At 38.5% G+C, this 72089-nt stretch overlaps 1 protein-coding gene across 2 annotated transcripts; it reads right to left on the bottom strand.

Moving 5' to 3' along the window:
- Nucleotides 1-375: 375 nt before the first annotated feature.
- LOC114476761 (zinc finger matrin-type protein 4) lies at nucleotides 376-58223 on the bottom strand. 2 transcript variants are annotated; one of them, XM_028468646.1, is made up of 7 exons: nucleotides 57933-58223; nucleotides 42041-42157; nucleotides 32397-32489; nucleotides 25860-26037; nucleotides 22910-23167; nucleotides 14694-14790; nucleotides 376-1972 (listed from the first exon to the last, which is right to left on the bottom strand). In XM_028468646.1, the coding sequence occupies exons 2-7, from the start codon at nucleotides 42149-42151 to the stop codon at nucleotides 1951-1953; spliced, it is 759 nt and encodes a 252-aa protein (XP_028324447.1). In that variant the 5' UTR covers nucleotides 42152-42157; nucleotides 57933-58223; the 3' UTR covers nucleotides 376-1950. The 2 variants fall into 2 exon arrangements, with proteins under 2 accessions (XP_028324447.1, XP_028324448.1); XM_028468647.1 differs by lacking the exon at nucleotides 376-1972 and having other exon boundaries at nucleotides 14697-14790; nucleotides 22868-23167.
- Nucleotides 58224-72089: the final 13866 nt, after the last annotated feature.

Genomic DNA, 72089 nt, shown 5'->3' on the forward strand with positions numbered 1-72089 from the left:
AAATGGGGTTTTAAAAACCACAAAAATTGGTTAAAAGTTGCATTTTTGAGTGGCCAAAAACAGACAAAAAGTGGTAAAAAAAAAAGGGTTCAATATTGGATTAAAGGTGGCAGACATGGGGGAGGGCCCGGGGTGTAGTAATTTAAGAAGTAGGAACAATTAGTTTAAACTGGCAAATATTAGGCATGATAATTCGTGAATGTGGTAAAATGGCAAAAAAATAACCATGAAATATTGTGCAAAGAGGTTAAAAGTGACAATAAAGGGTCAACATATGCAAACATTAGGTAGGAAAGGTGGTGGAAAGAATGTATACAGTATATGCCGAAAATGTCTTTTTCAAAAGGTATTGAAATTTGATAGAGAAGTGACAGATGGCAAGAAAAAGTGATGAAAATAGGTTAAAATATGGCAAGTTTGGTATAGTTGCAGAAAAAGTGTAAAAAGGTGCAAAAATGGGCTCAAATTGTAAAAAAAAAAGATAATGATTCTTAGTTCCTTGAAGGCCTCTGGCTAGTCCAAATTTGGGCCCTGACTACAAGGTTGAGAACCCCTGACTTAGAGGACTGTGTGAGTTTTCCTCATAGAAATGATCCCATTCAAAGCTCTGCATTTGCTGGATTTCAGTTGATATCATTGACAGGGAGACCACATTCATTAGTTAATAATAGAGCCTTGAAACATCATTCGCAACAGCTGAAGTTTAGTGCAGAATAAACAGAAAATATATAAATACAAAAAGACACGAGACATAAATTTACACCAGCAACTCCTGCTTATTTACATAAATTATTATTATTATTTTTTTAACCATCCAAGGTTTATTTCACTTAAACTCACACAGGACACTCTTCATAAATTCTGTGTAATTGCATAAAAGGTATCACTCCGCTGCATGTCTGCAGCAGACAGAGATGTTTGTATTCATCATCGCATCAAATGATCAGAGTAGAAAACACTTTAAAGGTGTATGACGTAACAGATAAACATTAAACTGTCAACAGGGAAAGAATCAAGCTTCAGATTCATAGTGTTGATGTTCAAACTGACAAGAGTTTGTTTATCCAGCGCTATCGATGAACACTCTTGATAAGGTCGCTGACTGCAATGTTTGGCATGATTCCAGGTAATTAAAGCGATCTCTTTGTTCAGTTACAAAACAAGTACCGTAACGTGTTAAGTCACCACTAGAAAGCAGAATAATCACTGAAACACGCAGGACACAGCTTTCTAAAACGCCAGTGAAGGCCATAGCTTGCATGCATCGACTTGTAGTTTACTACAGTGTGTGCTACATAGGCCTAACCTTTTTTTTCTTTTCTTTCCCTGATTAAGCAACAAAAAAACATTGAATTGTTGCACCTCTCTGAATCTGACATCAGTTATTAATGCTGTGGGTGGTGCAAAAAAAAAAAAAAAAAAGTAGGACAAACCTTCGCAGCTGGAACTTAAAGATCTGACTCTTTTTTAATCTTAACGTTTTGAACATTTGAACATAGTCCCAGTTACTGCACGGTAAGAGACCAAAAATAGTTTGTCGTCGTGAAAAGTCATGCAATCTGTAATGACTGAGGTTTCAGAGACTTGAGAGTGAGCCGTGGATAGTTTTTTTTGAACGTCGACCACCATCAAAGCACTTAAAGAACCGTGAGGTGGTTGTTATTACTCTTTTTAAAATGACTATCATTGTAACTTTTTCCCCCCACTGTGGGCGATTCACACTGACATCAGTTCAGCCGCAGCTGTTTAGAACACTTAAATACAAAGTGCTGAATAAATATCAAAGATTTCTTTATGGATCAAAGGTGAAGACAAACACATACAATGATCCGCACACACGCGCCCGCACACACTCTGAAAATAATACTACTACTTTTTTTCTAAATTCTCCTAAATTTTTATAGTATATTCCAAAAACTCCTCGTCTTCCTCCCTCTGCGGCGGCCTGCATTACTGCTGGTGCTGCTTCAGGCTGAAAACAAAAACACAGGAAAGAAATTTGTTAGCCTTGTTTGTTGTCTTTGTGCAAACAGATTTGACAAGACAGGTCTCTTCAACCACACGGAATGTCAAGTCTGCTCGGCATTTCTAGTGTTTTTTTTTTAATTTTAATTTATTTTTTGTTTTGTCATGTTTGATTCCCAGAAGCTTGATTCACCTGTAAATGCATGTCTCGTGTCTTTCCTAATATAGTTTGAATAACAAAGTAAACAAGGTCCTTAATCCTAATGTAACATGACAAAGGAACACAGACATAAATGAATGCTACTTGTATTCATCTACTGGTGTGATTCTTGAACAAAGAACAGCTTGAGTGTACTAAAAAGAAAAGCAGGAACGAATAATCCCATTTTGCAATTTTTCCAGAATTGCAGTTGTCTATTTTGCCTCCCATTTGGCTGCACTCCAAATCCTAACAAAACACAGAGATGGGAGAATAGACCCTTGTGTTTAAGAAGCAATAATTACAGAGGATTTAGTTAACTTCAACCGTGACTGTTTTCCTGCAGCTGCATTCTAGGGCTTTATTAGCATTTGTAAAGGATCATGAACCTCATATGGATGCATGCAGGTTGTTTAAAAACATCATATTTTTTGGAAGGTCTTCCTGACTGAAGCAGAAATCTAAATTATGCTGTACAACACTCTTTTGTCTCTGCAACACTGCAACATAATTGTTCCTCTTGTCAGTTGGAGATACTTTTTGTTTTGTTTTCATGATGTGCTTTTGAAATGTTTTCCCCTCAGAGAAAGTCAAACATGTCTGTACGCATCAGACTTAAGCAGGAAAAACTAAATCTGACACACACAGCATAGAAAAAAAGATGTTTGAGCCCTAGGTGAAAACAAGTCGCATACAAAAAAAAAAAATACAAAAGATGCATCAAATTCTTCAATTTTTAATCAGAATCAGAATCCCTTTATTTATTTTTATTATTTATATAGGGGAAAAATGCTTTTGTTACAACCGCTCAAGAAAATATCACAAACAAAAGAATAAACGTTAAACAAAGATGAAAGAAAGAATAAACGTTAGTGTATAATTAAGTAAAAGACTGTTAAAAATAAGGATTAGATACACACACATTACAGTAGTAAAAAATAAAGTAAAATAGATAATTATAATACAAATATAAATATACAAATTGTATATAAATGTTAAGAAAATTGTCTATAAAAGAAAAGAAATCCTTGTTAAGAAAGCAACTCTGTTGACCTAATTGGGTTGTTGGTGACTCCACACACGCACACTTTGAAGTTAGAGAAACAGCGAGGATTCAGAGACACCCTGGCTGTCAGCACCTATCGCAGTAATGGCTGTTAAAATAGTGGCCTCTAAACCCTGTCTGCTCTGTCAGGATTCATCCAGCACACTGAAATCTCCTCGGAGAGGACGGATTTGACCCCGGAAGCCTGTACGGTTCCCTCAGAGAGGACAGGTAGCGGCAAGTAACACAACAAGGCCTGTGAAGCGGAGTTAAAAAAAAGTCGTTTCTTATTATCTGATTAAACACTTCATTTAATCAAAATCCATGACAAACATACAATGCTACTGATACCTGACACTGAATAGTGAATACATGGAACTCTAGTACAGTGGTTCCCAAACTTTCTTGTCTTGTGTCCCCCTTGAGCCTTTTTGTCATACCATGAGTACCCCCTCCCTCATACGTGTTCATAATTCTCCAAAAGTAACACATAACACAACCGAATATTCAACGCAAGTCATTTTATTTCATCTTCTTAAATTGAACAATTCATATTCAGGCATTATCTTCTTATTTAACTCAAATTAAACATAAAATGATGTTGCTTTCAAGGCAATAAAAATGATAAATATAAGAAATAATAGTAAATTATAGTAAACGTTTGTATTATTAATACTAATATATTATGATTATATTGTTATTAGGAAAAAAAAGTCATATAAATAAATAAATACAAAATAAATAATTAACCTGCCTGTGTTATATGTAATTTTTATGACATTTTCCACAAAAGGAGCTTCTTTGAATATGTCCCCTTTAAACAGGCATTTAAACTTTAAAAACAAGCCACAGCGCACATGTACCATTATATTGACGGACTTATGAAATGACTGAGAATATTTTTTATTATCTTGAAAATAAATTCTTAATTTTTCCACGTAGGGGTACGCATACCCCTGGTTGGGAAACACTGCTCTAGTAGAGTTGCTCTAATCTGAGTTTTCCAACAAGAACCCAACAAAGTTTTTATATAATTAGAATGATTGTATTATTTATGCATCCTGTAAAATATTTTGCTCATGACATTTCACCTTATACATCTGTACATTTTCATATTAAAATCTGAAGTCATTGACATGTTATTACAAGTTCTTGAGATCAAATGTAGCTTTTTGTAGCATCTGAGCTTTCAAGATTTTGACATCCTCGAGAAAGAAGCCTTATTTTGTTTTAGACAGCTGATCAAAGTAATATAACGAAGAATTAAATAGTGTCAGGGCAAAAATTGTTAGTTATGTTTATTATAGACCTTATTCTTTTTAAGGCTTTAAGTTGAGACTTTTCATTTCTGCTGTCTCATGTTTTCTACTCTCTTCTTGAGGTCAGCTTCCCAAAACACATCTTATCCCTCAGACACAGAGGCATCACACACTCACATGCCTACACACACTCACATAGTCACACATACACACCCCTTTACACATCCATTCATACACACAAACACCATACACGCACACACCTCCAACACTCACGACAATCAGGAGATACCAGAGAACTGGTTGTTTTGACCTAAAGAAGAAACTGTCTCTTTTCACTCTTCTTTCACCTCCTCTGTCCACTTTATCTCCTGGGGGGAGGAGGGAGGGGGACTGAGGGGGAATATACGTGATGAGTTAGAACTGTGGGCCACTCGGTCATCGGACGTCCGCCCGGGGCGGTCACTAATTTTGTCCATCTTTGTACTCTTTTTTATTTAGTTTTATAATAAACCTTTTTTATAAAATCATCAATGCCTCGCCTGGACTCCATCATTCAACCAGAGCAATAAATCATGTCTCCAAATGAGGTCAACCGCAAATTTGCCGTGACAATAGTTTTAAGACATTTTAATCATGAATTTTAGAAATAAAAAGCACAATTTGCTATCAAATCACAAGGAAGTGGTATGTTGGTCACTTTCAAACCTTTCTTGATTCAAAAAATAATAAAAAGAATCATTAAACAAAATTATAATAGTAAACATAAACTACTGAAGCATCTCCACTTTATTTCTGGGGGCGCTACTTTCTGACAATGGGTGCAACTTACTGTATAATACACACACTACATGCACCCCTGCGTTGAGTGCTGCTGAGCTCATCGTTTTATGGATATAATTAAGTGGGAGAGGGTATCTGGTCACAAAAGCGCAATCGTCTCAAGCTGTGTTTTACGTTTTATGCAAAATAAAAGCGATATTTCTCAATTTCCACAAAGTTTAATTGCGCTTTGAACATGTTTCCGTTGAAGGTTGTTTTGGACAGAAGCCTCTGTAACTCCTGTGAAATCTCATCCCGCCAGACTTCTCTGTAGGAAGATGGACGCTCCAAAACCTCATTATAAAGTAACACTCTGTATTCCTTTGTTGTTTGCTGTTTAATGTGGCAGACAGTAGTATTTTTTAAGCCTAATTCTAAGAAATGTCTCAGTCTCCTCTTGTGTCTACATGTGCCGCGCCATGTTTTCTTGGCAAGAAGTGGTCACGTGACCAGGTACCTCAGGTCATGAGACGTGTAACTGGGGAAAAAGTGTTTCCACAGGGCTTTTGAGATATATTCCAATATCAAAATGTCTGAAAAACCTCCTCCTTAAAGCATAAAAACATTTTCGGGATATTTTTAAATTTCAGATGTTTCCATTACCTGTTTTATTGCGCTGTTTACATTTTGTGCATTTCCACAGGTAATGGAAACGCAGCTTCATACAGCCTCTGTGATATTAGATGACTGCAAGTACTAAAAAAAAAAAATCCCCTTTGAGCTGCTGATGCACCAAACTATTTCGGTGAGATCTGCAGGGTAACAAATGGCAAAGGACGAGGGCAGGAACACTGACAAAAAGAATAAGTGGGAGTCGAGGGTGTAAAGAGGGTCACGGTCTCAGAGTGAATAGGGTTGTTAAAAAACGGATCCAATAATCTTTTCCTGGGGCCGAACATGTGAAGGATGAAGAGAGGGCAGTCAGCAGCTTGGTGTCAAGGTGAAACGTTTTTTCCTGAAAGTCTGAGTCATCGTAGCATGCTGTGTGTCTGTGTGTGTGTGTGTGTGTGTGTTTCTGTGTGTGTGCATGGATGTGCTTATGTCAGGTAAACACAGAGATTTGTTTTCTGCATTCACAGTCATACACTGCGCGCTCCTCATTACAGTTACTCAAGGCTGTGTGTGTGTGTGTGAAAACTATGTGAGTAATTTTTAGGCAGTAGGTGTTTGAGAAGTGTGTGTGACGTGATGTAAGCCTACAGCATGAGACGATGCACGATTGGGCATTCAAGTGTATTCCAAGTCTGTGCGAAAAGGAAGTAAACGATCGCAAAATGTCCTGAATTGACCTTACAGTGGAGCACTGGAGGCTACACACACATGACAGACACACACACACACACACACACACACACACACACACACACATACACACATGAATGCAGTGATCTTATTAGCAGGTCAATAAATCAACCATTTGTATTCATCTTTGCTTAACATGACGCACCGCAGTGTGTCACACACACACGCACAGCCACAAACGCTCGCTCATGTGCATTAGCTTGTTTTTCACTCTGTGTGTGTGTGTGTGTGTGTGTGTGTCTCAGTGATACTGATGCTGAATAATTACCAGGGTGAGTAGGCTAAATGGATTGTGCGAGACTCAGCCATTGTACCCTGGAGGTTTGTGTTAACATCAGCAATTACATCGTCATACAGAAGTACACACAAACACACAGGCCAGAGGTTGGAAGTGTATAAATAAAAAGAACAACAACAAGAAATCGCACACAAATCAAAGGCCTAGCATGCCTAAAGAGGGATCAGAGCATGACAAACATTTTATGGGTAGTTAAAGCTCTAAGAGGTGAATAGCAACACTGTAGTTTGTCTTAAGCAAACTGCTTTATTTTCTGTAGAGCATTTAAACTAGATAATCATCTTTAATGTGTCGGCGCTACAGGAATTTTTTGAGCTCCAAATATTTTCTGGTTACTGTTGCACAAAGACCATCATAGCCTTGAGGCAATTCCACAATAACCATTAGCTCTCTATGGCGCATTTCCACTGGCCGTATCGGCTCTACTCGGCTCGGCTCTACTCTCCTTTTTGCATTTTCCACTGGGAAAAAGTACTTGCTCCGTGACACCTGGTGCTGCTTTTTTTTTTTAGTACTTCCTTTGTTGAGGTTCCAAAAAAAAAACAGCCCCGGTCTGAAAATGTGACGTCGGCTCAAAGCAGACACTGATTGGGTCTGAGAATCATTACAGCGTAGAGTCATCAACTCACGAACAAACAGGAAGCATTTGGTCAGCATTAATTTTTGTTGGCGATCTTGTGAGGATGGCAGCAAAAAAGTGCAATCAGTCGAGTCTGGCAGTTTGGTGTGTCAGAATAAAAACAGTGTAGGGTCCCGGAAGCGAGGAGTGTAGAGTCATGTAGAGCCGATGCCGCCAATGGAAATGCGCCATAACGTTCATAGATTCTGCGTCAAGGCACAAAAAGATATTTGGAAAATGAATGCTGTTGAACCGGACAGAAGGATCTCTGGGCAGTCCCGTTATGCAAGCATTGGGGTACGTTTCCAGGTCCAAACTAAATTTTAAGATATATTTAGGTATTATTGCCAGATGCCAGATTGTTTTGGGATTGCATACTCCTTATCTCACTTTGCGTGAGTGATTAGCCAGTGTTTTATTATCATGTTTTTTTTTTTCATTAAAGGTTTGTAACTAAAGACACGCTCTTTCTGCAACAACAGCATTTACACAACCAGCATAAATAAATACAAGGAGGAAAAGACAAGAAAAAGATATTTGATTAGAAAAAGGCAGAAATTGAATTACCGTAGACACCCATGACTAGAGACATAAAGCTTGATGAAAGGAAGGCAAACAAAGCTAATGGCAGATTGGATAGATTGGACGAATATGAAAAAGGATCTGACATAAGTGGTGTCCTGTGTAGCTAGATTTCAATCTATTTTTCCTTTGAATATGGGATAATTAAATTGTATTTTTCTTCTTCTGCTGTTTCAGATTGCTTGTTTTCAATTCCCACCCACCATGTATCGTTAGCTCAGCTTTATCTCCTTGATTGCATCATTCAAACTGTGACCCCTTTCCTTTTTCTTTTTTTAAAAGCTTGAACAACACTCATATACTTTTCAGTTTCCTAAACAATGTATACACAACAGTGTTGTCTCCAAAAACCACAGTTTTACATTAAACTAAAAAACTTTTGCAAATTAGTAGTTACTACAGGAGTCCACTACTACCAAAAGCCTGATTACTGTTTCCTGGTTTAAACACATACTTGTTAGTTTTCTCTTTAACTCATTGAGTGCCAAAGACGTCTAAAGATGTTTTTTGGTTGAGTAACATTGACTGCCAAAGACGTCTATAGATGTTAATTGTGTTTTTTGGCTGGTGTGACGAAGCTCTCCTGTGAATATCTAACTTGTACCATGATGTAGTGACCAACTGGTGCCATGTAAGTGGTAGCAGTACACCTTTGGATGAGAGATCACCTGTAATGGGCAGAGCTCAGAGGGAGCGGAAAGGAGTTTGTAAGAAAGAAATAGAGCTAAGAGATGGTGAGAGAAAACAATAAAAAAAACGGGGCAAGCGGTGAGACTCGGCATGTCCGGGAGGAGGAGGAAGTTGCGTGTGTGGAGAATGACGGGGGGAGAGACTTGGAGAAATGCCAAAATAAAGTAAGAAATCCATTCAACTCTGACCGAGATAGCAAAATAATAATGTTGCCATCAAAAGCCCGCCCTCAGACGCTTTTCTCAGCTTTTTGTCACAAATTGGCGATTTGTGTGAAACTTGCCTCTATTCAACTGCTGATTACGGAAGAAACAAAAAATGTTTTCTGATGAAACTAGAGAGTCTAATCTTTCAGAATGTGTTTTCAGATTGTCATAGTACAAAATATTCTGTAGGTCTCAGTGAAAATCATCTGAAACGCCAGGCAATATGGGGTTGGCTGCTCTGAAAAGGGCTGGCAGTGAATTAGTTAAATGTGTTCCTGTTCAAGGTTTTGGCAGTATAACATAAAAAGTACTAATTTTAAATGAATATAAACCTTATGTCATGGACGATTCCATTACATTTTGGAGGGAATCTGGATCATTTTCAGAAATCAAAAAATCCTTATCTCTTATTATTAACAAAATTAATCAGTTATATCGGGTTGGTTCCAGATCGGATCCGGATTGTGTATTTCACCACAATTTCTCAAAACAATGGGGGTGCCTATATATTTGTACCTACTGTATCATTATTAATGGCAATAGAAATTTCCTCCAAGCCTTTAAAATGTGAATGATCACAGTACCATGATCAGGATCACTGATCCAGATAACTGCCAATATCTGACAAAGAGATATTTAGCGCTTGGTGGAGGTTTGAGCTCTATGAGTGCTCTTGTTTAAAGACTGTAATTGAATGAGTAACTTGGACCAAAAGCTCACTTTGGAGTGATGCAACAAGGTCATGCAAGAAGCATCATTGACAGAGAGAGTTTAATGCAATAAAAATACAGTCCTTTTCTTGCTCTGGCCAGTTTTCAAGCTTAGGTTCAAAGTGAATTATTATGTCTTTGCTTGGTTGCTGCTTTGGTCTCGTCTAAGAAATTAGTTCTGTTACATTTCCTCAGTTATATTTCTCCTGCTATTCTGTTCATGAGCTGCTCTGTACCGCATCTGACAAGCAGACACGGTACAGAGCTGGCAGGAAGATCAATCCAGCTGTTTTTTTAAAAAAAGAAAAAAAAAAACTGTTGTTGTCTTATTGTATCACATTCATATTGCAAACCATCACATAGTCACAAATGGACCTATATGCAGTTTTCATTGATGCTTTTGCAGTGGAACTAATCTCCTGCCACAGTCAGCAGCCTGGAAAGCTGCTTAGACATGGAAAAGCTCATCCTGAGTGTGAAACAACCCATATGTGACACACACACACACGCACACACGCGCACACACACACACACACACACACACACACACACACACACACACACACACACACACACACACACACACACACACACACACACACACACACACACACACACACACACACACACACACACACACACATTATTTCCTTATATATGGGCCATTAAACTGCCTTTTTTCTAAAGCTGCAGATACCTCAAGGCTCTCAGATCCTGCATGTGTTTGCTCTTGAACTTGTGTGACTGATGTAGGGATGAATAAAAAATGGGACTGACAACACCTTGACCCAAAGTAGTTTTCCAACACACATTCACCTGACTGCATTATGTTTCACCTGAGTGACTGTGTGAAGGCAGAGGAAGTGAGGTTGATGAGGCGGAACTTGGTTCCGTTTCCCAGAAGATCGATACACCAGTGCAACAAACCTGGCATTACTCTCTGATAGCGTTTTCATTTTGATGGGTTTTATAGCCGTTGCATTTGGAACAAATGCTTTAGCACTGCCTTGTTAAAACAGTTCTAGCTCAGTGTGATCGAGGCACTAATCCTGCAAATATATGTTGTTTGGTATAGAAAATAATAGTCATGTTAATTCCAAATATGTTTATTTTAGTTTAGCTTAATTTATTTGAGCAATTTACTTTCATATTGCAAGGAAATGAAAACTCAAAAGGAGTAGTATGCAATTATCATTACAAACAAACAGCAACATCACCAAGAGAAAAGCCTTTAAGTACATTTCGACATCACACATTTGTTGCCTTACTAGTTCCTTGCCATTTCCATATTTAGTGGATATGGTAATGGTAATACCCTGGTATACCCTAATTTGTAAATAAAAACATTGACTATATATGTGAAATATGTGTTCAGTTCAGGGTTGGGGTCAATTGTAATTGTTATTGCGTAATTGATAATTAATTAGAATTTTGGCAGAATTATAATTCTACCGATAATTGTAATTTTAAGAATCTGTTGCTGTCGTAATCATAATTATCATTGTCAATTATAATTTATTGCAAATCTGTGGTACCACATTACAGTTCTATGTACAGTTCTACATGTAGTTAACAATTATTAAAATAGGTTTCATATCAAGCTTTCCCACATTTTACCAATTAAAAAAAAATGTTAAAACTTATATCTTCATTGATTAGGAAGCCCAACAAAGTAACCGATAGATAGAAAACTAATTAGATGATATATGCTTTTATTGTATTTTACAGCTGATTTAGAATCCGTTATCATAAGAGAAGGTTAACCTTTATTAGGTTATTTATTTCAGGCTCAGTAATTGTAATTAAACTTCAGTAATAGCGAGCGTTATTGTAATTGACTTTCTGAGGATAAAAAATAATTGGAAAACTGAATTTTAATTGAACATAGGTAATTGAAAATGTAATTTTAACTGAAAAATGTAATTGACTCCAACCCTGGTTCAGTTTGTGATACTGTATTGAGCAGCGTTAATTCTTCATTGATCATTGGGCCGTCTGTCATCACATCCTTTACCTCCGTTCTTTTCCAAATGAATCTTATCCCTCTGAGAGCCACTACCCCTCAGTGCTCCATGGAGTTTCCTCTGAGTCCATACGCCTTAAGCCGGCTGTGATTGTGTGGATGAAAATCCTTCTCTTCATCTGTCTATTGACCCATCACTACTTCTCCTTCAAATATCCCTGCTTCTCCACCATCACTTTCTCCCTCTCATGCATCATTGCCCCGTGAATCAATCCTCTTCATTCTGAACAATAAAGCCCTGCAGGTGTCAGCAATAGTGGCTTCATCCCATTGTCCACTGACTGTGCTGCACATCAGCCGGGCTCAAACTTTCAGTTCAATTTGAGGAGATTTACTTTACTCTCCGCTGCACTTTGATTTGATTTGGATTTCCTCATTGTTTGCTTCATTTTACGCCCACTGCATTTAGCCCCGAGAACACAAACTTTCCAAAAGTGATCAAACCCTCACTGTATGTTCATTGCACACTTTCATTAGTGTGAATGTCACACAGTCGTGTCAAAAACACACGTTTCCGTTCATCTCTTGCATCATTTATTGTGTGTGCTGCCCTCACTGCTCTTTTATGAACATATTTCATACACAATGTCTCATCTTTTTCACATCGTAAATGTAAAACTGAAGGAGGCGGAGAGTTATGAGATAGCATTTTCATAAATTATAGCCTTTGTGAGATATTAAATATCTCTTGACACACACTGTAGATCGTCACCTAACTTGACTTTAGTTTAGCTGCTACTCTAAAGGGGATCTTAAGCTGATTAATGATTTAATGTTAAAAAATTAAAAAAAAAAGAAGCATTACTACTTATTATCCATCCATCCATCCATCCATCCATCCCAGGGCTAACACAAAAAAAAAACAAGCAAGTTTTGAGTTTTTTTTCTAAACTGCATCATAGATTGGTTTTGGGTTTGATTCCTGGGACAGACGACCTGAGCCCGTTCTGTGTGGGGTTTGCATGTTCTGCTATTATTTGGATTTTTTCCTGGTATTCCAGTTCTCCCCCAAACAGTTAACTATTTTTGGAAGGCTATTATCTGTCTCAGTGTATCCACTCTACCACAGACTAGCACATGGTCCACGATTATGCCATATGGTGCCAAATATCAGATGACTCTCGCAACCCTTTACAGACTACATAATATTTATAAAAATATTCACTAGGGATGGAACAAGAAATTGTGCAGGAAGATCTTGCAACATTAAAACATCATGTCTCATCGGGGGTCCCGCTTGTATCACTGTGTCACACAGAACGAAAGCCCCACAATGTTGTCAGAACACATTTGGAAAATTGGTCGCTGTGGCTGTTCAGACCAAAATATAAATATAGAGGATGCTGTTCTAGTCAGCATTGGTGTCTTTTTATTTGAAAGCAAACATAGTAAGATGATATGAAGCCAACTGACAAAACATGACAGCTGATAAGCTGCTAGCTGTGAGCACCCGAGGAGCGCATTTCAATCCTATTTCAAAATACGGTATGGTACGGTACTTCATTATATCCTTAATGAGAGTGATTTCAATTTCATTGGTCTCAGTGTGACTAAATAATGTAGTTGCAAGACAACATAAGTAGAATATACTATATTTGTGACAGGTGTGATCTTTATTTTTAATCCTACAAATCAAAAGTGAGGGTGTTAGCATAGCACGTGTTTTATTTATTGTTTTGCAATTCAAACACAGTAGTAGTAGTTGGACTTTTGGACAACATGTGTGCATGAAAGTAAAATAAAGCAAACAAATGACCATCCATCCATCCATCCATCTTCTCCCGCTTAGCCGTTTCCGGTTCGCGGGGGCAGCATCCTCAGTAGGGAGGCCCAGACTTCCCTCTCCCCGGCCACTTCCTCCAGCTCTTCCGGGGGGACCCCGAGACGTTCCCAGGCCAGCCGAGAGACATAGTCTCTCCAGCGTGTCCTGGGTCTTCCCCGGGGCCTCCTTCCGGAGGGATGTGCCCTGAACGCCTCACTAGGGAGGCGTTCAGGGGGCATCCTAATTAGGTGCCCGAGCCACCTCATCTGGCTCTTCTCGATGCGGAGGAGCAGCGACTCTACTTTGAGCCCCTCCCGAATGACTGAGCTTCTCACCCTATCTCTAAGGGAGAGCCCAGCCACCCTACGGAGGAAACTCATTTCGGCCGCTTGTACCCGTGATCTTGTTCTTTCGGTCATGACCCAAAGTTCATGACCATAGGTGAGGGTTGGAACGTAGACTGACCTGTAAATAGAGAGCTTCGCTTTTTGGCTCAGCTCCCTCTTTACAATGACGGACAAATGACATACTTTTTTTTTTTTTTAAAGCTTCATATCACTTTGTGCTCCTTACACTCACTCGGAGCCTTTTTTCTTAGCTTACCAAACAGTTTAAGTCCAAACATTTTGCAGGCCAACTGTTCTAAAAATATGTTGGTTTTTCTACATTTCTGGGAAATGTTTTATTTTTTGGCGCAAAGTACCAGTAAATAAATGGCAAATAAACAAAAACAAAATCTGTCACATGTACCATTCTGTTTTTAGTGTCCTCATTCTTTTCCCATTGTTCTCCCTCATCTTGTTATTGCTGTTTTTCTCACTACACCCACTTCCCTTTAACAGTTAAGTTGTTTGCTGGAGTTTGGCTGTGTTAGTCTCAAACATGTTGTTTACCAAAGTGAAAAAAAAGAAAGTGTAGCCTTGACACACAGAAATACATTGAAACCAAACAAAATAAGCTTTTGTTTTTCATCTTAGTTACACTTATTCTTATTTCAATGCATTTAAACAGAGAGACGAACAACATACACACAGACACACAACACTGCATACAATCACACTCAAGATGGTACACATGATAAATGTATGAAATGTAATGGTTATAAACAGCTATTGTTAAATGTTCTGTAATAAAATTGGTCATCTTTTTGTAGACTAAACAGTTATACATAGTTTTTTTACACACACTAAGGACAAACCAAGTCTTATACTTACTTGTTCTGGTGCTTGGAGCCCTGGAGATGTGCGTGGTATTGCTCGATAGAATTGAGGACCACACTGCAAACACTGCAAGAATAACTATTGCGCAGCCCTGGAGAAGCACAAATGGACAAACACAAGTCATTAGTGTGATTTTTTTTTTTTTTTTACAATAGGCAATGTGCACATTTAAAAACCAAATACCATCAAGGAACGACTGTGAGCAACAACACAGCACTTTTATCTTTAGCTACACTTAGGTCATTTTCCTATCATAGAGCGAAAAAACATCTGAAGTATCTATATCTTATTGGACAAATGTTATGCACTAGTTAAATTATTTAATCCTTTGAGCTTTGATATGTATGTGTGTGTCTGTGTGAGTGTAAATTCAGCAGGGTTCAACAGAAGAACTAAGACACGGAGAAAAGAAAGAAGGTTGTGTGCACATCCAGTGCAGGGCGCGGCTGTATGCAGGCTTACGGTAGTGTAACAACCTCAGACACAGATGTTCGCTAATTAACGGGCTTGCAGGTGGTTGCTGAGAGCTCTCAGAAAACATATAATGATGGAAAATGTGATGGAGTGGGTAGAGGAGACGTTTTGTAGTGGGGAGTCGGGAACAAGCAAAAAGGGGAATTTCACAGAGAGGAAAATGCTTTTACAAAAAACACAGAAAGAGTGAAGCAGGATGTTTGATTTACAACATCTCTCATATTCGATGTGCAGCATGACACTTTATCAACCTGAGACAACAATGCGATGCATTCCTCACCATCCTGTTGCTTTGACACAGATTTTAAAGAAATACTGTAAGTGAAATGGTGGCATGACAAATGCAGTTGAACATTATCTGGTATATAAATAGATAGTGTATATCAGCCTCAACCTCATGACCCTTGAAAGTTAAAGCAAAAGATAGTAAAAGTTATTGCACAAATGCTCAGATGAAGGCTTTGAAAATAATAATAAAATAAAGTAGAACCAGAATCAGAATCAATGTATTTGTCATTGCAAACGTTACCGAGCAGCAACATTTCATTTCAGTTTCATCCCGTCCAAGAAAACATGAAAAGACAATCACGCATAACACTTATACCATGGAAGCACAGGAGCGGGAGAACTGCGGTTTGCCACAAGGGCGGCGCCACTTATTTATATGAGTAATGGGATAACAACATAAAGGAGAGGTGAGGGGAAAAGGCAGGTTTTGAACTAAATTCCCAATTGGAGAGTAAAGTATAAAACTAGGAAAAAAATCTCTCCGCATACAGGCATTAAGCAAAACAGTCAAAGAAAACACAGTCATGATAACCATAGCACTTGGACAGGTGGGGGTGGTTGGTGGGGCAGGGGCAGGGCGGAGAGGGGAGAGGATATCCAGCCGCTGAGGGGCACGGGCGTGCAGCCTCTCTGGGCACTCCTCCACAGACACCTTCCCTGAGCTCAGAGGGGAGGGGGGGCGGGTGGAGGGCCGGTGAAGGTGTAGACAAAATAAACCTTTGCTCTCTGATACAGTCAGATGTTATGTGGCCACCTTGGTAGGCCTGGTTCAGAAGACGAAAGTCCAGGTGGCAATTGGGGAGAGGAGGGGGGGTGGAGGAGAGGCAGAGCGTTAGATCTGCAAACATCCATGTGAGACTGAGGCAGAACCTTGAGCTGGCGTGTGGTGGGGGAGGCCAATGGGCGATAACGATTTGTTAATAGCCAAGATGTGATGGCCACACAACTGAGCCAGAGTATTTATGAAACAACATCTTGTATTGCGTTCTGCAGAGGTCACAGTTGATGAGATCCAAGCAAGGGAAATCTGTAAACTCCCAAAGTTGCCAAGGCTTGTTGATAATGAACCCTGAAGCACAAACGAACCCCAAAGCAGAAACGAAGTATGAACCACAAATGATCCCCGAAGCAGAAACAAACCCCGAAGCAGAAATGAAGCACAAAGCAGAAACCAAACTGAAAGCCCAAGATGCACGCAAAGAGGGGGGGCTGGGCGGTGCAAATTGCAAAAAAAGGAGTATAGTCACTTTCTTGTACTTTACTGTAACGGAACACAGACCAGAGGTGACATACCTCGACACTTTGTCTTTGACTTTGTAATCCTAAGTGTGTCGCTTCATGGATTGGTTACACCTGCTTGTGTGTGAGTGCCCTTTTCCCTGCCGTCATTTTGAGATTTATGATGTCTTTGTATTACATCACCTTGTGCTTTTCTTTGGTGGTAATTGGGGAAGTGTGTTGAGGGATGAAGATGTAATAGAGTTAGAAATAGTGGGAGGTCATGTAGGCAGGGCTGGAGCTGCATAATGTGGCATATTTCTGTGGCCTGGAACATCACTCTGTTTCAGGGGTGATTAAGGACAAGCAGGCATTTACAGGAACTGAATCAGTCGCCTGCGGTAAGTCTTTGGCTTAAATGTTTATATTTTGCATTTATTAGTAGTTAATAACCACATCTGGAAGTGTAGAAACATTATTTCTGTCAGAGCAAATTTCCCTCATGTTGTAAAGGAGAAAGCATTTATGGGATAAGATCTAGAGCAAAAATCCATCCAAAATCTTTGTGTCTTTCTATTTAATTCTCTTTTCTCTAACTCCACCCCGGATGGCAGCGAGAAAGCTATTTTTGTATTTACTCCTAGCTGTGTCATACGTGTACGCCTGTAAATGTGCTGCAACAATGCCCTTTTAGCCTGATTGATGTCACCGCAACACAGTCTGGCTCAATATCACAATATGCAGTCATTTTTGCCCGTGCCAGTCTCACACACACCCACTAAACTTACCTAATTAAAGTAGTTAGGTATAGTGGCAGGTGTGGCGTTAGTGAAGCTACAGTGGTCAGGCATTGAGCACCGTCTGTGTGACATGTAAACACACATGCAAGGCGTGTGCGCGCGTGCAGGTCCGTAAGCTTGTGTGAGTGTTGCGTAAGGGGGGTGGATCCATTATCTATGTAATCTATGGATGCGTTTACATGTCACAGACGGTGCTTGATAGTGAAGCGCACCTGACCACTGTCGCTTCACTCACGCAACACCTGCTTCTACATGTGACTAACATCATTTTTGTTAGGCGTCATCCAGGTGTGGCGTATGTGTGCATACACTTTAAAGTGTGGCGTAGGTGTGGCATCTGCAAACGCGCTAACGTGTTAAGGCACGTCTAACACAAATGCGGACGTGACATGTGCATTGTGGCCATGTACCCGTTCTAAGTCTATGGAAAATGTAGATGTAGTGTCATACGTGCAGGCGCAGGGTACGTGTTCGATGGACTGGTGCGCATTAATCTAGAATGGATGCCATCCCCCATACATACACACACACGCACATGCACATGCACACTGCTTTTGGTTAACAAAATAGTCTTAGCATGAGACCACACTGTTCCCTAATACATGCTAATTAGATGCATACAAAATTGTGTACAACCAAGTGGTAGTACCCAGCTCAGGATTGAGCGTTTCAGTGTGTGTGTGCGTGTGTGTGTGTTTAAATAGCCAGTGTTTGTGAGTGTTTTTTAAGCCTTGTTAATTACATAACAACACATGGCAGTCAGAGAGAGACCAGGGGGGGGGGATGAGCTTTCTACAATGAGTGTGGGACTGTTTTATGGACGTATTATAATGCACAGCACCCTGTGGTATTACTGGCAAATCCAGTATAAAGACGTGTCAAAGCATCACAAAGAACTCATGAGCTAAACTAGACATGCAGAGAAACAAGATTTACTATGAGTAAAGATTAAGACCGAAGATCTAGATCACACACTGTGTAGTTGGCACCAGAGGTGAATGTAACGGAAGTACTCACGTTACTGTAATTGAGTTGCTTTTATCGGTACTTGTATTTTTTTCAGTATATTTTAAATTTAATTCATTTGGTGTATTTTTATTTTAAAAAAAACTATTTAACATTTTGACAAACATTTTATTTTATACAGATGCCTTTGTGGAAAATAAATTAAATTCCAAATGTGCAAAATTTGGTCTCTTCCTTTTTGAGTTTATACATGAGATGCTGTATGCAAGGGAGTCGTGGCAAGATTTCTTACCAAAAATAAACATCGGCGGTGAGAATAACGAACTTTTACTTTTTAATTGAGCTACGTTTTACTTGTAGAATTTCAATCAAATAACAGTACTTCTACTTGCGTAGGAAATATCAGTACTTTTTACACCTGTGGTTGGCATGTTCTCTCTTATGCATTAAATGCACTTGCTTCTTTAACTTTAAAATCCCTGGAACGTGGCTTGAAACGGTCAGATTGGTGCTGCTGGCTGATTTTAAAACCATTTAATGGATTGTTGATAACCCTTCTTTAGCTCTTTAACACAGATTTAAATCCATAATCATTGTGTTTGCCTGTGACTGTGTATTTGTGTTACTGTATATAAGACAGGTCTGTTTTAAAAATTAGACACTAGGCACTTTGAGATAACCTGGGTAACTAAAGGTCACACAGATGGTTAATACTGAGATGGTTTTAGGACACGGACAACGAGGGCCTAAAACACACTGTGCATCTGCTAAACATCAAGTGACATATGGATGATTTTAAAGTAGAACATACTCTGTGTTTTAATCTGATGAGCTATGAGGGTGACAACATCTGAGAATTCCACTGCGAAGAATTTTGTTTCTGATTTTATTCAACTTGCCAGTCGACGAGCCCGGAGCCTTTGTGCTTTGGCATATTATTGGTTTATCATTGACATTCTCTAGATGAAAATGAATCAAGTCCAAAAATTAGCCCATTGTGATGCATCAACAATCTGCAGCAAAGGACTGGTATTCCTTCCTCAGGAATATATGATAAATGCCTCAGCATAGACGAGTTGAGCTTTGGGTCAGAGGGAAATTGACTCGTGTGTGGATATAGTATGCATACTAGGAATCAGGTTTGTAAAAGGTGTAATAATAGGGGAGAACATCTTTGTGAAACACACGCAACCGCACAGCCTCAGAAGATTCATATTTTTCATTATTTTCTCTTGCATTTTCCATCCAATTCAGTAAACTGTTATTATTTTTAAGTCACTGTGATTTGTTTTTGAAGTCCAGATTTGATAATGTCATGGGACCTAAATTTAAACCAAGGATTGATTTTTTTTAACTTTACTTACTTCTAACTAGTTAAAGCAGTTGGTCTCACCCTATATTTCCATCCATCTATATTCATCCAACCATCCATCTATATCCATCCATCCTCCCCCCTTAATTGCTACAAAATGGGTAAAACTTGTTTTACTGTTTTAGAACAGTAATAATACAGTTATTTGAGTACAAAAAACCCAATATTTCTACGTTGAGCAAGGCTGTTTTCGACCCCACATCTGTCTTTGTCCTGACTCGTGAACATTTAGCAATTACGCACAATGTGGTCTTTGAACACACACACAAACACACTCGTAGCCACTCATCTACTGCTTCCTAAACTCTCTATAGACAGCAGAGGCAATACCCTAGCTCTTTCTTAAGGGGTTTATACCTCTGTTGTGATTTATGTCAAGACTCAGTTGAGTCAGTTGGGCTCCATCCCTCATCAGCAGACACCTCCTCTGCAATTCCCATGTCCACCTTCCATTTCTGAGGGTTTCGTCTGGCACGTCACGGTAGAAAATTGCTATACTCTCCCTTGTGCCATGTCTGTGCAATTACACCAGAAAATCCAAGCCGGTAAAATGTGTCTAGAGAAATGTCATGGAGATTTAGATATATGTTTTGGTCGTGGACAAGGGAGAGAGGCTATAAGTTACGATATGCAAGTACAAGTAAAGGTCAGCACCTTAGGAGGACACAACAAAGGGGAGCAGAATTTATACGAGAAAAGAAATGTTGCTGTGTTAATAATTCAAGTGAGCCTTGTGGGGAGCTAATGAGGATGACAAATAACACGTGACAAACAGATCGCCGCTTGTTGTGAGCAAGCACAGATTTGCACACAGAACAATCTTCGCGTGAACTAATAAAAAGACATGATGGAGTACAAGAGAAGGACGAGGACAGGAAAACCAAACACAAAAGGGAAAAAAGGACAAAGAAAGAGAATAACTTAAGACTTCCAGTCCTTTACTCTCCGCTTCTTTGGTGTGCTTCATATTTTATCCACCACTTCATTTTCAACCTGGAATAACACTCATCTGAACTGTGACTTCACACCTGGAGCGGTGATAAAAGCCAATCAGATGTGAGAATCTGAAACAGTGTCCAAGGAATAACCTCCAATGAAGCTGTACAGTGGATAAAGAATGGGGCGCCCAAACAGAAAATGATTGACACGTCAGTGGCGAGCTTAGATATTCTGAACCGTTTCATTTCCCTTTTGGCTCCAGAGGACCCATTTTATCCAAATGTATACAAATTCTCCAACATAAAATGTTCCAAGTGTGTAAGAACAAGGTTCCAGTGTGAGGAGGGATGAAGGACATCTGACACGACACTTTTTAAAAGCTCTGAGCCAGTGTAGGAGGGAACATGACTCATACTTCTGATATGATTGGCTTCTTTAGATGATGGTTCAGGTAATGGTTCTATGTGGTGCAGCAGCTATTGTCCTGCGTCGAGCTGTAAAAGCCTGCCTAACCTGTAAATGTATTTATATTCGACCGCTTCTGTGTGCTAATGATTCTGATATTAATCCCATGAAAAAGTATTTGTGAGAAGAAGCAGTAGCTATTCCAAACCAGGGCACTGCAATAAAAGTTGTTTGATGGTTAATAGTTTATTTCAACCTCATTTTTGAACATCTTAGTAACCCAATAGCTTAAAATCCACAGCTATACTTAAACATAAGTGCTATGTGGGATCAAAGGCAAACCACTTGAAAAGTTGGAGCCAATTAGATCACACAGATCACAACTCTCGTGAGACTGACAGTTAATTAAAAAAAGATGAATATCTGCTGAGGCAGGTGGACAACATCTAGGATCAAAATCGTCCAAGGAGCACGGAGACAGTTTGATATTAAATTTCAATAAAGCTCAATCACTCAGAGACTCAGTCCTCCAGTGTGCTCTTGAGCGTGCCAAGGTCCAAGTACGCACGCTTCTACAATTACAGCGATGAAACTCAACCCTGACTCCTTGCTGGAACCTTTATGTGCGTCTACGAAGTGTAAACGTCTCATGGTCAGAGGTGGAGGGTAACAAAGTACAAATACCTTGTTACCATACTTACCAAATACTGGTTAAATACATTTAAGTTCTATTGATCCCAATTTGTGTACAATATCGTTCAAACATGCATTTATTTAAAACATTTTGCAAGAATTTAAATATGATTTAAACTTAAACTTAAACTTAAAACTATAAGCACATCACCTAATGTGTTTTATTTAGATTGTTGTTGATGAAACTGGATTGGTGGCATATTCTCTTCCTAAAGTGTTACTGAGGAAGTTCTACAGAACAAAAATGGCTCATGGATTTTCAGGGGAATTATTTTGAGTAAATATGTTCAAATAAAACTCATTATTGTGCATCTATGTTTTAAGCTTGAGCTAAAAATGTCAAGATAAGTGGGTGATGTCACATGACTTCTGCTCTTTCTTAAGTTGCTTAAAGGGTAAAAACATTTGGAGTGGGTTTTCATTTAGTTCTATGCGTACTATTTACTTATTTATTTTGTACTCATTTTACTAGATTTCTGATAGTACTAAAAAGAATGTCCCTCAAAAAAAAAAAAAAAAAAAAAAACACTAATAAAATAATTATACACACACGCAGAAAAAATGAGCAAGACTGCACAAAGAAAATGTGCAAAGGAGAGATAAGGTGTAAAAATAATAATGATAAAAAATAATAATCAATACAAATGAAGAAAAGTATATGTAAACAGATTTTTAGGTGAAACTATTTGAACCCTTTAGTGTGAGGTTGCCCTCCTTCTTAACATGATTGCAAACTTATTCCAGTCACCTAATGCACATTTGTTATCACTGTATAAATAATAACAAACTTAAAAGGACAAAAGTAGCACTAGAATTTAGTGTTTTTTACCCAAATATATGCCCTCAATAATAACTATCTTTACAGTAACTGGTGTTCATTTTATCTGGGAATAACCAACCTTTGGCTTACATTTTTGTCATGCCTGTGAAATGTACACCACATGCCTTTAGAACATCATCACCATGACAGACTGTGAATGTAGTGATTGTTTCTATGCGTACAGAGTCCTAACCTCCTCATGTTGCCCTCTCTCTGTCACTTGTGTCCGTCTGACCTGTGCTCTCTGTGGCATCCAGGCTGTCCGCTAGCTGCTCCAGGAGCCGGGCTCGGGCTGCATTTCTGCGATGTTTCTTGCCCTCGTAATGCTGCTGCGCCATCAAAGGATTGTTGAACCACGCGCCGCAAAGGCAACAGTATTTGCCAGCTTCTCTGCCACCATTTCCACTGACCACTGCCATCGGCCAGGGTAAAGAGGTAGGAGGAGTGGGGCAAGCGGCAGGATCTGCTGCTTGTGGGGTGGACGGGGAGGAATCTGGTAAAAGAAGAACAAATACAATTTTATTTAATTTTTCATTTGATTTTATTCAGTCATGGTAAAGATCACCATTTTTTGCACAAGGAATATATTTTAAAACTTTGGCATCAGTTTTGAGTAAAAGATTGAAGATGAAAGTTTAGTTTTCCAAAAATCAGAGAAAGCATGAAGAAAAGATAATTAAATCAACAAATATTTTTGTTTAAATAAATACAAGATGTGAATTGTAGTGGTTAATCAGCCCATTTCCCTCAATTTCATTCAATTGCAATTACTGAAGTCTTGATTCGATTACAAACCAATTATTGATTTTATCCGTTCGATTATTGATTATTGGTGATCATTTATCTTCCATTTAACATCCATCAGCTGCTGAATTATTTGACTTCTCTATTGAGCAACACCTCAGCACCTTTAATACTGAATGGTGTGATTAAAATATCCAAATTAGGAGGACGCGCCTGGTTTGTATTACATTTTTCAAAAATGAAAAGAGTCAAATTTTGGAAATGTAATTAATTTAGATCATGGCTAAATCTGGCACATTTACACACCGTATTGTACTGGTGTTCATTAATGCACCCTGTCCTCTCCAAATAAACAAATAAAGTAAAGTAATAATCGCCAATAATAAAATCGGGATTAATCAATTGTGTGCCCAACCTAAACCTTTGTTTTTATCAAACTTCGCCCTGAGCTTCCATTTCTAAGTGTTCAAATCTATATAATTTATTTTTTTAATTCTCAAAATGTGTTTGTTTAACTATTGAAATACAAATTCTACATGTTCCCGCTGTGATTCATCAAACTCCACCATTCGCTGTCTCCTCTTTGAGGAAAAGAAATGGGGTGATGGCAGAGTTCCAGGTGACCTGCTACTCATGACCTAACGCCGGTTACCATGGCGATTGCCCAGTAATAGCTAGCGGGCTCACACAGCTAGGAGACAGTGTGTCTGTGAGGATGCACATGTGCACGTGTGGATGTTTGGGTGGCAGACGGGATTGTGTGATCACTTACTTTGGGGGATGTGGTTTTCTGCTGCTTGTGTTTGTGTGGCAGTGGGTGTGGGGCGGGACATAAACGTGTGAGGAAAACTATGATGGCAGATGGCTTCTCCAAATGTGCCAATTCGCATGCGTCACATGATAACATAACTCTTGAGTTACATGATTTGTAAGATACGGCTATGATTCAGCAAACAAAAGCCCACTCACACACATATTGAGTTTAAACTTTGACAACCTTGATTCTGCTCGTGAAGAATGGACTTGTTGAGCGTTAAGTGTCTTTTCTGAGTGCATTTAATGGTGCTTGTGATGACTTGACTCCAGCGTGGCGATCTGATTGGCTGCTTATACCTTAATGTGTCGTCATACTGTGCTCTCATAGTTACTGTCTCTATGGCTGTGTCTGCTTATGTCACCAACCACACCCACTCATACGAGCTTTCCTTTGTGTTGTCTTTGCTGTGCTTTAAACTTCCTTAAAAAATATACAATCTGTTCAAGTCATTCTGGTTACTTTTTTTTTTTTATTAAAAAAAACTAATCTATCCTCAAACCTTTGGTGTCACAGTCGTATTTTATGTGCTTTTGTTTGTCAGCATCGATCCACAGCTCTGTGTAACAATAAAGGCAGAACATCCTCTCATATTTCTCCATTCCACTTCTTCTTTTCCCGTCATTTTTCACTCCTGACCTGTGATCTCTGCACAATGGAGCAGAAGTAAATGTTTTTTACAGAATGGAGCAAATGGACTGTGTGATGGAGCCTCAGTACCAGGGGGTGGTGCTGGTTATAGTGTGTGATGGTGTGCTTTGCTAAGCTCTCCTCTCCACACCTAAGTGCTTCTCCAACACTCAGGTGGTGCTGTTCCTTTCTACCCTGTGTGCTTTCATGTTCATGTCCATTTGTCCTTGGCCAAAAGAGAAACTCCCTGATGTGAGTTTTGAAATGAATGTCTGTAGTGTGCACCCATGTATGTGTATGAGCCCATCTGTCAGTTTGGCTGTGAATCTTCTACAGAGTTCCCAAATCAGAGCGATCTTGAAGGACACATTTGACTTTCATCTTTCCTAAATCCTCATTCTTCCCTTATTTTGCATGTTCTCACTTATGTATCTTTCCCTCCAAGTGATAAAAATGTTAAATTTGGCCTAATTTTAACACTGCATTGTGGTAAATGAATCCGTGAACGTCTCTGATTTTTTAAAACAACTTAACAACCATCAGATTCTGTACACGAATGTCTAATTTAAATTTTTCTTAGTGTTTGTCTACGTGCACATCTCACCAGCATATTTCCAGGACCACAAACAAAAACGTTCCCACTTTAATTGGTTCAATCTTCACAAAGTCTCAAAGAGCGGAAGCCCTCTTTCTCTATAAATATATGAGCAGAGGTGAGAGTGTGTCTTATGAACAAGCAGCGCGCCGTAGAAAATTACCTCCGAATACAATTGCACGCTGATGAATCATTGATTGTCTTAAGCTGCAGGGGTTGTTCACCTAAATGCCTGTTTATAATTTCACGATAGATGGAGTCTGACCTGATTACGAGCAGCTAAGGCGGAGAATGTTTATTACTTTGATTATGCTTCCAAATGTATCAACTTTTCCTGTTGTACGACTCCTGTGTAACTGCTATTAGAGTTTCAGGATGTGATGGATTCAGGATGTGAGATACCTGTGTTTGTTGGGCTGGCCATAGCAGTGGGGACGTTGGGCGTCTCCCCCAGCACCAGGCGGACTCTCTTGGTGTGGGTTTTGCCCTGGTAGTGGGACTGGGCCACAATTGCGGAGGTAAAGAACATGTTGCACAAGGTACAGCATTTGTTTTTGTCCACTTCAGTCTCTGCACAATCCTGCAGAAAGAAATACACACGCACACACAAAGTGAAAAGCTTGTGAATGCACATGCAGACACACAGAGGAACACTGAGGGTCGATCAAATATTCATCTCTCTCCCTAGGCTTGGATTGTGGCTCGGCAATTTCATTGCTGGGTCATTACAAGAGGGGGAGCTGCTCCCTGTGGAAAAAGTGGAATAGTGACAGACCTGACACAGATTACACACACACAAATAAGAGAGAGAATCTGTCCCTTCAGGATATCCTTCAATCCACTGATCCTAATTAAAACCCAAATTAGTCACTTCTTACTTAACTCTAACTCCCAACCCTTCTTAATGGTGGGTATACTGGTTGAAATGGTCCTTCCATCCTGAGAGAAGTCAATACATTATATATTCAGAAAAAGGAACAAAAATAAAATCCTCTGTAACAGTTGGAACCCCTTAAAAACTCTGACCAATCCCTGCCATTCGGGCCAAATGGTAAGAACCAATCAGAAGCCTTCATATCTCACTGCCCCATGTTCCTTCTGTCCCCTGCGTGCACCCTAATCACGTGACACTGTTCCTGGAAATATTGAACACAAATGAGGATTTGAAGGATATGAAAAGTGATGCCAATGTTTCTGTCTTTCTGTTGGAAAGCTCAGTATTTGTTCTGCTTTGGGGGATTTGGTATTTTTATATCAGATGCGTGTTCAAGCTTGTGGAGGTGTGGCTTTGGACAGAGCCCTGACGGGACCATATGGGAGTGGGAGGAGGGGGTGGAGCTTAGAAAAGGTCATCATGCTAGCTTTCTGACAATGCAAACTGCACCAATGTAGCCTACAAGGGGCTAACACAGGTAGCCTACTGCAAATTATAGGTGACCAACACTCAGACACACACATCTGTGGACCCAAAAAACTACATTAATCCAATGTTTTTTTATGTAACTAAATGTTGGAAAATTCAAGCTTGATCAAAAGTGAAATTAAGTTTTTCTATCTCATGAGGGGCTGAAGTTTTCAGAGGCTCATATTAAGGCTTCCATTAATGACAGTTTTTTTTTTAGCTTTTTAATACACTTATAAGTATTGAAACAGCGGCAAACAGAAAAGGTAGAAAAAACCAGATAACATGCTTAAATTACAGTTGAAGAGGGGGAGCTCAGGCACACAACAGAGAAGGTCCTGTGAGCTTTGTAGGAGAACAACCAGACTATAAGAGTCTATTCTAAAGATGTCACTCCTGTCTTTTATCTTTTAAACCTGAAAAACATATTTTTTCTGCTGAAAACCAATGTATTTGGGTATGAAGTGTATTTGTTGATTGATTTTTTTTTTTTTTTTCTGATTCCTGAAATGTTTTGTAAAAATGTAAGAGTTATTGCCCTCGATGGATTAAAACTTAGCTATTTCAAATGTATTTTGATATTGGCTGAGAATGGTGGTTTGTGACATTTTGGTGTCTTCTTATGTCATGAACTACCACTGTTAGCCCCGCCCTCATATTAAAACTAACACATGTTGATCCAGCGACCCTGAAAAGGAGCAAGTGGGTCAGAAAATGGGTGATGGACTCCGTGGAGAGTAGGTTGGACAGAGAGATTTGTGAATAGAGAGGTATAATGAATAGAGGTAGTTAGCATAGATTGCTCTTTGGACATTTTATAGTATAAACTGGGCGTGTCTTAACTGCTCTAGGAGCCACGCCCATAACCAAGGCCATTTTGGAATTTCTAGCCTACTCTTTATTTGGTTTGCTGTTGTGTCAAAAACAGAATTAAGATTTTCCAGCAGTTCTGTGCATTTTAATATGATTGCACATTTTGTCTAAAGCTTCTGAAACTAGCATTAAACTCTTAGAGAGCTCATATAGGTTCATATAAATCAAAACTACTTGTATTATTAACAAGTGAGCAGTGATCTAAGATAACAATGGTGTGCTTGAAATTTGCTTACAGCAGCTCTAAGAAGGTCTGCTCATCGTGAAAGCTAAATGCACAAAAGTAGGTCAAGAGAAAAAAAAACAAAAACATTTGAATTCAAGAATACATTACCAGTCTACAAAGAGCATTATATCAATGCCACAAAGGACAATCCCGATGTTGTGGAATAACATCTACTGTATATAATTAGCTGATGCCAGTTTAAAGGAGTATAAGACGCCATAGTGACCCCAAGGTGGTTAGTTTATCAACAGAGCACAGCTGATACTAGAGGGTGGACACCACGACTTGACGGCACCGGATGGGTCGGGTTCGGACAGATATTTAGAACTGATGGTCGGGTTCGGTCCCATGGTGTAGTTTGCGCTGCAGCGTTCTTCTTTACCTGCAGTTGCAGCCACAGCCGATCCACGGTGGATGTAGAATGGAGCAGTTTTAAAGGAATACACTGTTGAAACATTCCTTTTACTGCACAATAACATGGATTATCTTTATCTTTGATACATGGATTATGTAAATAGATTTGATGGGTCTCTTGTGTGCACTGCGCCCCTGTTTGTGTTTCACTTTCGCTTTATAGCCGTGCGTTGATCTGATGTTGACAATAATAGTTGTTTGTTAATAAAACCGGTGCTTACCACTAAAACAAATGTACATATGTAATTTCTTTTAAAAAAAAAAAAAGAGTTTTTCACTGTTGGGTCAACACCAAACAGTAGTTTAGTCCACCGTGCTTGTCTCCAAGCCGTCGTTTTCTCATTGTTTTTTTTTATTTCCGGGTTATTGGTATGGCTCTCCAAGCCGCCGTGAATGCTCACCATCAGCGTCATTTGAATAATGCTGTAAATTATTGTTTTTCACAAGCTTGAAAATATGACTAATAAACACATTTTCTTTTTAACAGCCACCCGCTGCTTGTCCAGACGTTATTTTGCTCCTGCGCTCACACTAACCAGCCTTCAGGTGTCAAATCATGCCAGAGGTGAGAAACTTCTCGTCTTAGCCATAAAACCCAATAATAGAAACGTGTCTGAAAAACACATCCGAGTATGTGGGTGCATGCTGTGCCTCTTAGTGGTTGCCTGGCTATATATGAGTGTGTCTTATGTCAGCTCTAGTTAGCATCACAAACTGTGGATGTGAGAGTCTGGGACACCTTTACCTCCAAGGCAATGTTTTGTCTCCAAGCCATTCCATATTTCCTTTCTATCTGTCTCTGGCTACTTGCCTCTTCCATGCAATTCTTTTGCTTTTCATCTTTAATGGCTGGCCTTTATTCTTGTGCTTTTTCTCACCTCCCTCACTCCCTTCCCATTGCCCCCTGGGCATCAGTCTCAGTGACCCCGTGTTTGTGGGATGAAATATTTATTGGTATTGGCCACTGTTCACAACCCTTCCCTCCTCCTCTTCCTCCTCACCTACCTTATGTGTTTTCTTGGTAGCTTGCCCCTGCTGTGCTAATGTTAAAGGCCATGAACTGCCCATTTCAAAATAATGACCAACTTTTCTATTATTGTCCAGTACACTTGTAGAACTGGGAATGAATGTACTGCCCATGAAGACTCACTTCTCATCTTTCTTTTCGAAAGAAGCCTTTTTTTTCCTCTGTCACGCTGCCTTCTTCTTTCATTTCCCCAGCTCCCTCATTACCATTACTGCTCCAATTCCTCTCTTGTGTACTATCTGCATCCCTGCCTTTCTCCTTCACCATTTATCTTATTGTTATTTCATTTCACTCCACCATCATCTTACCTACATTTCGACCCTCCAAGGGGCAAGACAGCGGAAATCTCATTCATCCCAGATCTCATCATACCAGGATGAGAAATATCAACCACTGAGGACAAAACTGCATTCCGGCTGATTTTGTGTGACAGCTTGCAGTGGACTAACCATTGGAAAAAAATAGTCAAAAGTAAACACAGCTGCCAGCAAAGCTGAGAATTAAACACAAAGACGCATCAGTCTGAAGGAATGACAGATGATACACCAGGGATTTGGTGACAGTGCGGAAAGTTTGTAACGATCAAAATCTTGTGTGGGTGATTGACATGTGAATAATTATCAGCTCATTACAGCTGCCACTCCATTGAACCACTTGACGCAATAAACAGCATCTCCCACCGACTGCTTTACTCAAAATCATCAACGTGTTTTCTGCTTTAGCTTTGCCTTTTACACCATGTCTCTCTCATCCCCGAGTTTGATTCTTTGCTTTCTACAGTGTTCATTTTGACAGCAAACTTTTATCTAGTTTTAGTCTTTTGACTAAAATGCAACTTAGTTATTGTCAAACAAAAATATAAAGCACTAGAGTTTTAAAGACTCAATTACTATTTATCAACCTAATATTGAATGGTTTTATTTATCAGCTCTCCCCGCCTTCCACACAACAAAAGTCATTTTGTATGGATACCTTCCAAAAAAAAAAAAAAAAAAAAAACTTAGTTCTGATTGGAATTCGTCCCACGTGAGCATTATACTTTCGTGTTTATTTGTTTACAAAAATATCAATATATTTTGATATATTTATTGTTCACATGTAATGTTTTTAATAAGTCATAGTCTTGTTATTGTCACTTTATAAAACATAGTAGATGAAAACTAAGATAAACTTTGGTAACACTTTACTTGAAGTTTTATACACAAGTCTGACTTTACGCTGTAATTATCTGTCATTAGCATGAATAAGGTGTCATGAAGGCTGTCATTAAGTGTTGTTTGCTAAATTATTACACCTTTAGAGCTATGTTAGCATTTTTTGTGTTAGGTGGAGGGATCTAATGGGGTAAGGGTTAGGGTAACAAAGGGTTAGGGGTTAGGGTAAAAAAACCAACTCTAAATGACAGACTTCATGACACCTTATTCATGCTAATGACAGGTGTCATGTCATAATAATGACAGCCTTTATGTATAAAACGTCAAGTCAAGTGCTACCCAAAATTCTTTCAGTCGACAAAGTTAACAATGGCTGTCTATCGGTGGCACTACAGCCATCTGTTAAGAGGTATTACTTTCAGCTTAAGTGATCTCCTCTTTTAGTCTGTATGTGTCTATGATGAGCAGAACTGCACAGTGGCATCTGAGTTGCAGAATATTTCCGAATAATATGACTCCATCTGGTATCTGCATCTAACAATAGTCACCCAATTAGCTGTGTTTCTCTTCCCTCCCTTTGTTTAGTTTTTTTTTTTCATGTGCTCCTTTTTTTACTTCTCCAACTGTTCAATGCTGAGGCGCTGAGGGAAACACTGCTAAATTTACACATGAAGCAGCATGGGGAAACAGTTGCTCTCATTTAGAGTCCAAAAAGCCCAGGAAGACTAAATTAAATGGAGCGAGCATGCAAATATTACATTTGTAAAAAAGTGGAAAAAGCGTTTTATCATGGCGTTTTAAATCTATAAAAAAAAAAAAAAGGTAAATTTTTATCTGGTAGCACCTTTACAGCCTACTTTTTCTGGAATTGAACTGAGGGAAATACTTTTAGCTTCACACAAAACACAAAAAAATCCCAAGGGAGATGTTTACCCTGACATGGTAATTCTTTCTGAACGCATACTTTCCAATGGAACTGCACAATGTCATTGAACACCCATTGCCAGGGAAATAACCACATTGGGTGAATTTACTATGGCCACTTTGACATGGACAGATCAAAAAGTTGCTGTTCGAAGCCCCCCTGACTACTGCAATTGTGGGCATTTCCATTCACGCTAAAGATGCAGCCTCAGCATTTGCTCTTCTTCTAGAACAGCAAACACAGACAAACAAATTAAGGCTGGTAATGCGCAGAGCTCCTGAGCCGAAGCCTGCAATATTCAGATACAGAGCTGCTTGGCGGCGTCTGCCACCACCAAATCTCCCCAGAAACACAGAATAACCTCACAACAGGGAATCACAACTGTACAGAAAAGATCAAACAATTATTCCCGTGAGCCATGGGCTTTGTGGGCAAGGCTGACAGTGGCTAGCAAAGGATTAGACCATAGAAATCACACTCAGGTTTTGCTTGTTCATGTAAGATAAAGAAAATATTGACAGAATTTCCAATATTAATAATAATAATAATAATAATAATAATAATAATAATAATGCATTGGATTTTATATAGCACTTTATCATAGACACTCAAAGCACTTTACAGAATTAAGGCATTATTCTTTCACTTCCACACTTAGTGGTGGTAAGCTACTATTGTAGCCACAGCTGCCCTGGGGCAGACTGATGGAAGCGAGGCTGCCATAGTGCACCATCGGCCCGTCCGACCACCACCAACACTCACTCACACACTACATTCATACTAGGCAATGTGGGTGAAGTGCCTTGCCAAAGGGCACAATGCCAGATACCACTGGAGCGACTGTCCCCCAATATTATAAAAGAGCAACATTTAAATCACACACACGCAGGCAGGCAAACACACACAGAATGAACATACTGGGTTATCCGGCCTCAGTCTTTTAGAAGGTGGTCCTCCATCTTCTGGATGAAGCATGTAGAACAGACGAACCTTGTTGGCATGTTTTTTACTCTGAAAAGATAAAAAGACAAAGAATAAACCAATCAATCAAGTCTCTTTCCATCAGTTGACCTAAAGGTGTTAAAAATAACCTCTGTCACTGCAGTTTAGCTATTTCCTCAAAGCTCTATCGCTAAGAGACTCTATTTAATGTCTCTTTTTGCTCGATGTAGAATGCCAATAGTTTTAGATATTATTTTTCTAATATGTTCTATGTGCGGGTTCCAGCAAAGCTCATGATCTATGATGATTGCCCAGGAACTTGGTCTCATAGACACACATGATCAATTTCTGTTCCAGTATAAGTATAATCTTATACACATCCATTTTGTTTTCTTTTTATTCAAAGAAAGTTTGTTTTTCTTAAACCATTGTCCTAATTTTGTCAATTTGTTTTCTACTAATGAAATTGAATGATTAGTATCTTGTCCTGAACAAAATATGCTTGTGTCATCAGCAAACATAATTAATTAAAAAAATTGGGACACATTGCAAATATCATTTAAATATATTATAAATAGCTTAGGCCCCAAAACTGAACCTTGTGGAATTCCACAAGATAATATTTTTGTTGTGATTTTATACCATTAATTTCTACATACTGAAATATATTGTTTAAATAGCCATCTTTGTGCCAACCCTCTTATGCCATATCCATATGGTGGATAGCTTTGACATGCCTCCTATTAACCCGAGTTTGATCTTAAGTAGTGTGATTTTTAGCACGTCCACCTCACAGCAAGAAGGTTCTGGGTTCAAACCCTGGGGTGGACACCTGGGTCCTTTCTGTGTGGAGTTTGCATGTTCTCCCCATGCTGCGTGGGTTTCCTCCGGGTACTCCGGCTTCCTTCCACAACCCAAAAACATGACTGTAAGGTTGATTGGAGTCTCTAAAGTGCCCATAGGAGTGAATGAGAGAGTGAGTGGTTGTCTGTCTATGTCGCCCTGCGATGGACTGGCTCCCTGTCCAGGGTGTACCCCTGCCCAGCGCCCAATGAGAGCCGGAAATTGGCACCGGCAGACCTCCGCTGATACATGGGAATTAGCGGGTTTGAAGATGGATGGATAACAAAATTTGATATTCAACTCTTAACACCTAAATACAGGTTTGTAAGCTTAAAAAAATACAAAAAAACCTGTATAACAAAAAATACTATACTCCAGTAGTGAGTAAAAAATTGGCCTGTCAATGGAAGTAAAACGTTTACCGAACTGACAAGATTTGGGCTTCTCAGATCTACATTAGTAGTTCTATATAGGCTTACTTCCATGTTAGATATTCTTGGCTGCTAGTGTGCATGGTTAACAAAAGCTGCCAACAAGAAAGCTTTTGAGGAAGTTGTTAAAGTCAACCTGTTGTGACTTAAACACTAAGGGGCAGATATAGGTTTAGGGGTATTAAATAAAATGTGTGCAAACATCACTCCACACGCTAATAGGGTGTACAAACCCCAGGGAATCAGGACTGCGCGTCTTCTGCCTGTCACTATGTGTCCTCAATCCATTTAGCGTGTTTCCCTCTGATGAATATGTAAAGTAGGCGGATCTCATAAGGGCACAAAAAAATGGAAGGAGGAAATACAAATAAATGAATGCAGTGGGCGCAATGCAATTAATCACACCTGGAACTGTTTGCGGTGATTGTTTAAGCACTGGAAAATAGTACGACTGACAAGCAGGTGCAAACACACACGCAGAGATCCGCCGCAGTTAATGTTGACACAAAATACAGCGGAGATGGAAAAAAAGGCTCTAGTTAACTTTTCTAGTATAAGAAAATATTTTAAATGGAACAAAAGTCAATATTTAACAGCCACCAAATAAGAAAATAGAGTAAAATGTGTTTGAGGGAGAGAAAAAGCTGCAGACCCACGGCGGTGCGTGTGGAGTCTGCTGTGGCTGCGGTGGAGAGAGGATGCTGTGTGCACTATGGACGCACTGCTCCAGTGATGCTTTGACCGTTAAACTCGCATTGATGGCAGGAGCATCAGGCCAGAATCAGCTGATCAGATGCGTAATTCACGCAGTGATGGCACAATGTTCACATATGAGAGTGTAGTGACACAGCACTACGTAGTAGCTCAGACCTGCTTGATAATGGTCAGTAGATCATCTTCAAATGATGCAGACTGACAGACTGTGTGTTGCATTAACTCAGATCAATGGCAGATTAATAGGATGGTTTCTGTCCAAATCTGCCTGTTTTTCATGGACTGATCAGAGCAAAGTTACAGGACCTGGCGGAGCACCCACATTAAATTAGGGGGAAAAACATCATTAGGTTTTTAAGTTTTGTTTGTTTGTCAACTGACATTTAAGTTCACTGCCTCCAATTTAACTTCCTCAAATGTCATTGTGTGCTTCTGTGCACTCACCACTCCACATTGAACGAGCAAAACACTCGTTTAAATAGGGCGATCTCCACCACTTCTGCAAGTGTGCTAATCATTGCTGCAATCTTAGTGAATTCCTCGCAGCAGGTGAGGAAACTGTGTCACCAAAGGATTTAGGGACGCAACTGGTTTACCAACCTTTATTTCAGATCTTAGTGAATCTGCCCATATATTGCATGAAGTAAAAGTTACTTTAAAAGCCACAGTGTATTGTTTGTTTCTGCTTTGGATCACTTTTGTCAACCTGTAAAAACAGTTGTAGTTTCAAAGTGACAAATGTTAAAGAAATTACAGTCCACTGCAACATTTGCTTAAAAGCGGCTGCATCTAAAGGGGGGTATATGAAGTGTAACCAAGTGAAGGAAATGTGATCCTACGCTGAAGCGCACACAAAATTGTTCTCACTTGAACATGCTAAAAAGTGTGCGCTTTTAGAGCAGCTGTGAAGCGTGTTTCTATTTGATCTTGTTAGAAAGTTGAAACCATTACTCAAACAGCCATGTGCGTAATGCTAAAGACATGGAAACATCCCTGCTCCGACTGCTCTTTCTGTTTGTGCTTGAATGCGTACCTCGGTTGCAAAAGATCTCTGAAGAACTAGAAGTTTCCTGCCTATTACAGTAGCAAGTTTCTTAGCTCTACAATCATTTGAAAAATTGCAAATCCAATGTCTAAGACAGGGGCCGACAATCTTGAGCATTATAAGAGCCGTTTAAGCCCCGCCCACCAAACAAAAGAGAGGGTAAGGGCCACAAATTAATGTACAGTGTTTGAACGATGGGCCTTTTTATTGGACACACCAGAGGGTTCAAGGTTGGATTAGGCAGCTTGAACAAGATTAAATTTTGTGATGATGAGGTTCCATAGCCATTGGTTGCTGACCTCTGATCTAAAACCGGGTGCACACCTAAATACAATATGGCTGTTTTTGTCCTGATTGTCCACCTTCCCCTTCCAAACTCCAGATTCTTTTATGTCTCATAAGATTACCCTATAGGATTATTCTGTGCTCTGAGGTGTGTTAAGAGTGTATTTATCCCACTAATCGGCCCTGAGATGGGTCAGGCCGACAGTCGTAAACATTAAACCTGTTCAATATTTATGACCAAAACTCCTTGTGTGTGTGAGGAAAGTCGACGACTCCCGACTCATGACCCCGTGGTTTGTGATGTGGAACGGAATGTAGCCAATCAAGTAAATTTCCCCACTGCGGGATCAACAGATCTATCTATCTATCTATCTATCTATCTATCTATCTATCTATCTATCTATCTATGTGATCTGACTAAGAATCAGAATCAGCTGCGTTCCAGGCAACTCGGAAATTCCGAGTTCCGAGTTGCCAATCTCCTAGTTCAACTGAGTTCAGCGGCAGCACGTCAAAATATGTCAAACATGGCTGACGGTATAATATTCAAATTTTTTGCCAAATTTACCCAGTAGGAGCTCCGACTTCGGGTTGCGTTCTAAGTCACTTTTTCAAGAAGGAGGTTGGAATTGCTTGAAATGCACCATTAGATCTTGTTTGATCAGGTGAGATTTCTGGCTTGGAAGAATATCATTGGTGGGCCAGCACCGTTATGTGTGTGGCGTACTGAGATTATTGGAATCAAAACTGTTCTATGCCTGATTTTTATCTTCAGGTGTGGGGTATGTAACAGCTAAAACATTTCTTCAGATTTAGAAAATCAGAGGCAGTAAAACAAACAATCATTTTGCCCTAAAAAAATACACCTGATAAACTATGCAGTAAAGATTACAAAATGTGTGTTTTCACACTTTAGCCTGTGTGTTGGTTGACACAACTAACACCCTTCTGTGCACGTATCATTTTATTGGAACGTTCTGGCCTTCACCTCTGCTCACTGTATAATCTATATCTATAAAGCAAGTGTAAACAGCACGTTCTCAAACATTGTCCTAAATCATCCCGAAGACAGACACTTATTCAACAATTCGCAGGGAGATTTCAGTTTGAAGTCAGGCAGAAAAAGAGAATTTCTGTTGACTTTATCTGACACGTAATGTGGCGTGCTGTGGACCAAGCTATGAGAGAAGGCTGCAGAGTATTGGCAGCCACACACAGAAAGCCAATCGGAGTCTCTGATAAGACACTGTACTTGCTGCTTCAGTGCTCAGATTGGATCCTTTGGCCTCAGGAGACAAACAACCCCCCCCACCACCACACACACACTACCACCAGCACCTCACATGCCTCTTCACTTGTCAGGCTTCTGCTAATGCATTTTGTCAGAGCATTTGTGTGTGATGAGTGTATGCTTGTTTTTAGTGGTGTAAAAATGTTCATGTAGAAGATGGTTTTGGAGAGCAGCCTGAAAGCAGGACCTTGTGGCGCTAAAGTTACCCTAACACTGACACTCAGCGCTCAGCCCGGCTCTAATGGACAATACATGTCTCGCTGTCTCCTCCCATCAATTTGGAGGCGAAAACGCAAACGGAGGGAGCCACAGTGGAAAAAATGCTTGTCCGTGTGCATATATACGTGCTGAACAAAGACAAACTGTGAAAAGATATGGCCTGTAGTGACATTGAGGCAGTGTTTATGAAAGAAAATGATCAATGATTACAGACATCCTTTTCATGGTTTCCATGTGAAGATTCAACACTCAATTGAATACCTGAAACTGCTGCCCAGTGCAAACTTTTCTTAGCTATGTTCAGACTGCAGGCAAATGCTGCCTGTAAGCAGCCTGTATCCGATCCATTAAACACAGTTTGAAGAGCACAAATATGATCTTTTCAAATACGACCCAGGTCACTATCATACGTGGTCCTAAATCTAACATTTATCTGATATTTTTGCAAGGCAACTGCTGTCTGAGTGGCCAGGTAACATTTATCCAGCCTTTACATCATTGAATGCGATAAACGTCATAATTATGCGTCCCAGGATGAAAAATATGGAAATTAAACAGCTTCTTAACTCATTCAGTGCCAGTGACGTCATTTTACGTCATTTCAAATCTGAACACTCAGTGCCATTGACGTAATATTACATCAATTGCGGTTTTTCACAGAAGTTGCTAGGATACACTGTGACTTTCTACTGTGAATATAAAGCTTCTCTGTTGATGTAGTGAATGTGGCAGCAGAGCACCTTTGGATGACAGATTAGCCACTGATGCTACCATTAGCTAAGGAGGGAGAAGCAGGGACGAGGGAGATTATGGCGATATGAAGTGATATTGCGAAGTATCCAGCAGCTCACAGCTCCACAAACTAACACAGAACATGTGTGGACCTGAGATAAAACCATCAACTAACCGGGCCAAACGGGTCATCTTTGTGTGTCGGGAGGAAGAAGAAGTTACGTCTGTGTGATTGATGGGGGGGAGCAGATACAAAATACAGTAATGAAAACATTCAACTGTGAGCCAGATAGCAAAATAATAATAATTTTGCCAAAAAAAAAAAGCCTTGTCTCAGTGTTATCTATTTATTGTTCAGATGTTATAGTTTTCAATAAAGCAAAAAATAAAATAAAATAATTTTTTTTTTAGAAAAAGCCTGTTTTCTGTAAAACTTACTCTATTCAACTGCGGATTACGGAAAAACGAAACAAGCTACAAACAAACTTTTTTTGATGAAAGTAGAGACTTCAATCTTTAAGAATGTGGTGACAGATTTCAGATTGTCACAGGACAAAATATTCTGTGAGTCTTTAAAAATCAGTCAAAATGGTCTAAAACGGCTGGCACTGAATGAGTTAAAAATATTTGATGGTTATGCTGCTGACTGTGGTCGTACAGAAACTTTATCAGTGCCACACTGAGATGAGATGCCTCCATATTTACTTCCGTAAACACAGCGTTTGTCACGCATTACCGCAGGACTTGTTTTGCACATATGGGTCACTTCAGGGTCACATTCATACTCTAAACTGATAAAAGTTGCATTTCATTTGTAATATATATGAGTACAATAAAAAAATGGATTTCTCAAAAGAAATCAGAATTTTGCGTTAAGACCTGGTCTGAAAGTGTCAGGTTCTGTTTAGTTTTAGTTCACTTTGGCCCATGTGGTCCTCTTTTTGTTTTTTTCTGTGAGTCTTTGATTATTCTGTTTAGTTTCCATTCTAGTTCTTGTTTCATGTGTAAACTCTTGTCTTTGTGCTTCCCAGGTCTTCCTGCTCATGTCTCCACCTCCCAGTGATGTCAGTGTGTTTGGGTGTTAAGTGATTAGCAGCCTCATGTTTTGCACCCATGTGTGGACCGTTCCCAATCAAGCCTTTCTCTATCTTTAGCTCAGTGCTTAGACACAGAATGATGGCTGCCTCTTTGGATTTTTGTTGGTTTTGATTAGGGATGTCCCAATACAACATTTTCACTTCTGATACGTGTCCGATATTTGCAGCCTAGAGTATTGGTCGATACCAATGTCGATACAATATCAGCACAAATGATACATAGTTTTAATACTGATTTTGTAGAGCGGAATGTTATAAAAGGCTTGACCTGCCATGCAAGGCACTAGTTGACCACTGGGAGCAACTTAGGGCTCAGTGTCTTGCCCAAGGACACTTCGACACATAGTCAGGTACTGGGATCGAACCCCCAACCTCTCGATCAGAAAACGACCCACTACCACCTGAGCCACGGTCGCCCAATATCTACAGTATTCTTCAATTTAATGAAGATGATATCATATATGGGAGATTTTAGATGCAGTCTGATAAAATCCAATATTCTTTTTCTGGCTGATATCGGACCAATATCCGATATCCATATCTGATCAGGACACCCCTAGTTTTTCATTAAACATGGAATATTATTATGAACTATTATATATACTATACATATAACTAAATTATTATGCCTGCCTGCTGCCTCAATCTCTTCATGTACTTGGGTCCTCCACCACACCATCTCCAAAGTGTGACAGAAAGTAGCCTTAGAAACTTTTATCCAACTACTTAAAGCTGGGGTTTGCAGAATCGTAAGGCACTCCACGCCCCCCCCACCGAACAAAACTCTGCGTGCACGCGAACACTGTGGAACTCTTTGCGACGGTTTGCTCCATAGAAATTACTAAAAAATGTAGCAACATAATCTTGTGCTATTGGAGAGTTTTCTGATGTTTTAGAGACAGCACGTATCACTCACTGCTGAGAGGAAAGTAAGAGGCTCAGAGTCACAGCGGCTGCTCAAATCAATCTCAGCTAATAAGAGCAGACACACTCCGTCCACACTGCAGATGAATTGGGTCTGTTTTTTCCATCTTAGATCATTTTTAATAAGCTATTTATTCTGTCTGTTCTCACACTCTCTCTCTGACTCGGGGCGGACTGTGCTGACTGAAAGCGGATCGCTCGCAGTTTGCTGCACACACCGACTCCTGAACACGTTTGTGCCTTTATTCTGTTGCTTCTCCACCTCGGACTTCCTTTTGTGTAACCGCTGCGCCAAAAGCCGCATTAGAGACTTCTGCTGGAATATAAAGCCATCGGACTGTCTCAGCCAATAGTAATGCTGACAACAGCTCATGGAATCACCCTGTTGGTAGAAAGATCTCTGATTGGCTGAAGTCCAGCTTCACGCTCCTGTATTTCTAAAGCTCATTTGCAGGACCAGGAGAAAGAGCAGAGATTCACTGTCCACTCAGAACACTTTGGATTACAATACAATATAATAAGATGATTATGGATTTTTGACCAAATAAAACAAAACAAAAAAAAAACTTACAAACTGCAGCTTTAGCGAATGCATATACTGGCACGGATAGGTTATTTTTTTTTTTTTTGTGAAAGAAAAGTTAAAATACTTATCAAAGAACATCCTCTTCTTTTAAATGTACTTTCAATGAGCCACAGCCAGATGGAACTACATTGCTTTCTTTATGAGGTTAAACCAGCATTCTTTCTGCCCATGCTCTCACTCCTGATCACTGTGCTTATGACTTATTATTATTATTGACTAAATACTAAATATTATTAGTGTTTTATGTTATGTTTTTGAGCCAAGGACTGTAATATTTTTGTGCTCGTCTGGGATCTGTTTTTTTTAAACACATGATACAACATTCCTATATATTCCATTGTATACTGTTGATTTGTGCTGGTTTAAATAAGGCTTTAATGGTCTTTTAACATCTTATGAGTTGAAATAAAAATTGATGAAAGTGACATAACGTGCATCATTTGAGACTTGAAGACCAAAAATAAATATTAATTAATTTATTTATCTTTATTTTCTTTAACATTTTTAACACAACTTTAATGGTTTGGACAGCATGTAAAGCATTACGTTATTTTTTCAATGAGGAAAATGTCTTTGCAGTATTTCTGCTTGGCGAAGTCATCAAATGCGGTAGCCTCAAACATAACTAACATTTACCAAGACAAACATCATTTTGGCTAGATTTTATTCAGCAAAATGAGGCAAAATAGGCTGGTTTTGGGGTATACTTATAAGGATTTTAAAGAAATGAATCATAATACAACTGATACTTTGTGTCATACCCTCCTTATCACCTCCTTCAAACCTTTAATACCAGGAAATGGAGAGTGAACCAGCTTGCCTTTTCATCCACTCCAGTTATTTTTTTATTTTTTTTGTTAGTCAGGACAGAAATACATTTTTGTCAAATTATTGTAGTGAGAACGCACGCACACACATGCACATACATGCGCACAAAAGACACACACGGTTGTTGTCCCTGCTTAGGAGCCTCGCTCTCATTAGTCTGCTTGTTGATCCCAATTGTGTCGTGTAATCAAGGACAACCTCAATGCAGCACACGCCTGGGAGCACATGCACACCCATACACCCATACGTGGATCCATGATAACAGTGCAAGGGCACATTCATTAATTAAGTAATTGGCATCCATTATTCTACTCTAAGTGATTCTCTGGAAAGGTAAACTACTCCGAAATAAAAAAAAAAAGTATGCCGAGTGTGCATGTTTATTTTAATTCGTTTATTCTCAAGTATAACAACCATTACTACGCTGCATTCAGTCTTTGCATAATGAATGAGCTGCCTTTTGAACAGCACAAACACAAATTGGTATAAATAAGGGTTTTTTTCTTGTTTTTTAAAGAGCACTGCCAGTAAAAGCAATAATCACGACAACATTTTCCACTTCTCCGATTAGGGAATATTTGTTTGTTGTGCAGCTTGTGTTTTGTGAGTTTTGTTTTGGACTCACCTCATAGTGAGCGGTGCGCTGGGACTCAGAGATGAGCTGGGCGTTGCAAATGTTGCAATAGCTCTCTGTGAACAAGCCTCCGTCCACGGCGCCCACGGACTTCATCTTCATCTCAGACTGCAAATGGACAAGAGGAGACCAAAAAATAAGCAAATGGTGAATGGATTCATATGTAGCATCTTGTAAAAAGTGAATGACCCTTTCACAGTGTTAGGTTAGAGGTTCCATGGTAATACAAATCTTCCTCCAATAGATGTATGGTGAGTTCAGCTCAAAACATTTTGAATACTCTCTGCAGACTGTGGACTTAAAAACAATTGCCTGGGGCTGTAACTAGAGTTTTAGGCTACGTTCCAGTCTACATACAAACTAGTAATATAACTCAAGGGGAGTAAGAATTGCAATGCAATAAAAGTTAGAAAATTCTTCTTATACTTGATCCGCTATCAGATCTGGGCAAGTCCAGTGCTCGAGTGCCGGATTCCTGAGACTTTTGGATGTCACCCTGCTCTAGCACACCTGGTTGAAACCAATGTGTTGTCATTAATCTCTGCAGAAGCATGATAACGAGCCATTCATTTGATTCAGGTGTGTTAGAGCAGGGACACATCTAAAAGTCTCACAAATCCGGCCCTCGAGGACTGGAGTTGCCTACCCATGCGCTATACTGTTCAAAACCACAGACTGTAAAAAAGATGGACGGGACATCCTCCTAAAGAAGTGAAGCCTTTTTTTTAGAGCTCCCCCTGCTGACTGGCTTCAGTATAGGTCATAAACCCCGCCCCCTCAATGATAATGGATGGGATGTTGGTCAAACTGTAAAGTTAAAATACCAAAACTCTGCTGTGATCACGAGTTATTATCACGCTACACTGTGTTCAAGTGCTCAATTTTCTGTGAAGTTTGTTTTAAATAAGTTATTTGAGGTTAAAATATAATAAATAATAAATAATAAAATTTTACATCATATATGATGTTGATTGACAGCCGCGGATCTTGCGTAGCTCTCTTTGTGAATAGCATAAGCAGATACGTCGTGAAGGAAAGCCGTGACGCCATTAAACTTTTCCGTTCAGTTTTTTTCTCTTTTTTGAGCTACTAGTACTAGTACTAACCTCTATGATCTGGTCATCTGAACAAGACATTGGTAGAATTTCCAGTGGGAAAGATTCTTAAGTTTGTGGTGTAGGTGGGCCTGCGTGAGTCATCAGGGCAGTACCTAAATGGGCGGGGCATGTTACAAGGGCTCCTCCCGCCAGACCCTACTGCACAGATTCTGGCTCCAAATGACGTGGAATTTGCAGGATGGCGCTATTTATTTTCCTCCATCTATGGATCTGATTTTATACTGAATACCAATCCTTTGACACTTGTGAACAACCACACATTTCACTGTGGGAATCAGTATTTTTGTTGACTGATAAATGTGTTCATTACCTCCACCATGGAAACATTATTTTCACTAGCATTTATTTGTCTTTCAGCAGGAGTACATTAAAAGAGTTATTCTGACAAAATCTTAATCAAGGTTACACCTTGAAGGTTTCATTAAATTTTGGAGGTTTTCAAAAATCTAAGAATCCCTATATCTCATTATTAGCAAAATTTCAGAAATTAATATTCCGGTTCCTAATTGACCAATCTTTATGAAATTTGACTCACTTATTTCAGGTTGGTTTCTCAATGACTTTATTGAGTTTCATTCAGATCGGATCTGGTTTCATCCTGATTTTTTGAAAAAATGGGGGTGCCCAAAATCTGGCAAAGACGATATTAATTTATTTAATTCCATTCCGGTTTTTTTCTTTCAAAACGTGTTGTTGCTGGGGAAGTAAAATGGTAAATGGACTTGATTTATATAGCGCCTTTATCACCACACTGAAGCAGTCTCAAAGCGCTTTTACATATCAGCTCATTCACCCAATCACTCTCACATTCACACACCAGTGGGACAGAGCGGCCATGCGAGGCGCTAGTCGACCACTGGGAGCAACTTAGGGTTCAGTGTCTTGCCCAAGGACACTTCGACACATAGTCAGGTACTGAGATCGAACCCCCAACCTCTCGAGCCACGGTCACCCATGGCTCAGGTGGTACGAGTACGAGTACCAGTAAGTAAAACTAAAAGAAAACATTTACATGATGGAAAAATTATATGAAACTGATTGATCTTATTGTCAACAGTTAAAATATATTTTTAAAAAAGCTATCAAAGTCCAAATCCAATCTGAACTATATTCTATCGTGATGCTGGCGGGAAAGTGGGAACACATGTATGTGGCCTCCACAGGGTGTACATTGTTTAAATACATTAGAGCTTGGCAATATAGTAGCTGGGTTTCCATTACAGATTTTCGCTACATAAAAGCGATATTTCTAAATGTCAACAAAGTGTCATTGCACTTTGAACGTGTTTCCATTGAACGTTGTTTTGGGTAGGAGCCTCGCAACTCCTGTGAAATTTCATCCCGCGAGACGCTCAAAGCCTACTTATAATGCTCCGTGTTCCTTTGTTGTTTCACGTCTAATGTGGCAGTAATAATTTAAAAGTAAAATGCTAAGAAATGTCCCGGTCTCCTCCTCTGTTTACACGTACCACGTCATGTTTTCTCAGAGAGAAGTGGGCATGTGACCAGGTACGTCACAATCTGTGACGTGTAATTGCGGAAAAAGTCTTTCCATGGCGCTTTTGCGACACATTTCAATATTGAAACGTCTCAAATACTTCCTCATGAAAGCGTCAAAACTTTTTCGCCATGTTTGAGTGTTTTTTCAAAATTGAGGTGTTTCCATCACCAGTTTTTATTGTGCAATTTAGATTTTGCGCATTTGCAAGGATAATGACAACCCAGCTAATGATGCAGTATATATCGAGAACATATATGAAGACCTGTGTCTTTTGATTAGCCGTCAGTAATCTGATGTGCAGCAGAAAAATGCAATCTGCAGAGACTGCCAAATACAAATACTAAAAGGTTGGAGAGCAACTAATATAAATTAATAAAAGTGCCTTTGTGGCATTTTGCATCAGTGACTATGAACCAGAAGCATCTTTCTGGTAAAACTTTATTGGAAGACAAAAAAAAAAAATTGAGATATTAACACCCCCATTTCAAAACGATTTGGTATAATTTCAATGTTCATGTGACACAAGATATAAACTCTTTTGTAAAAAGAACTGCAGACATAACCTAAGAAACCTTATTAAATCACAATGCTTTGTGAGTAAGTGCCAGATGAATGTGTAACAAATAACTTTTTACTCCTGTAACTTTGTTGAGGATTATAGTTTGAATTGAACGGTTCCACAGGTTTTCGGTTTGACTCTCTGGTGAGAAACAGCGTGTTAAAACCTTGTCACTGCCAAGGAACGCTCATCAAGTGAAACCATAGAGACTGGAGTAACCTTTTGGCTTTGGGTTCCTAACAACTTGGCAGCAGCATTTTGATTTGCTCTTATATCGAGTGCTGTAATAGAAAATGGTTTAATGATGTGCTCTGGGGTTTGTGTTGAATTTTCTATTCTCTTCAATATGTGTACCCTGTAAGCACCGGCTCAGGCTGGGTTATAGTGAGTAACAAGTCTGTAGGGAATAGTCCTGGAAACTCGGTATTAAACCGTGATAAGGTCCTTTGAAATCACAGGACGTAGGATTGACTGGGCCAGAGTGAAAGCTTTATCAAGGCTAGTACATAGATGTCCTGGAAGAATAAAGACTCATTTATGTCACTGCTTCAATGCCTCGACACATGACGAAAACTTGAATGTTATGCAAAAAGCCAATTATTGGGTGCTTCAAGAGATAGTCAAATGCACCTCATAAAAAAAGCAAATAGGTGGTCGGGAAGAGTTGGACTGAAGTTAGTAAAATAATTGTGATCACCATACTTCCGAATTTAGTCAAATGCGGAAGTGATGAGATCATGAAAATGAAATACATTTAATTTTGTTTTTTGGCCCCGGGGCATGGGGACCACTGCTTTATAACACTTTAAAAAGCAATCTCTTCTCATGTAGTGCCTGAGCCTGTGTTCAGTGAATGTCGCAGGAAATAATGCCTGCGAGGTAAACGGTAACTCTTACAGTGAAATGCCACAGATGACCAGTTGTAAAGTTGAAATGTTTATTGGCTTGGGTTCACTATTACCTCAGCTCTGCAAAGTGCTCTCTGAAGCAAAATATATTTTACAAACTACCGTACATGGATATTCTAACAGAATGTGATGCCTTTTTTTGTGAGATGTTGTTTTTCTTTATGCCAGTCAGGCAGAAGTGACCCTAATCAGCTCTGAAGGCTAATTACATTTTTCCCTGTTTTCGCCTGGGTTTTCTATATTCAGGTAATTCTAAATTAGTGTGTGAATTTGTTACTCTCTATGTATTGTGTGTATCGCTCTTTGAGCCAAATGTGAGCTATAGCATAGGCAGGAGTCTTGCAAAGTCTTGCAATTAACCCAATGTGACAGAATAGCTACAAAGGAGGAACAAAAAGGAAACCCTGTTGATGTCTACATGCCAACTGATGAGTGTCATGTAAAAATTCAACTCAGCAAGAAACATGGCGAGAAACTATTTCATGCCGTTTCACTGAAAAACAACATAACGCAGAAATGTAGATGAACCACCACACATAAGACAAGGTACGGATTATTGACAAAAGAAAGTCAATTCAAGAAATGACCGATACCTATTCAAATGCCTGGGAAAAAAGCTTTGATAAGGCTGTAAATACAATTAAAAAAACATATTCATAATGACAAAGTTAAATAAACAGGTTGGCCTCAGTGAGCAACATGAAGGGGAATCTCTTGGAAGACGCATTAAGTATTTAACAAAAGAGTGAATTTAAATACCATCACCATAAAATCTCATCCCCTGGACTGACGTTTTATTTAAAAACATATTTATATGGTACTTGAAAATGGAAATGTAAATGTGATGTACCAGCAGAGGAGTCCAAAAAAGATTTTAATCAAGTGAGCTTGTTAAGACGTGCAACCTGTTATATACATATATTTCATGCTTTAACGGGCTAATTTATTTCATAGTAAATGTGTTGCGAGAAAACTAATAAACAATTATAAAGTGAGTGATAGTGTTGTTTTTCCTTCTAAGGTTTTACATTGGCTGTATTTTATTCCACACAACTTCTAGCTACCACATTATTCATACATATGATGAAACATCTACCGTCTCGTGAACCAATGACCCCACTAATGAGTATCACAAGATGGGTGCCAGGTTAATAGTTTGGATCTTATATTACTCAACTCAGTTGCGTCACTTTGATGTCCCACATTAGGTATTCTTGTCTGTTTTTGTAAAAATAACATAAAACACTGCCTTCCATTCATCTGACCCCCCTCTAAGGTTCGAAACCCTCTACTTAGTACCGTAGAAATCAAAAGTATTGGTTGGAAAGGGAAAAAAGGAACTCTTCAAAGGAGCCGGTACAAGCCTGGGTCTAGAAATTCATAATCATTCTGTTTGTGCTGCAGGAGCTCGCTTTGTACTTTTACTAAGTAGTGCAAAATGTGCACATACACAACCCCAAACAGCCAGGGAACAAAATATGCAAAGCTTCCAGGAAACAAAATATTAAGTTGAAAATAGTTTGAATGAATAAAAAAAAATAATCTGCATGGTCTACTGTTTATTGCCACTGAAGCACAAATAGACCCAAAAAGTAAGATGTATTCAAACAAAAGGACTATTATAAAATGTTGTCAACAATAAATAAATAATTTGTCTTGCAGAGTCACACTAACAGAGTTTGCATGTTCTCCCCGTGCTGCGTGGGTTTCTTTCGGGTACTCCGACTTCCTCCCACAATCCAAAAACTTGACTGTTAGGTTTATTGGAGCCCGTAAACGTGTGTGAGTAGTTGTCTGTCTCTGTGTTGACCTGCGATGGACTGGCACCCTGTCCAGGGTGTACCCCTGCCTCAATATTAGTTTTTCTTCTGGAAGGATGATTTAGAAATGAATTGTTTAACCCTAATTATCATATTTATTTTTCAAAGATTAAACCATAAAAAGACATTGAATGAATTCAATTAAAAGACAATAAAAGGGTTGAGAACCGTCACTATCTTGGCTACTTTATGTTTTCTATCCTTGAATCTCCGATTCTTCAGCATCAAAAAAGGTTTGATTTCCATGTGCTTCTGCTTTTGTAACAAAACATTTGTCACAATAAGTTTGACTAATTAAGGGTAAACATTGAGAGTTAAAAGAGAAACACTTCCGTTGTGGCCATTTTGCATTCATGTTGCGACCTTTTTGCATTTGTGTTCATTTCTTTAAATGCATTCACCTGACACTTCCCGGCCACCGGGTTTCCGCAACGGAAGTGTTTCCGACTGACCGGTATTACAGACGGACACGTTTCTGGCAGATGTTTTTAACCCACCAGAACAGCTAAGAACAAGAAGAAGACATCGAAACGCGTATGAAAGTAAGTGAAAGTTGATTAGGATACTCTTATATTTTTCACATCAGGCTATCATATCATAATACCCGTTCGTCTGTAATACCGGTCCGTCGGAAACACTTCCGTTGTGGCTGGTTTGCATTCGTGTTGTGACCTGTTTGCATTTGTGTTCGTTTCTGTAAATGCATTCACCTGACACTTCCCAGCCACCGTACAAACACATCTGATTGACGAAGTTTTAGAAGCTACATTGAGTCCTTTGTCCATAGTTGGGTTAAGATCCCCATTTCCATAAGCGTGGTCTAAATAAAACAGCTATAGGAGATGAATTCAAGTTTTGGGCCGGGCGATTTTTTCTAAAAAAAAATCTCAGGAAAAATTCAGGTTTCGATTAAATTTTCGATTTAATTTTTTTTACCTATGCACTTAAAAATGTCTGCAGACATATTGTCGAAAGTGCAACTTTATTGCTGTGATTCTCCTCAAGAGTTAAAATGCACAGAACAATCCCAAAATAAAAAGTAAATGAGGCTCTGTCATTCAACAATTTCAAGCTTTAACCCAGGTTTAAGCAAAAGTGCAACATCAACTTCACAGTAGCTTAAAATTTCTGATTAAGAAATCAGATAACTACATATTTTATAACTTATAACAAAAATTTAAAAATTAAAAAAACTCTTCTATTAGCATCTCATCATAGTGCGAACAAAAAATTAAACATGCCTGTGACACACATATAGTCTACTCAAAGGGTAAACAAATATAAACAAAGAGGGGGCTGGCTCACATCCTGCTACGGTAACCCACAAGGACAGAACGCAAAAAAGTCATAAAAAACTGTGGTGGGAAAAAAAAAATTTTTAATTTTAAACTCGAATTTGCAAAAAAATAATTTTTTTTTGCACAACCCTAATTCAAGCTATGGAGAATGGTGTTTTTGTTGTGCATCTGAAGAAAAGAGAGGTTACAAAGTTAACAAAATATTCAATGTGAAATGTTGCAATAACTTCCACAGTTGATCTAAATCCAGAAATACTTTGAATAACTTTCCCCCAAAAAAATCTTTTCAGATGCATTCTTAAATGAGTTTGAACCAAATGAAACCTAATGAGCTTTCTGGTTTCACTATAAGTGGAAATGTCAGTCCTTCTTTTGATGTTGATCTCATTTTACTGAACCTATACAAAAACAATGTTTTCCTCTAATAGCATGCCCCTCGTCAGGCTGTGGAAGACAATTTGTCTCACAACTCACTACAGCTTTTCATTATTGCTGACACGCACGATGCTGGTTGTGAAGATCCAGAAGCCAAACTGAGGTCAGACACATCGGATCAAACACAGAGGCAGCAGCACTCAGAAGCGGCTTATGTCACACTTTCAACTGGGAACCATGGGGAAGAGTCAATCAGCCAACTTCAATATTAAAATAGCTTCCATAACTCAATGAAACTATTTATTTTATTTACAAGGACACTGTTATTTCTAAAGATCTCCCTCTGTAGATTATTAGTTGATAACTGCTTCACTGCTTTGGGCTATAATATTTACTCAAAAAAACAACAAAAAACAAAAAAAAAAAAAAGCCTATTTTCCCCAAACAAAGTTCTCCTGATTTACCGAAGCACATCTGCCTGTGTTTTTCTGAGTGTGTGTAACAGACTTAAAGGGAAACTAAGTTAATGAGGCATCCTGAGGTTTGGATGTAGGCCTTTTATGTTACTAAGCATATGGACTTTGCTTTGCTCCATGGTGACAACACTATGGGGGTCAATGTTCTATTTGCAAGTAATGGCTTATTTTTGTACTTTAGAAACACTTAACAAAGTAGTTCATCTGTTGTTGTTCGCGATAGCATCTCCATCCCATTGCTTAGAAAGCGTGGAACAACAAAAGCAGTTTCTGTCTTGTTTTCTCACCAAGTACTGATTTGAATTTAGAAACTTCTGCATGAGCTCAAGCAAAGAAAATGATAAAAAAAAAAAAACACAAAACAATAATGTGTTAAGAAATGGGATTTACACGGCACAGCTTTAAGGGAAACAAATGATGTTAATCATTTGTTTTGCTGACCCTAAACAAACAAAAATCAGATACAGTTTACTGCGTTTTAAAGTGGAATGTGAATTCTGCTGCAATAGTGCGAGGCATCATGAACCTAAAAACAGTTGATAAACACTCGAGACTTCGTCAATGAAAAGGTTACCTTCAAAAAGGATGTTACAAAGAAATAAAACAACAATTCAAAGCATTTCGTTCAACAATGCAACGGAAATGAATGAGGTGGGTGCTAAATGATTCTCTCACTCAATTAGTGATCAACCAATTCATCGGCCAGCCGATTTTTGCGTGTTTTACGTGTATCAGCATCAGCCGATGCACGCTGCTGCATTCGCCGATCCGCTTTATATACAGAGCGGCTGTTACAGGCTGCTCCGTGTTGCTGTAGACAGGCTGCAGAGTGCAGTGCTCCTCCCCCCACTAGCAGAGCGTGAAGGAAGCTCTTCAACCCCAACAAGTTTTAAACTTTTAAAGCATCTTTTAACTGTTTAACTTAGCTGACGTTTTTCCGTGGTTCAGTGTTGTTGTCACAGTTGTATTAAACGAGCAGCTGGCTGGAGTTTTGGCGCGTGTGTGTGTGTGTGTGTGTTTCTCTCTCCCTCCCTTTCTGCTTCTCACTGAGTGGGATACAAAGCGCTGAGAAGGAGAATTTTTAAAACTTTGTTTGAATATTTATTCCTGTTAATGTTGATGCAGGGGTTGTGTTGGAATGGACTATAATTCATGGTTTCTTTTTGTGTTTAATACTATAATTATATATATTTATACTCAATAAGCCTGTTAATAAAATATATCTTCAGTCAGGCCAACATTTTACCCTGTTTTTATTATTTGTTAAATATGTTGTACTTGAAGTCGTTCTACCTTACCTTTGTTAATTTCAATAAATGTTCCTTTTTTTAAAAATTGAGACTTGTTATTATCATAGTGTAATTTTTATGATGTAAAGTGAGGGAGCAAAAGTAGTATCGGCTCCAAATATCGGCTCAAGTCTGTATCGGTCATCGGCTAAGGCTCATAGGAAAAAAATCCGTATCGGCATCAGTCCTAAAAAACCCATATCGGTCGATCTCTAGTCTCAATGTGTGTTCTCAAATATGATGATACCACTGTTAAAAGCTAATTAGCATTAGCAATGTGACCTTTTCTCTTTCGGTATTTCTTTGAAGGAACCTCATGTTTGGTGACAGCAAAGGCTAAAACAACAGAGATCCCACAATGATGTAATTCTTCCCACTTTCTGACAGGTTGGTGGTTTGACTATAAAGCAGGAGTATAAATAGTTACAGTACAATGCAGCTGAGAAGTGATGATGTACTTTGGTCCTCAGGGGACATGTACACAAATATCATAGTGTGATGTCAGTCACAGCGCTTCTGTTTTGTGTGTGTGTGTGTGTGTGTGTGTGTGTGTGTGTGTGTGTGTGTGTGTGTGTGTGTGTGTGTGTGGGTGAACGCAAGCTGCCCTGCACATACAGCCAGAGGTGATAAAACTATTAATACTGCTTTCGTCCAAGGCACGTCAAAGTGTCATGTATTCTTACACACCACTAAGGCTTTGAAATACCATTGTTATTATTGCTGACATGGTAACGTAGGTCAGTGAGAATGCAAATCAGCCAAACAAAAAACAACAATTTAGTGTCCCGAGGACCTCTGCAATCCAATCTTTATTCCCTTTATTGAGATTGATCATGTCTCACTTTTATACTGTTGGGATTTAGTTTTTCAGTGTTGGCTCGTAGCTCTGCTTTAAAGAGAAAAGTGTGTGACCGTTTAGGTTTTATTACTTTGAAAGGATTGATTTTGGCTTTTGGGGTTCAATTGTTAAAGCTCATTTGGCCCATGACACTGCAACAACTGAAAGAAAAAAATAATTAAAGACATTCTCTGAAGCTACTGGTAAATGATTCATTCAGGGATTTGAATAAGCTTTACTGTGAGGTCTGTCATGCATAACTGTTCTACGTTTTAACTTTTCACACATACTCGTTATTGTGATAAATGCAAACAGTTATTTTTGCTGTGGATCGAGTTCAGTGCCCTTAATATCGGCAGACAGATTAGTTAATCCTCCACGTTAGTGATGAGCAGTATAGGTAGTGGTGTATTCTTTGAAGAACAATCAGCCTTTATTGCCCTATCAGGTACATACAAGTTTTATTTATTTATTTTTTGTTTGCACTTAAAGAACTTAGTGGGGCAGAACGTTTGATAACCACTGGGTTAATAGTAGACTCACAAAAATCAATCAATAATTTAATCAACCCTGGGGTCGTGACTCCATGTGGGGTCGCCCGGAATTTAAATGAGGTCACTTGAAATATCTAGTAATAGATTAGTTTAGCTACATTTTTAGATTTAGATTTTAAACAATATACACAAACTCAAAAAACTATATTCTACACTTTAACCTTCTCAAATGTAAATCTAGTTCTAATAAAGTACGGTGTAAAAATATCTAAGCTTTGTGCTCTAATCCTGGCTACTCGTAACCAGTGTTGTGCTAGTTAGTGAAAAAATTTAATTAGTTACCGTTACTAGTTAGTTCATTTGCAAATTAACTCAGTTAACTTACGAGTTATTTGAAAAAGTAACTTTTAAGTTACTTAGAATTAAAGACTGCATTTTTTAAAATTTGGTTAAATTCTAGCTGCTATTGTTTCGGTGCAGAGCCTTCCCTCACGTCCAGTGCGTCCACCAACGCAGGGTTAGCTTAGATCTTCGCCAACGCATGTATCGTTTGGAGGCGGATTGGTAAAATAATGTGCGTATTTCCACTCTGAGAAGCTCATCCTGCTCTCGCATTGACTCGCCATGATTAGTAGGCGTGTCCCGATCCCAAATCGATACCGGATATTGGTCCAATATTAGCCTGAAAATTAATACCGGATTCAAATTTCCTCCAATTATTTTTTTCATTTATTTAATTTAATTGTAGAATACTGTAGATATTATGTTGACGAATAAAATGTATGTAACCAATTGGTTATTAATAAATGGGTCAGTTTTTCTCATACCTTCTGTTGCTGACTATTATTCTCTGTTTGAGTAACATCACTTGATCAAGCCTTTTCTATCATTCCACACTACAAAATAAGTAATTATTATTTTTTTATTAATGAAAAAAAAGTTATAAAAGTATGTATGATTCATGCTGATATCGGATCAATTATCGGTATCGGCCAATACGCAAGACTGCATTATTAGTATCATATCGGAAATGAAAAAGTTGTATCGGGATAGCCCTAATGATTAGCGCACGTTACAGTGGTTGTTACGGTGGTTGGCACGGCATCCCGCAAAAATATGTAGCGCCCTGTAAACAGGAAGTATAATGTGGCTAGCCAAGTAATGCACAAACGCACCATATTGTAACGATAACTTAGTTTATTTCCTTAACAAATATTGCGTTAGAGTACTAGTTACTGTCAAAAGTAACAATGTCTTACCTCCCAACACTGCTCGTAACACAATATCACAAACATAATCAAAAACAAATTAGAGAAAAAAAAAGAAATGCCAGAAATTTCTGATATCAAAATGGGGTCACGACCCAAAAAAGGTTGGGAAAACCTGATTTAATCCATCTTTATTGACGGAACTATTTTAATGCACAAACAAAAAAAAGTGCTTTCCATAAAACACAAGAAAGAATGATCAGTTTTCCCACACATACATCGACAAACACTCACTCTCAACAAAAACAAGGCCAACATCAATATTTTTCACAAGAGAACATTAATACAAAAATGGAGATTTTATTATCTCGCACGCCGGCACATGGAGCAAAGATTGTACGATGGAGTTATTTCTTATACGATATCTTTTTTTTCCTGCATGCACACATTAAATCCATGTGCAAGTGAGGCAACCACATACTGTGCTGTGTATATGTTGTCAGTAAATTATGACCAAATACACACCATGTAGATGTATGCCTTTGATATGTGTGAGCTGAGATTCTACGCTGTGTGGGTGTATCATACGATAGAGTAATGTAAAGAATGTGACCTTGCACGCAGCATCAAACCAACAATGAGCACATTTCATCTCACATACACACAAAAAATAAAAACACTATTTTATTTTCTAATATTTTCAGGGATTGTTTAAATAGTCTTCTATACTTTTATGTATCCACTAATGCATTAACTGAGAGACATTACTTTGTTATTATTTCTGTTACTTTAAACCTTTTTAAAAGCCTCCTGTGGAAAGGTGTTATAAATTAGAATTTACCATATGTGCTGCTAACACACTCAAAACAACACATCTGGGTAACTCATGTAATTGTGATGTCCATATCAAATAAAGGGAATAATAAAAACATGATAGTAAAGCAAAAAAAGTTAAATAAAAATCACCGGTTTGCTCTGTCTGCTTCTTTATTTGTAACTAGTTATTCTATAAAAATAGAATAAAATAGAATAGAATAGACATTTATTGATCCACAGAGCAGAAATCCACATGTTGCAGCAACACAATAGAATAGTGAGTGAATATGGTTGGAATTCATGAATTAATTACCACCAATGTGTCAATATACATTTGAGACACAATGTTGCTCCTTCCAAGAGATGCTTAAAAAAACAAATAAGCTGGCACCTGATTAAAGCAAACCTTCTCATTATCAAACAGCTCTGACAATTTCTACTGCTTTGTGTGAGAGATGAGGGAGGCCCAAAAAAGCTGTTTAGATAAGGCTGGCTCTGCAAAGAGGCTGCAGTGAGACGTCCAATATTATGATTGTGCAGACAACCACAGCGGGCGGTCCCAGATTATGTAGCTATTAATGAATGAACACTATTAAAGGTCAAATGGTCAACAACACATGACACGGGCGCACATGGTCACACACACCAACAGAGATGCAGATGCAACGACGCAGTCAGCAGAAAGGTCACAGCGTGTGAAGAGGAAGAGGACGAGCTGCCTGTTGCTATGGAATATAGCAGAAGAAGGTGAAACATGCACGCAAAGTTACACACCTACATACGATCAGTGTTAGAGAAACTAGCACTCGCTCACTGGTGAAAGGACACACATGTATGCACTGGATTAATCAATCCCTGAGCATAAGGATGCTAACACTTTATTTTATAGGCTCAGACCTCAATGTGAAAATATTTGTGCAAATGAATGGTTCGACTAAATATTGAAATTTCTTTAAATTACAGCTAGTTATTTTAGATATAAATCAGTTGTGAGGTTGATTCCTAATATTTCTATTACAAACTGTACATAAAAGAAAGAGTCCTTATATTGGGTATCATATTCTGTAAGAGCAAACGCTGGAGCTATCAAATATATTGACTATTCAAGTATACTAACGATTATTCCATTAATTATTCGACTAAGCGGATAAAATATAATTTTGCCCATTTAAAGCTCATTTTTAAATGCAACAGAAAACATGACCGACCACTTAAAAATAGAAACCAATGCTTTCGCTTTTTAATACATACATCTGTATTACGCAAGGTAGAAAGAGAAGAAACATGCATATTTGTCACGAGAAGATTCCACTACATATGGTGTCAAGCAAAGGCGGCAAATGCAGGCATATTGAAAAAAACAAAAAAAAACAAAACAAAAACAACCACAATATAATCAAATATACAGTATATTTAAAAAAGTGTTTTAAATGACTAAACAAGGCTCTGAAGCAGAGAAAATGCATTGATAATTTTTTTTTTTTTTTGTAACCGAGGAATCGTTGCACCTCTACAGTAGGAATTCATCTTCAGCTAAATCTGGGAGAAATAATGTGTATGGACCAAAAATAAAAAATATTAAAAAAAATCACTGAATATAATAAACTCCTGATGGAAGGAGGAGTGGTTCTTTTTTCAGGAGTCATGCCAAGCTTTCACCTTTGAACTCCTGACTGTCCTTTCTAGTGCAATGACCTTATGTACCCTTAAAGTCACCACAGGCAGAATCAATCACAGCACTGAAGATCACTTGCGTTGACTTTTGATCAATAACTCTATGTAAACAGGGCACGGAGTCCCCTGTGCTCTGGGAACCACTGGGAATTACTGTTGATCCCATTGGAAGAATAAAGACACAGAACAAGAGAAAAAAAAAAAAACACAATGCTGTGTATCTGAATGAAGACATGTGGATATTGTGTAGTGTGTGTGTGTGTGTGTGTGTGTGTGTGTGTGTGTGTGTGTGTGTGTGTGTGTGTGTGAGTGAGTATGGGGGGAGGGAGTGGAGGGGGTTCGTCGACAGGTGAGTACTCTGAAAATACCATAAGCCAGCCTGATCCTGCCAGTGTGACTGGACATTCCTCCCAAAGTGACAGATAATCACAATGAGAGGGCTCTAAACCATCTAGACAGGCATCAAATCAAACCCATATTATATCTGACATGTGTCTAATTTTCATTAATTACACTAAGTCAAAAATAAAGGTTTGGTGCCATGTGATTGTTGCAACAGTCTCTATGAGATGGTCAGTAGATTATTTTAGTAATCCATTGTTGGCGGATTAGCCGTAACTATTTTTGATAAGCTATCAAATATTCAAGTCATCTATGCTGCTGGAAGTTGATTTAATCTCAGTTTATGTGTTGTCAATGTGGGATTTAGCTCATTTTATATCTATATTAGTTTATGTCCATAAAATATAGTCTGGTTTTGACATTTTGCCTAGATGGCTCACTGTACTATACTTGTATATATCTGTAATATATTTGTATATTTGCATTTTATTATATTTTTTTCCTGGAGGTGTGCAGTTATATTTAATCCCTATTTAGTTAACAGTCTTTTATTTAATTATGTACGTTGTGTTTTCTAACTTTTCTATGTTTTAGTGTTTGCTATTTTCATTCAATATTCTGGAGCATCTGTAAAAAAATTAAATAAATTTAAAAAAAATTCCCTTGAGACAAATATCAATCTGCAACCTTTTCAAACCCCAAAAGGGATTTTTATTTTATTATTATTATTATTATTTTTTTTTTTACAACTTTCTGAGTCAAAGCATTGAATATTCCTTAATGAAAATGACATTTTTTTTTTTTTTTATATATATAATGAGAAATTTGGGCAACTTGGCGTGGAGATCAAGCATCAATTTGTTTTTTTTTTTTGCAATTTTGGTTTAAAGTTATGGATAAATGCATTAGTTGGCACCATTTATTCACATAAGACATTTGCATATAAAAAATAGTCATTTGACTCTGAGGAGAAGAAAAAAAAAAATCAGCACCCTAAAATGATCATAATAGTATAGGCTAATGTTTTTGGGGTTTTTTTTTTTTTGTTTTGTTTTTTTTTAAATGAAGAAACCTGCATTTTTCCGAACAAACTTTGAGCACCAAGTGTCCCATTTCTAAACTTCATCTCCACCACAAAACCATGCAGAGCAGTGTGCATGTGCTCACCGTGCGCGGACGCAGTGACTCCTCACAGAACCGACCACCATCCGCCAACAGCGTGTCTGTAATCCTACGAGCGCACCTGTGCGTAAAATCCGTCCAAACTAATCCAACATCTGAAGCTCGGAAAACACTTTAATGCTCAGTTTGTTAGAAAGTCAAACCTCTGCTTCCTGTGAGAAATAACAACACACAATCCCCGCAGCGCTGCTGCTGCAATGATGCGTCCTCGATGGGACTCTGTTGATATCATCCACGCACAGCTCCCACCGAAAGGCTCCGCGCAGAAGAGACAACCCAGTCCCACGCACACGCACACACGCGGGTGTGAGCAGCCTGTTACAGAGCGCTGTGAGCTCACTTTACGTGTGATTCTGCGCTGTTCGCTCCATCTGTAGAAGCTATGGGTGACTGAGTCTTTTAGTTCACATGGTGATTTATGACCTACTGTACGTATAATCAGTGTTTTCCTGTCAACTTTACAGTGGCTTATTATAGTGTTTTTATTACAGTCTGTCACTCAAGTGTAATATATGTTGCTCATCTGTCCAGGCTCAATAACAACCTGTAATCACTTATTCTATAATGATGCTGAGGTCATGTTATTAACCTCTTGAGAATGAGACAAAGATCTGATAAGTGTATCACTCTGCCATAAGGTTTATTTAAAAAGAAAATATTATTTGGGTTCATTTAGGTCAGGGGTCTGCAACCTGCGGCTCTGGAGCCTCATGTGGCTCTTTAACTCTTTTGCAATGGCTCCCTATAGCTTTAAAAAAAAAAAAATTAAATTATGAATTGGTATTTCTTACAGAGGGTATTGATGATTAATGCCATTAACTTAAAATAAAAATCTGATAAAACAGTTGTTTAACCTAAAAAAAAATTATATCCACCACAGACCATCAACTTTCATTGCCCCTGTGGCTAACCTAGGTTTTAAATTCCTTTTAAGATAACTAAACTAACAAAAAGACTATTCTGAATGAAAATAGAGATTGTATTTGTGTGGGGAAAGATTTATTTCATTGCCAACATGCCATCTTATTATGTATGCTTGATATGCTGCAAGAAATTAGCAATTAGCATGTGTTGAACGACATGATCAAGTTTTTTTTGTAGCTCTTCAAATCAATGAACTCTAAAAATGATTCGATATTATTTTTACTGCATAGCATTTTATACACTATTGTTTTCCTTGACAAGGTATTATTTACAGCTCCGGAAGGACTTCAATCCTGGCGAGATTAGGCAAAATGGCTCCTTTGAGAGTAAAGGTTGCAGACCCCTGATTTAGGTGCATTAGTTTCAGTGCATGTAGGCCTGGGTGATATGTGATATGGATCAAATTGTTCTCAAAATGTGTACAATATGAATCTCGATATTTTTAACTTAATAAAGTCTTACCAGAAACACAATTCTGGGTTAAATTTGCTCATGCACAATGCTACACAGGCGCATTGATTAAGAAACAGCTGCACAATATGTGTCACTTTTGGTTTTTTTCTCCTAGAGACAGCATGTGTGGGTGAGTTCTGTGTGGCTTGTTTAGGTCTGGATTAGGACGCACTCAGCAATGATTCTAACTATGCTTTTCATCCTGTTCTGAAGAGTAGTAAAAACAGTGACACATTAAAATAAGCTATAAAATGAAAAAGTTAAAGGCGATATTGTATTTTTCTATATTGCCAAGATAGTCATCTGGATATATCGTACACAGACCTAGTGTCACTTAGGAAATTGGAAATGCAATTGGCACAGTGCAAGAAGAAAATAAAAAATCTGCCTTTAGGAAAATATTTTAATGGTGAAAGTCTTTTCAATCTTCAAATTTGGGGAATTTTGGTTGATTAAGGGCATGATTCAGGCTAAACTGAACTGAAAGCCAGTCTATCATTTTAACACGGGCTCTAATCGGGCTCAGACACTGTGTGGTAAATTAATGGTCAGGTGACGTGTTTTGATCAGTGCGAGAAAGACGCTAAAATAGATGCTGAGGAGGTGAAACGTTGGCTGGCTGCTGACATGAATGATGTTTAAAAAAAAAAACACAAACTTTGCATTCTTGAGCTTTGTGCTGTTACATATGCAGAGTGCAGCAGGTCACTTAGTTGTATGTGTTACAGTAGTGTTACTAAATGCTTTAAAGCAGACGTAAACCAATACAAGACAGCGTTGCGCAGTGTTTTTCGGGTCGTGACCCCATTTTGATATCACAAACTTCTGGCGACCCCAGATTGACAATTTGCACCACCTCAGACATTGTATCATTTATTTGAACAACATTTATACTTCAGAAAGTTTAAGTATAATTGTTTAATACTGTGTGTGAAAAACAATAATTAAAATCATAATTTTCAAGTTATTAAAGAAACTCGACATGTACTCACACCGATGTGAATAGTGTCTGGCTGTAACAGGTTTGGGCTTTAATATTGATCGGCTTTATTGGGGGTTTGGATGGGTCATGTCCATCTTCTGTCAGGCTCAGGTTGAGTTGGGACATTTTTTGGCCCGATTAAAGGTTTTTATCAGAATCAGAATGCCAAACATTCATAAAGTGGAAGACAACACTAGGGCTTAAAGGTGGGGTCTGCAATCCTGTTCAGAGACACTTTTTGTTATACTGGGTGAAAGGGTCCTTCTATCCTTATTTTTCATAAAAAAGAACAAAGAGAGTCAGACCTTTGCAGCAGTTGGAATCCTGTATAAACTCTGACCAATTCCTGCTATTCGGTCCGAATGGAAAGAACCAATCAGACGGCTTCTACACTCTTCACGTGACACCCTTCTTGGAAATATAGAGCACAAATGAAGAACTGAAGGGCTTGAAAAGTGATGCAGAGGTTGCTGTTTGTCTGCTGGACAGCTCAGTATTGGTTTTGCTTCGAGATGCTTGTTCAAGCTTGTGGGGGCGTGGATTTGAACCGAGCCCCGACGGAGCATACAGGAGGGGGTGGAGCTTAGAGGAGTTTTTGCTAGCTTAAATCATGCTAGCTTTCCAACGATGCAGACTGCACTTTCAAATGTCACACTTGGGTCTATGAGGATCAATATCCGTCTTTATCAGAGCCTTGCCCTGGTATATGCAACCCTGAACTGGTGGCCAGTCTATCATAATGGTAGCAAACAGAGGCTGAATGACAAAACCCTGAGGTAGCTTTTTGTAACTATTTTCCTTTTAACATGTAAAAAGTCAGGAGGCAGAAAAACAGCTTCAGTATTTTATTTTTATATTAAGGTTTGAAATCTTAGACAAACTTCAGAGGGCAAATGTTTCTTTCCAGAATGCTTTACACAGCTAATAATATGAAAAATATTATTCATTCATTTATTCAGACACCTTTTTTCAGGAAATTTACCTTGACATCCTGACATGTTTCGACTACCAACAGCCAGTCTTCCTCAGAGGTGTTTGCTGATCGCTTTGATGTGTCCTTTTGAGTTTTTTCTGGGCGGAGCTTCAACATCAACAGGGATGAGGGAACATTTTTACTTTCCCACACCTGGGACTTTCTTCTCCAGAGACCATTGAGCGACAGGGGGCGTTGGCCACTCCCAGGAAGAACTAATAAGGAAACATCAAACCAATCAGCAGACGCCTCTGAGGAAGACTGACATTTGGCAGTCTATACATGCCAGGAGATCAAAGTAAATTTCCTGAAAATAGTTTCTTTAACATATTATTCAAAAAGAAGACAAAAAGAACTTGCTGGAATTGATAATATGTAAAAGTGCTCTATCACACATGGTTTTAATCGTTTTTTCTCTTGAGTACAACAAAGTTAGAGTAAAAAAAATAAAGGAAAAACAACATTGGTTTGCCCTTTTACAAAATATACGTTTTCTTTTTGAAGTGCAGCATTTGCTTGCAGTTGTATGAGGATTTGCATCCAATTCCAGGAGAATGGGGGACTATTACACGCTTTTAGAGGCTGTGACAGCGGCCCTCGGTTAGAAAGCCAAACACTTCACAGCTCAGACAATGTACCCCGGCACTGTGCGTGTACGTGCACACGTGTGCAAGCACCTCCCCACATATTCAAATACATACAAGCCTCCTGACAGAATGCACATTGACGAGATGAAGGGACCAACTTATCAAACCACCAGCCAAGGCAGGCCCGAGGATGAACGGTGCCAGCATTGGTCTGAAGAAAGAGGGCAGGATGTGTCTGTGTGGGAATTTGTGTGTTACGCTCTGTGACTTTTCACTTGTTGTGGTTTGTTCTCCAGTGCCTGGATGGTTAGGTCGGTTCTCCTTACATGACATGCGTTTTTAGCCTTTGGCCTCTTGTCTGTTGTTGCATAAGCTGTTTCTGGTTGTTGTAGATGCATGAAGGGGATTTACTGTTTCTCTGATTGTCAGGTGCATTAAATGAAGAAAATTCGACTATGAGCATCAGCCTGCTCAAAAAAATTTAAATAATAATGGAACAACACCGGCATTCTGCCTTGTGTTATTTCTCATTAAATAGAAAGATCGATTTTCATTCTCAGAGGTCTGCAGCCTAAACTAATCTCCCATTAAACAGCTGCACAGCAGATAAAACATATAGCAGTGCTGGGGAAAAGCTGGTTCCAAAACTGAATATCATGACCTTAAAGCCGGACTGTGAAGATCACACAGGACTTTTCATGTTTTTTTATTTTTTTTTAAGGACATGTTCAATGCAAGATGATCTGCAACGTGTATGTTTTCACAGAAGAAATATCTTGCTGTATTGTTTTTGATTTGGTCATTTTGTCTAACTTACTTATGTTTCAGCCCTGACATTTTGTTTCCAGACCAGGCCACCACAATATAACAGTGGACACCATGTACAAGCTGTTATTAAGTCAGTGATGCTCAACATAAGGCTCTTTATGTCCTAAATTTAATTATTATTCCCCCAGAAAACTTTAAAAGGGGGAACCTTTTTAACCCCTTTTACCGATTTTGTTTGGCCCATTTTTGCCCCTTTTCATAAACTTTTACACTTTTTCTTTCAGACTTTATCTATTTTTTGCTTATAAATACCTTTTTCCTATTTTTTTTTTTTTTTGTCAATTTTTGCAAGTTCTTTTGACACTTTTATCAATTTTTTGTCATTTCTTTAATTCTTTTTGGCCACTTTTCATCAAAATATGCTAACTTTTGCACAATAAATACCACTTGTTTCCTTTTTTCCCAACATTTTGCCTCTTTTTGCCCATTTAAGCTACTCTTTGCCATTACATACCATCTGGTTCCTCTTTATTTGTTCATTTTCTGGCCACTCTTGACTGCTTTTGGGCAATTTTTGTCACTTTTTACTCTTTTCTTGCCACGTTTTTGCCACTTTGGGTCCATTTTTGGTCACCTGTTCCCATGTCTGCCTCCACTCGCTCTAGCGGACCGGATCGGCCCACTTTGGGTCGACAGCCAACCGGGACAATGCCTGGTATGCCAGATGGTCAGTCCACCCATGTTTGAAAGTCAAATATTAGTTAATTTCAATAATTTCATCTATTTTTGATCATATTAAACATTTTTATTGAACTTAAATGAAAACGCCACACAGAGAGGTGTTCTGTTGTTTTATTATAACTATTTTATTTATTTATTTATTTATTTATTTATTTACTTAAATGTTAAGATAATATATTTCTTAAAATCCTCAACTTTTGCAAAATCATAGACAAATGTATATTTAAAGCCACACACAGACATATGAGGACAGATCCAGAAGGACAAAGGGAAATCCGCAGAGGAAAATATGGTTGTACCAGGTTTTATTTCCACCCTGTCATTGACACTGCTTTTATATTTAGATGTGAGTATGTGTGTGTTGATGTGCGAGGGAGAGCATTTTAAATGTTGGCCTGCCTGATTTTTGTGATGCTGTCCTCCACACAGTGCATCTGTTGAATTTTGACTGCTGGGATCCTGGCCCAGTCAGTTTGATATCAGTCCAAGGACTGTGGACAGCCTGCTGCTGCCAGTTGGTGGGAAGCCCAAATGGAGTGGACGACCCATAATAGCTGGAAGGAGAAAGAGTGTGAAACCATGCCCCAAGAAACGTTTTCTCTCAAGTATTCACAAAACTGATATATTGTTTGTTTACCAGAGGTCAGAGACACATTAGTGGGAAATCAGACTGAATGTAAAGAATTAGTGCTTTGGTTTGTGTGAGAGAAAGATACCGAACTACTGTTAATGTAGCAATTAGTGGGAGCCATCAAACAGGACTTTGAGGTTCTCTTCAGTCAAGTGCTTATTAGTAACAGGTGAGAGGAAATTCAGAGAGATTTTATTACAGCAGCATCAGCAACTCTCAGGCTTGGAGCTCCGATTGCTCACCAACAGCCATATATAGAGGACAGCTGAGACTTTGGATACACAGAGCAGGGGGTGTCACTCCAAGGAAGCGCATTTAATCATCAACCACGTCCACGGTTTCAGCTTTAGCATAAATCACATTTTTAGAAGTTTTCATTATTTGTCAAAGCACCTTAAAGCTGATATCCGAAGTTTCTGAGAAACGTCTCGATGTCCCGCCCTAAACAGCTCCACGTCCTCCCCCTCCCTCTGCAATCAATCAAAAGCCACGCCTCTACTTTTCTGCACGCAAATCATAACAAGATCGCATCGGGTCACATTGATATAGGTCTATGGGTCACATTGATATAGGTCTATGGGTCAGGTAAGAGCCAAAATCATATGTACCCGTTCGCTGTTATGATTGTTTCCGTGCACAGTTCAGCATTCACTTTGATTGACAGTCTCCGCTACAGGAAGTCAAAGTCTATTGGCTGGGCGATCACGACATTCGTTTCCATTTGTATAGGGGTCTAAAAGACAAAGGCGGGACTTATATACATTGATTCTACAAGAATGTGACTACAAAGAAAGCAGGTGGTAAAGTAAACTCTGCTCTGGAATCAACGACTTCCCGTCACATCTGGCCAAACATCTGCTCCACATGAATTGTGATTTAAGGTATAAAATAATTCACAAATGTACTTCTAATGTGTACATCATTTGTTCATTGCAAGTAGATTAAGCAAATATTTTTTTTCCAAACGTGTTTTTTCTTTGTTTGGAGTTTTTAACATGGAAGAAGGTGCTTGCAATTGGATTTGTGCCCATGACAGAAGCATGCGTGGCCCCCAGCTGTGAGGAAGATTTATTGTGAGTAGACAGACGCTTCCTTGTCAGGCCCAATGTGCTAACATGATACTTGTCATCAGATGTTTGAAAGTGTATTTTTACACCAACAGGTGCCAGCAGAATTTGCACGAGTTTCTGTCATGTTACTGACGTGTGATGAATAACTTATGTGGACACTTAGGAATCTCTTATCTTATCTTAGATTTGCCTGATTTTGCTACTTCAATCAAGAATGGCCCACATTTTATAATTTCATATTCAATAAACATCAGTATGTGTTGTTTTATTTAAGTATTTTCCATTATTCTTAAAGCTGCTGTTTTAAAGAGAAATAATCTTTGTTGTCACTGTTGAGCAGCACACACAGTTGTCTCTTCTGGTAGCTATGGCCATCTAGAGGAAAACATAATACAATGCAGTTTATGGAAGGACTCAGAATGTGTTCATAGTTTGTTTTGTTAATACAGCTTTTAATGTTTCAAATAGTATTTTTCTATTTTTTTTCTATTAGTTTTTTGTCACTGTAATTTCTAAAAAAAAATTAATAATACCACAATATATTGTTTGTACATTGAGAATGTATGATATTAGGTTTGGTCCACTACATTTTTAGTTTTTTGACAAGCAACGATAGTTTAAAAGGGCACAAATGATTAACAAAAAGAGGCAAAATGTTGGGGAAAAAAGGAAACAAGTGGTATTTACTGGGCAAAAGTTAGCTTATTTGGATGAAAGTGGACAAAAAAATTAAAGAAAGGACAAAAATTTGATTAAAGAGTCAAAAAAAAAAAAAAAAAAAAAAAAAAAAAAAGAATTCGCATAAATGCACAAAAAATAGGTATTTATTGGCAAAAGGAGCTAAAATCTGAAAGAAGTGTCAGAACTTTTTGAAAAAGGTCACAAATGGGCCAAAGGAAGTTTCAAAATAAACAAAGAAAAAGGGTAAAATAAAAAAAAAAAAAAAAAGGTTTTCTGGGGGAATAATAAATAAATAAAATTAAGACCCAAATGTTGAGGGGACATTTGCTGTTATGGAAAGCAGGAGGGTCAAATGTCATTGCTCTGCTGCGCTCCTTTAAAATCTTTTTTATTTGGTTTTAATTTTGTTAACCTTTGAACTTTATATCGGCATTTTTTTTATTCAGCAAAATTTTGTGCCAAGTAATTTTGTTACAAAAATGTAAATCCTTGTTTTAATCAGAAATAAAATGTTAAAGGTGACCAAAAATGGTGAAAAAAATGGTAAAATGGGATTTTATTAACCACAGAAACTGGTTAAAAGTTGCAAGTTAAAGTGGCCAAAAACGGACAGAAAAAGTGATAAAAAAGCGTTCAAAGTGTAGATATTGGAACAATTAGTTAAACTGGTAAATTTACTTAACAATGAACTGCTAAATAATAAATTGAGTAGATATTACCAGGTCTGTAAGGGGGTTGTTTTTCATTTTGGGTGATCTAAAAAAGCAGAAAGGGCATGAAATCTTCATATAGCCTATATGAGATTAAACCAGATCATTGCTATTGCACCACTAGCCACTAGATGTCGCTAAACGCCAACTGCTTTACAATGATGAGACAGGCTGTGGGTTTTTGTGTTTTGTGCATTTTGCTGTCGATTTGTGGGCTATGGGAGTTATTTCGTGTATTATATTTTTTCCAACTTCTTGTGCCCGTTGCCCATGTCTGCTGTAGAGTATTTGCTGTCTGACCAGATTATCTCTTTTGTTGTGAATCTTTATTTTCTTTAATCTCTGATCAAACAAAGTTTTGGATTCCCACACATACCTCAGGTTAGGACATACAGCTGTGTGTTTAGAAATACAATATAAAGTTCATGACTGTTGCTTAAAGTGGTTTAAAATGGTTGACTTTTGCTTCATGTAATGATCTCCACATCATACATTTCCATGAATCCAGTGGATTTCCTTGCTGCTTCAAACAGTGACAGATTTAAATATACCATTTCCCTGAAAAATCCCCCCTAAAGGTTTTTAACCATGAAAGTAACACAATAGAACCAATTCTACCAGATCAGTACCCGTTTTCTGACGTGATTGATTTGCATGGATCTTCTAGGAGTTTATAGGTGACTTACAGCAGGACTTTTCTGGGAACCAACTGTGTCCAATTAAATGTATTAAGTGGGTTTTATCTAAATGTATGTTAAAGGAGAACATTTACGAATCTGAATGACTGTAAATTGATGATTTATGTGACTAAACTGTGCATCAACATCCCTCAGTCATGGGGATAAAACTACAAAAAGCATGACATCACGAGTGCATTGTAATTAAGGCGAATAAACAATGGCTTTTTATGTGATCCCTCACATTATTTGTAGACTGTATTTTTATTTGTCACAAGCTGTGAGCAGAGCACCCACATTGTTGGTAATATAGAAAACTTTCATTTTATCTTTGAGAAACCAAGTAATTTATTCTGCCTCATCACCAAAGCAACCTAAGCTAAATATTCAGGTACTGTTCACGTACAGTAAATGTACTACCTGCTGCAACCAGGAAATTCACACAGTTCTTCAGATTGCATCTTTAGGTTTGCACAGGTGAGATTAATGCATCTTTGTCAATACTATATAGTCATACTAGCAAATTCAGCAAATGTTGATAAGGAAAAGCATTGATCAGATGCTTATTTTTGCAGCAAAGATATAAGGACAAGATATCATTTGATTCTGATTTGCAAGTGTGCTTTCAGTATATACCTATATTGTTCTAAGTAAATATATATGTACATTTTAATCCAAATATGAATGACTGAATGGGTTTTTATCTTTGATTGGCAAAAACATGCTTTTTTCCCATTTGACGTCTTCATATGTTTTCCCTTAAGAATGGGGGAAAGACATTGAAACTGAAACGTCAAAGAGCAATCTGTAAAATGACCCGACGATAAAAAAGATCGAGTGCATGAGGAAAATTTCCTCAAACTCCATTCTGTTTAATTTAACGTCACTCTAATTGGAAACACTCTCTTTCTTCTTCCAGCCGTCCATCCTGCTATATAATGTGACAGTATCACATGAGAAGTTCTTACTTCTATTGTGCCAACTCAAATCTCCAGGTCATACTTTTAAGCTTGTTCCAACACGCCTCTCCAAAAAACGGGAAGTTTGGCATCATCACAGAGAAAATCTAATGTACCTCAAGTGTTTAAACAGAAAGTCTCAGAGAAATGGAAGTGGTGGTTTGTTAAAGTAATCAAACAGAATTACTGCTGAGGCCTGAGTTAACACAACTTACCCTCTGTGTGTGTGTGTGTGTGTCATGTACGTGCAAGCATAAAGCCTGTAATTCCACTAATTCAATCTCAATAATTTCCTTTATTGTTTTACTTCTGGTGTGTTTTGCCACGATTGTCAGATGTTGTAACAAGGTTCACCTGTAAGTGTCTTTGTGTGATTGGACTTTGCTCAACGAGACTTGTGTCAGAGATTCGTGTCTCTAAGAAGGAAGGAAAGTCTGGCAAAAACGTCCGATCTTATAGAGCGATCAGCGAGGGTTATAGTTGTTCACGCAATCAGATCTTTTAAGTCTTCGTTGACGTGGAAGGAAGGATAAGATGTCTGAGAGATAGAAGGCCAAAGTTGGGATGCAGAGATTTTTCATGCGTCACCACGTTTGAATGTTCCTCCGCTTTGCTTTATACCAGGTTCTACTGAGGACAGAGGATAGAAACTATCAGGAGCGGATTCACTAAAGGTTTAGGGGTATTAAAATGTGTGCAAACGTAACTCCATGCGCTAATAAGGGGTACAAACCCCAGGGAATCAGGACTGCCCGTGTTCAGCACCTCACAGGGTGCCCACAATCCATTTAGCCTGTTTCCCTCTGATGAATATGTAAAGTAGGCAAATCTCATAAATGCAAATAAATGAATGCAGTGAGCGCCTCAAAAGGATTTAGGGGCGCACCTGGTTTACCACCCTTTATTTCAGGGGTGTATCCACCCCTCAGTGGTTGGAATCCAAGTTCCTAAAATCTGTTGGGTGGTGGAGTGGTTGTGGTTGAGGCCATATTCTAAATATTTTACCCTTTATATTTATTTAATATAGGTCAGACTAACTTTTGCATGACTTAGCTTAACCAGGGACCTTTCATTACCTCCACCAAGGAGGTAATCATTTCGCCTATGTTTATTTATTTGTTTGTCTGTTAGCTGGATTACATCAAAAGTCATATTTGGACAGAATTTTAACCAAACATACACCTTATACCATAAAAGATTCTATTAAATTTTGGAGGGGATCCAGATCAATATACTTATTTTGTTACAGTTTCAAAATCAAACAAATTGCTATTTCTTATCATTAGCAACATTTCAAAAATGGATATCTTGGTTTGTATTTGACCAATCTTTATGAAATGTGACTGTTATTTCAGATTGGTTCCTCAATTACCACACAGAGTTTCATCCAAATAGGATCCACATTGTCGCATAAAATTGTGATTTTAGAAGAAAATAATAATAAAAAATGGATGCCCAATGCATTAGGAACTATATCGTTATTAATGGGATAGAAATTTCTGAGAAAACTTCAAAGTGATCCTGATCCACAAGTCAATGGAGGGACAACGAGGACTTGGACCTAATAAGTATATGGGGTGACACTTCCATACAAACAAAGCTTAAAGGTTTATACCCTAAATGATCTGTGTTTGAAAGCATATCAGCACTGCAAAAAAAACCCAAAACAAACAATTTCCTCCTCTGCACCTGCTCATTCATTCTCTGGCTCACACTGCGCAAAAACGTTGAGGCAAATGCAAAAAAACAATGTTTGTGCAACAGTATTTTTTACTGTTCTTTTGCGCAAGCGGGTCAGTTCGGAGCTGACACGAGTCACATTTTAAATGGTAATGTGAAAAAAATCAGAATTGAGCGATATGGCATGCAGTCTACTCTGAACATAGCCTGGGCCTAATGAAGTGGATGGCTATATAAACGTGATCACGCCTCTGTATGTAAGCCCTGGTATAGACTAGTGTTCTCTTTGCAGCTATGCTTTACCCTGGGCCTGATGTAATTTGTGATTGGCACCAACAGACTGCATAGCAACCCTGGATGATGTGTTTATAGAAGGTGAATGAGTTAAAAAAAAACGCACGTGTTTTGTGCACCTGTGTCTGAGTGGTTACATGTGAGCGCTTAGCAAATTCCTTCCCACTTTTTCTCACCGACATAAAAAGTAGCTGCTGATTAGTGATAATGTAATGAGTGACTGCAGATAGATGGTTTGAGTCGCTGCATTCAGAAGCCCAGATGTTCAAGTTAAATAGCTGGAGCATTTTTTGATGATAACAATCTGTTCTTGGAGCCCATTGACTCCAAAGGGTTAGGCACATGATAGATTTAAAGTATCAGAAGTTCCCTTTAAGACAGAAGCATGTATAAATATATGGCTATGATTTAGGTAGACCAGGGTGTCCTTGTTTTTTCATGATGTAATGGGTTGTTCTGCCTTGCAACTGAATTGGTCCGATGGGTGTTCCAGTCACGCTTTATGTGTCTGTAAAATGCACCGAAGTGTGTTTTATGGGTTGTTTTGAAGCTACCAAGTGGTAACTAAGAAGCTGGTTAACTTTCCGCTGGATTTTTACATCCAAGATTGAAAGACATATATAGACATATATTCAGTAAATCTCCATAGAGCACATACTTTGGTCTCATTCAAATATGTGTTTATGTAATGGCTGGCAATAACATCACTGCTTTAGATAATAAACCAACATTTCCAGAATAAATAAATAAATTAAAGATATAATGGATGACCAAACAAAAAGTAGCAATAAAACCATAAAATCTCTATATTTTGCTGCAATATCATAAATTTACCAAATCCCTTTAAGTTGAAAGACGTTTTTCTCTTAATTAAGGTCTGTTATTCTCATGAACAATGACAAAGCTTTACGCACATGTAGTATTCTTATTCCTACTAATTTGCTCTACACAATACTGCACATACGTACATGTGAACCTATAGCTGTGCCAGTTAAAACAGGCATGTGTTAATGTGTTTCCAAAATACGCTGTTGGAAAATATGGCTTGTTGCAAGAAGCTGAAGGAAAGCAGGTGGGTCGAGGGGCTGAATTATGGAAGCCATGGTAGATCTTGGACAAGCGAGGACCACATCTTCAGTTTGCACATCCCTCTTTTCATGTCTCTCACCAGTGTTTAATTGGCATTTAGCTTTTTCAACAGTGCTATGAACGATGTGCACGTGTGCTTGTCAGTGAACTTGTGAGACTGAGCACTCTTTGTTCAGTCACAGTCTTGCATTATAGCAACTAAATGATTAGACACTACTGTTCATGTGTTAAGGTAGCCATATGTATATTTTAGAGTTTCCAGGTTTGTGTTGTAACTGCTGAAAGTGCTGATGGTTATGTGGCTGAAAATGTGCTAAACATCCGCCATTGTTGAAAACAAAAGGGCTTGAGTTGAACCAGCACTGTCTTTAAAATTTTTACTTCAATTTTTCGACAGAAAAGAGAAGGAAACAAGTTACCAGTTGGTTACAATCTGATGAAATCCCCAAGAAGGGAGTCTCTCCTCTGGACTATTATATAATGTCCGGAAAACATGGATATGGAATGTGTAAACAGAGAAAACCCTCATGTAAGAATGTTTCACCAACACACATTGGAGCTAAAACTATCCTTAGTGGCTCTTAATGTTTTGCACATTTGAAACTATTTTTTTAGTGTAACAAAATATGAATTCACAGTATAAAAGAGGACAACTCTCTCTTTCTCTCTATGTGTCTTTTGGTGAAGTTTATTTCTTTTACTATTATTTTTACCTCAACTTCACCAACAGGTAGTCTGCAAGTTAGCTTTCAAAAATCCAATTTTAAGTCTTCTTTTTTTCCCTTCCCCAACCAAAGACATGTCCACACTTGAGAAAATAGAGAATAAAAAATCAGAAGTGGGCAAACGACGGCCCAGGGCCACATGCGGCCCTCAAAGTAAATGCATGTCACAACTCAAAAAATGCACAAACGTACTCCAAA

The sequence above is a fragment of the Gouania willdenowi genome, chromosome 15 (assembly GCF_900634775.1).
Source record: "Gouania willdenowi chromosome 15, fGouWil2.1, whole genome shotgun sequence".
Taxonomy (NCBI): domain Eukaryota; kingdom Metazoa; phylum Chordata; class Actinopteri; order Blenniiformes; family Gobiesocidae; genus Gouania; species Gouania willdenowi.

Excerpts from the sequence above, each read along its gene's own strand:
- LOC114476761 (XM_028468646.1), bottom strand. The coding sequence starts at position 42,151 with ATGAAGATGAAGTCCGTGGGCGCCGTGGACGGAGGCTTGTTCACAGAG. Across the intron at positions 14,791-22,909 it reads GGATGCCACAGAGAGCACAG|GGCTGCGCAATAGTTATTCT; the intron begins GTCAGACGGACA and ends GTGCTTCTCCAG. Across the intron at positions 1,973-14,693 it reads GGCTCCAAGCACCAGAACAA|CCTGAAGCAGCACCAGCAGT; the intron begins GTAAGTATAAGA and ends TTTTGTTTTCAG.